This window comes from Grammomys surdaster, unplaced genomic scaffold (assembly GCF_004785775.1).
Source record: "Grammomys surdaster isolate TR1022 unplaced genomic scaffold, NIH_TR_1.0 555, whole genome shotgun sequence".
Taxonomy (NCBI): domain Eukaryota; kingdom Metazoa; phylum Chordata; class Mammalia; order Rodentia; family Muridae; genus Grammomys; species Grammomys surdaster.
In genome coordinates this window covers 73,964-142,624 of record NW_021604974.1, presented here as the reverse complement: position 1 = coordinate 142,624, position 68,661 = coordinate 73,964, and the positions used below count along the sequence as shown (strand labels likewise).

Here is a 68,661-nt window from a genome sequence, read left to right as displayed (position 1 = left end):
ACAGTCCAGTCATCTGAGGTCTGTAGGAGCCATTTGACCTGAGCGGCGTTGTAAGGGAGGCTGACAATGTCGGGGTCTCTACCAAAAAGTTTGCAGGAAGTCTCTCTTCCCAGCTTTATTATTTGTGCCACCAGGGATGGATAGGTGGGCAAAACCTTAGTGGGGGTGGCAGGCAGGTGGAGCCAATATAAAGGCTTGGATTGCCATAAGAGTCCTGTGGGGGCAAACACAGTGGGAAGGATCAACAGCCACAAAGGGGAGGTAGGAGAATAATAAGTAACGGTCTGTTGTTGAATAGCCTTCTCTACACGTGCAAGGGCAGAGGTGGCCTCAAGGGTTAGTATGCTGGGGGAGGAAGGATCTGAATCTCCCTGAAGAATGTCAAAAAGGGGTTTAAGTTCTCCAGTAGTCAGCTTCAGGTAGGGGCGTAGCCAATTTATATCTCCCAGGAGGCGCTGAAAGTCATTAAGTGTGTGCAGGGAGTCCTTTCTGAGCTCAATCTTTTGGGAAAGAATCTTAGAAGGGTGAAGCTCAAAGCCTAAGAATAAATGGGGAGGCTGAAGCTGGACCTTTTTGGGGGCTATCTGTAGCCCAAGGTCCTGGAGAGCAGTAATCAGCTTCTGGCCTGTCCCATGTAGGTCAGTCTCATCAGGACCTACTAGAAGAATATCATCCACGTAGTGAATGATATATAACTCGGGGTGTTGAAGGCGGAAGGGGTCAATGGCTTGCGCCACGAATTTTTGGCATAGGGTAGGACTATTAGCCATGCCCTGGGGTAGGACCCTCCACTGGAACCAGGGAGATGGTCCAATACAGTTAACAATGGGAAGACTAAAGGCAAAGCACTTGCTATCCTCTGGGTGTAGAGGGATGCAGAAGAAGCAATCTTTTAAATCAATGACCATTTTGTAATATCTTTTAGGTATGGCCACAGGGGAGGGGAGGCCAGGCTGGAGGGCTCCCATCGGAACCATGGTCTTATTAACTTCTCTGAGGTCTTGGAGCAGTCTCCATTTACCCCCCTTTTTCTCGATCACGAATATAGGGGTATTCCAAGGGGAGGTAGAAGGCTCAATGTGGCCAGCATCTAGCTGTTCCTGCACCAACTGCATGGCCGCAGTGAGCTTGTGTTGAGGAAGGGACCATTGGTCAATCCAGACAGGGAAATCCGACTTCCAGGTGATCTTGTCTGCCTGGAGTGCAGGGGGAGCAATGGCCCTCAAGAAAAATTTGAGTCATAACCCAGTCCTGAACGCGAAGTCTTTGGCGAGACCTCAAGGGGAGTGGAAATTCCCTGGTTGTGTTTACCCAGGCCCTGGCCAGGGATAAATACCTGATCTAGCATCTGATGGGTGACAGCCGCAGAGGGGCTGAACATGAGGACTCCCATTTGACTCAAAATGTCTCGACCCCACAAATTGATAGGGAGGCCTGGAACAATGAAAGGTCTGACGTGTCCAGAGTTGCCCTCAGGGTCTTCCCAGGTTAGCAATTGGGAACTCTGGAGGGTATTGGTGGACTGTCCAATGCCTTGGAGGTGGGTCAGAGAGGGCTGACAGGGCCAGGAAGGGGGCCAAGAGGCCTGGGAGATAACTGTGGAGTCGGCCCCCGAGTCCAGAATGCCCGCAAAGGCTTTGCCATTAAGCTTAAGTTTTAATTGTGGGCGTTCTTGTGAAATTCTTTGAACCCAATAGACATCTGAGGACCCCAGGGTGGAGGCGCCCCGGGATGAGCCCAATGAAGGCGAGGTTGTGTCCAATGGGAGGGGAAGGGCCTGTGCAAGGCGCTGCCCCTGGCGAATATGGAGGGGGCCTCGGGAGCTTGCAGCCAAAACCTTAATCTCTCCCAAATAGTCATTATCAACAATCGAGGGGAAGACAGTGATGCCCTGGAGCATGGCAGAAGCTCTGCCCAAGACGAGATAGTAAGTCTGAGGCGGAGGGGGGCCAAAGACCCCTGAGGGGATGATCTGGACTCCTTTATCTGCCTCTAATAATGTATCGGCGGAGGCAAAGAGGTCCAGTCCTGCGCTCCCCAGGGTAGCCCGGTGGAGGGCTGTGACTGGCTTGGGAGCTGCTACTAAAGGGTCTGGTGTGGCCCTGCCTGGCTGTTCCCCGAGGCCGGCAGGAAGGTGACTGGTTGAGGGGCCCGGGGCTGGCCCCTCACTCCGTTTCCCGGAAGGGGAGGGAGGGGGTTGCCCAGAATATCAGTCTTAGAGCGGCAGGTATTAGCCCAGTGTCTACCCCGCCTGCAGCGAGGGCAGAGGGCAGAAGGCAAAGGGCGCTCTCTTCCTGCTTGGGGGAGGGATCTATCTGAGGGGCACTGGCAAGCAAAGTGGACAGTTTGGCCACACCTAAAGCAGGATGTTTGATTTTGGGTGGCGCCAGTAGCAGCTCCCACAGCCAGATTTATGGACTGAGAGACCTGAGAAAAAGGGTCTACATCTTTGCAGAGCTTAATCATTTCATTTAGGTCTTTGTCCTTATACTTGCCCCTAAGGGCGGTCCTGCATGCTGAATTGGCGTTCTCATAAGCCAGTTGCAAGGAGTTTATTTTTCTCCTGACCAGCTCCCCAAGTTCTCTCCGCTGCCTCTAGGAGGCGAGCAACGAATTCTGAGAAGTCTTCATTGGTCCCCTCAGTGATTTTCGTTAAAGGGGAAAGGACCGAGCCCTTCATAGGGATCGCTCTCCAGGCGCTCATGGCAGCCGAAGAACTTTGGGCCAGGAGACCCAAAGAGAATTTCTGTTGCCTCTGATCTGTGGCATACTTGCCCCTCCCTAAAAGTTTATCAAGAGTCCACCTCGAAGCGGGGCGGTGACCTGAGGAGAGATTACTCTGAGCCTGTTGGTGGCAGCGGTCAGCCCAGTCAGCCTGCCAGGAAAGAAACTGGCCATGAGTCAGCATGGCTTGGGCGACTGAGAACCACTCATTAGGAGTCAAATAGCCGCCACCTCCCAGGCTCTCTAGGAGAGACAGTGTAAAGGGGGCATTGGCACCATAATTACGAACCACTGAGTTCAATTCTTTGAGTTGTTTAAAACGGAGCTTTTTAAAGACTGTGGCGGGGGGAGCAGGTGCAGGAGGAACAGGAGCCTCCGGGGGAGCGGGTGTCTCCTCATCACTTTCACTTTCTCCCTCATCTGCAGCACCCTCATCCAAAGAATCATGAACTGGGCCCAGGGGAGGGTCACCCGTAGGGGGTGTGGGATTGGTAGGCAGGGACCCCTGGTCAGTTGTGGAAGAGGGCTGGGGGTCCAGAGTAGGGTCCAAGGACCCATGGCCGGAGCTGGTAACCAGAAAGGCCAAGCGCAAGGAAGGCTGGGGCGCTCAAAGAACTGAAAGGCACGCGACCTGATCCTGAAGGCGGAGAATGTCAGTCAATTCGCGAAGCTGATCAGAAAGGTGAGTGCGAATGGAGGACAGAGAAGTGGGCGGGTCTGGTCTAGATATGAGGGGAAAAGTCAAAGTTCTCAGAGGAGGCCAATCTGGATTATGATAGTGGGCAGCCTCCTCCTCAAGGGTTATTCGTAGGGGCGAGGAGGACCACAACCTGAAAGAGAAATGGGCGAGAGAAAGAAAGGACTCAAGGAAACGGTTGCTTGTCAAGAGCCGTGTATTCAAAAAAAAAAAAAAAAGGCAAGCTTTTATAACAAACTGGGGTCAGGGATGGGGGAAGGCAGATGGAGTAATGGAAAGGTGCAGCCTCTTCTTGGCCTGTGCCCTAGAACATTTTGTGGTTAGGGGCTTTTCTCAGAAGCAGCTATCTCTTCGAGCATCAGCTCTCAGCAGGATGAGGCATAGTCAAGATGTTCAACCGAACAGGATGTAGGTGGGTGACAAGGCTCTGGTTTCCAGGCGAGGGGGGAAGGCCGGGAGGGGTCCATGTTAGGGGTCCTGGTCTCTGGCACAGAACCCCCTCTGTCAGGCGATCTGAATTCTTGCTTAGGCTGGGAGGCTAAGCACTGCAAGGGAATATAAATGAAAGATAAAAATATCTCTCTGGGTTCCCTGAGGGACAAGCCTGACTGCATAGGGGTTGATGTCAAAAGTATCTCCTCTCCAGGAAAAAGACATCAGGACAGGTATGGCCTTCATGCCTCACTGGACAATGACGGGGGACTGGAGCCATTACAAGGTCCCCTTCAAATACTGGAGGTCAGGCCTCTATCCCCGCCTTCGCAAGTTTAGAATTGCCACAGCCCTTCTATACTTAGAGAAGGGAGGAGATGTCAGGGGCAGCCCTGCTTACCCACTGAAGGCCTAAAATCAGCCATAGGCCTAAAATCAGCAATAGGCTTGTCATATATGTATAGTAACACCAAGTCTTGGGTGTCAGTGGAAAAACATCGAAACAGATGGCTATAAGCTAATGTAAACAGGCAGCTTTTGTGGAAATTTACAAGCTTAAGTAGTCATAGACCTGTTGGGAGCCGACTCCTAGCCAAAAGTGGCTATCATCTTTGCAGCCATCTCAGGCCATATACCCTGACAAGAGACTTGTTTTCAACAGCCTACAACAGCTGAGCACACTCTGATAAATATCTTGTTTTTCTCACATACCTTGTTTTGCTGTTTAGTGCCACCAGCTGCTAGGTGCATGTGATATCCACGCTGCAAGGCACATGACGTAGTGCCTTCAGCTGTGCTTGTCCACGAGGGCAAGGCACGTGGTAAAGGGTATAAATACCCAGGATTTCCTTCCAATAAAAAAGATTTGAGAGACTTGATCAGACTCCCTGTCTTGTCTCCATTCTTCCCGTCTCCGTCCCCACTCTCTCTCTTGCTAGGCCCTGACCCTCGGACTGGAGCAGCAGAACGGGCGGTTACATAGACCTTGTAAATAGGTAGCCTTGGCAGACAATACCAACTTAGATAAGGACAAGTGAGTCATAGGCAGAGTCATAGTGACTTGTCCCCTGAACCTTCACCCAGCCAATACCCGGTTCTGATGATATCTGTATTCCTCCTGATCACCCACACTCCAGTGTCATTCCCTTCCCCATATCCTGCCTTTCTGTGTTTATAACCCCTGTGTGAATGAATTACGATTTGAGAAAAAGTAAATTATAAAAAAAGAGTTATTAAGGAAAATGATTGTTGCTTCCTGTTATTTTTGTTATTATAGGTGGAATTAAGTTTGTGTAGGTATCTTCTTTTGTGCTTGTTGGAAGATTATTTTCTTGCTTTGTTAAAGTTCTTGGGAATAAAATGGAATCTGAAGAGAAGTGAAGAGAAACCCACTACAACATAGATATTTATCACATATTCTGTATATTATTATACTTAAAGGATTTGGATTATTCTCAGACAGTTTGAGGATTCCTAGAAACAGAAGAGCCAAGGTAAACTTGCATGAAAGTTGTATACATTAAGGTAACATTAAAGTGATCTTGAACATAGGTATAGAATAAAAAAAACCCTGGGATTAGTAAGGAAAATGAATGGAAATTTATCCAGTAACCTTTAACTAAGTTCTGGATTGAGTTTCATCCTTTGGATGAACCATTTTTAGAGAAGAATGGCTCAGGAAAATCGAGCACCAAGCACATAAGCACTCAGAAATTAACAGAGAGCTAATTTCTTTAGGACTTGGTTCTCTTCCGGATCTGACTCTTTGGAGACATATTGGTACAGACACAGAATGACTCTGGTACATTGTAGGATACAGTTTCCCACAAACCTTGAAGCAACCCATTTGTGAAATTATGTCTCTGTCCTTCCTCACCCACGTAAGGCATTCTCTATTGGCTTTAATAAAAATCGAATTGCAACTTAAGTGGAAGAAATAAAATTAAAAATTGGCAAAAGAATTCAATGGACATTTGTCCAAAAAAATCATAAAAGTGACCATCGAGTACACAAAATGCTGTTGCAAATCAAACTACAATGAGGTACCACTTTACATTTCATATAGAATTCCTATAATCAAAAAATGGAAAATAACAGATGCTGGAGAAGTGGTAAAAAAAAAATCGGAAAATTTACTCGTAGCTAGAGGGAATCCAAAATGGTTCAACCTTTGTGGAAAAGTTTGATGTTTCCTTAAAATGTTAAACACACACACACACACACACACACACACAGATATAATTTTTTTAAAAAAGATTTTGTTTACTCTTAGTGGGCAGGGGGACGATGTGTACCACTGTACATGTATTGAAGTCATGCTTTGTGGAATCAGTTCTCTCCTTCTACTTCTATGAGCTGTTGAGCCATAGCACTAGCAAAATAATATATATTAGAAGTTCCACTTCTAAATGTATGCCCAAAAGGCTAGAACAGTGGTACACTGGCAAGTACTTGTAAGGGCATATTAATAATAACACTATTCCCGATAGACAAAAGGTAGAAGCAACTTAAATATGCATTAGCAGTTGAATGGAAAATCACTATAAATAAAATTTGTATATAAAATTTGTATATATTATAAATGTATACAAATAATATTCATAATATTATTCATTTATAAAATATGTATATCACTGCAAGAATGAAGCTCAAAAGTGAAAAATTTAAAAAAATCAAAGAATTTTACACACATACCATTTGGATAAAATATCTACAACATATAAATACATAGACATATAGTATTGGTGGTTTCTAGTATCTGGAAGAAGTAGAGAATGAGGAGCCAGGAGATACTCCTTACTGAGTTAGGTGGTTTAGAGTAATAAACCATATTGTGAATGTACTAAATGGGATTAAATTGTTCCTTTTGAAATTGTTTTATATTATATGAATTTCAGCTTATTCATTATTACTACTTTAAATAGATGATGCTGATGATGTTGATGATGATGTGTTGTCTATGTCATGTGTACATCTAGAAGTCAGAGGACAATTTAAGGGAGTTGTTGTTGTTTTCTATCTTTACAGGAGTTCCAGGGATTGAGTTTAGGTCTTCAGTCTTGTGCGGCAAGTGTTTGACCACTTACCTGACTCAGTAGCTCTAGATTATTGTTTTAAAAGCATCATGAAACACAGTTCCCTTTCTATGCGATGCTGGCAACATCTCTTGAAATATTTACAATAGAATGATTTCAGGAGGTGTCTTAAACATGACTAGCAAAGAGAGGGATGGATTCGTTCAAGACTCACATTTTCCCATTTTTGAAATGTTCATTTCTGCCAGATTTCATTGGCTTATGGCTGTGAGAACATCTTGGAGTATTCCTCCCCATAGTGCTGGATCAGTACTTCAACTAGTAGTGCTGCCGTGTTTGCTTTCTGCAGAGTACCTCGTTTAATGTGGCTGTAGTCTTTAGCAAGAGCTATATTTTTCAGTTGGTATTTAAACTTTCCCATCTCTTCCTCTGTAAGGTCTTCAAGGATGTTAGGAAAGAATGCTTCCCAACTGCATTCCATTTTGTAAAGCTGAATCCTGAAGAAATGATGGACCAGCAGTTACTGATCTGAAATGTAGTTAACCACAGGAATGATTAAAATTATTACATATTTTGAAAATAGGTCAGAAAAAGAGAAGTAGAGATGCTTATTCATCTGCTTGTGCTGTGACAAAACACCTGACAGAAACCTTCTAAAGGAGGAAGCTTTAGTTCTCCTTACAGTTCAAGGGAGCACAGCCCATCATGGCAAGGAAGTCATGCTGGAGGAGTCCCAGGTGGTTGGACACATTTCATTATGATCAGGAAAGGGATAGAGAATGCTGGTGTTCAGCTTGCTTTCTCCTTTTTATTCAGCCCAAAAGGCCGTCCATGGCCTCCACTTCAGGGTGGGTCCTTCTACTTCAATTATCCTAATCTAGAAAATCCCTCATGGACGTGATCAGACACTTGTCTCTTTGTATCCTAGATACTGTGAGACTGATAATCAATGTTGACTGTCACAATGTGAGATCAGATTGTCTTGCAGATGCTCAGAAAATGTGCCCCTGTTTCTTACACTACGGCATGTGTCATCACTATGCCTGGTCAGAGTTGTTTATTATTATGAAGTTCCTCTCTGTGAAAGATCAATTTGTTCTATCACACATACACAAAAAGATATTTCTCAAGGATTCAAAGCTACTTGTTTTCCTTCCTAACTTCACACTACTATGTTCTACCACTAGAATTCTTCAGAGTGTTAGATAATGTCTGCGTGGGAATTGGATGGGTCTTGCAAAGGTTTGTGTTATGCTGAAAAGGGAAGAAAAGTAGACATTGTTTCTAAGTAGGTTGAAAAAAAAAGAGTATTCATAGTAAATGTGACCTTAGCAGAAAAATGAAACCGTTTCTGTATGTTTTATTTGCATGTCTTTGGTATTTTAGGAGATTCTATTTACATATGGTAATTGAGGCCAACATTAGGATTAAGGCAAATCAATTTTTGATTTCTTTGTATCTATAGGAATCTTAATTTTTCTATTCTTTTTTCTTTTATTGCATATTTAATTTATTTACATTTCAGATGTCATCCCCTTTCCCCATTTCCCCTCCCTAGAACCCTTTATCCTATCCACCCTCCTCCTTTTTGCTTTTATACCATTTTAATTACATGCGTGTATTAAGCTCATTTCTAGATTGAGGGTCTAGCAATTCAATAGATGCAAATAGTCGAGGAACAGGAAATATAATAAACACAAATAGTCAAAGAACAAGCAAGGCATTAAACCCAATTATGTGAACATTCCCATGATCACTGTTTCTAAGGGCTTATCAGGATGACCAAAATATCTCAGCCAACTTCCTTGTCCTAGCCCAAAGTCATTCTCATGTGTGAGGCCTACTTCCTTGTTCTAGCCCAAAATTTAGATTCCTGTGTGAAATTAATTCTTTCTTCTAGCTGAATATTTAGATTCCTGCCTGAAATTACTTCTTTGTTCTAGCCTAAGATTTAGATTGCTACCTGAAATTACTTCTCTGTTCTAGCCTAATGTCTAATTCCTGTCTGAAGCCTACTTCCTTATCCTTGGCCAATGTCATATTCCTGCCAAGCAGCCCATTTCCTTGTACTTGGCCCATGACAGATTCTTGCCAAGCAGTCCCAAAGGCTCTCTGCCTCTGCCCCCTTTTTATTTCATTAACAAGACTGAGCCTGTCTTAGGTTATCCTGACAAGAATGCCTTCCTTATCCATCATGGAATACGCATTATCAAAGGCAACACATTTCTGTCTTAGGTTGGTAAGGCTCTGTGCAGAATCTTACCCGTCCTTGCCTTGCCAGCCTGTTAATTTAATGACTCTGTCTGGGGGGGGCCATTTTCAGGTTAAAGCCATATACTTTGGCTTCCATCATGTTGATATTGTTAAAGATAAGCTTTAACACGATGGGCAGGAATAAAAGTATTCCCAGGACAGAAAGGGCTAACATGATCAAGGTACATATGCTATTCTTGAAGGTTGACAAAAATAGAAATGCTGACTTCAGGCCATGGGTAATTTTATCTGTAGTATCTACCACATCAATTCTCAGCAGAGCAGAATTCTTTAAATTCAGAAGTTTACTATGCAAAGTTAAAACATCCAGAGAGGTATTGGAATTATGCCAAATACACTGCAAGTGTCTTTCAACTTCTTCCTAATTATAATGACTACGACTGTAAATTTTAGAACTAACATGAATCCAATGGTATTTGGCATGACACTCGAAATGGCTCCTTACCCTTAAATTCTGAACCTCCTTCTAATAATTTGAATAGGATAAAGAGCATCAATCCATTCTTCCAAATGCCTACCTAAATCCTCCTGTATATTCAACACATTAGTAACATTTTTTTGTTAAATGATTATCAAAAGTAGCTGTCTTACTTTCTTGTGCCAAAACAATTGCAGAAGCAGTGGTGCTAGCAGTTAATGTAATTAAAGCTGTTATACCAGCAATAATCAAGCCTACTACCCTCTTGTTTCTGCGTAAAGCCTGACTCATTTCTTCCAGTACTTGCAAGCTATTTTTAGAATACCTTGTGATACTCAGGGCACTAAAACAAAAGTTGGTTGATAGACCTTCATAACTGGCATGCCGGATTTCAAAACACAAACACAATTAGAAGGTGTACAATCAGTGCAACTAACATTAAATACTGTAGAAGAAACAAAAGTATTTTTAACTTGACAATTAAAAGAGACTTAACACATGTGCTAACACCTGTTTGAAATCCAGTTCCTGCCCCAACTTTATCTCTTGCTAACATAGCATCATAGAGAATAGCAGCTAATTTCCATATATGTCTCTGAAAATGTCCAGAACCAGACTTTCAAATGAAGACTTTTATTTCCAATATTGGATTGATTTCTAGACCAGTCCATGATTGAGTCTGAATAACTGGTCACATTTAATAACAATACAAGCGTCATTATAACTTCTCTTTTTGATTCTTTGTTCCACAAGGTCTAAAAACTTGAGGCAAGGCATCTTGTCCCACCAGCAGTATAGGTAAACAATGGTGGATTGGGAACATATGTCCAATGCAGCTTCCCAGTCACCATTGTCAGGGCACTTAGCAAGCTCACAGATCAGCATCATTCTTTGTCCTGGCATCAGCATGTCTCACTTGTTGCTCTGGCAGCCACCATGCTCCTTGAGCTTCCTACACTCCTGGGCATGTTGGAACTCCTGGGAGTCCAGCTTCCTCTGGGTTTTGGGGGGTTGGGTGCAGAGCTGAAACCTTAGGGCTGCTCCAGGTGCAGGCACCAACTTTTCTATTCTTAATACTCCCATTAGCCTCTACTTTATCCTAACTAGAAAATTAACTTCTCTAGGTGAATAAGTATTTGAGATTAATACTGATAAATTAATGTCATCACTATCTATTATATCAGAACTGTTGTTTTTAATCTGTCTCATCTTTTTAATTAAAACCCTGAAAATTAATTATTTTTAGTTTTTAAGTTACTATAGAAAATAATAGGTTTCATTACGACATTGAGATACATATAAATCATTGTATTTTATACATACTCACAACTCTCCTTCCCTTGTTATTGATCTCCCTCTTCTCAATAATTTCCCTCTTGGTTTTATGATATCTATCTATCTATCTATCTATCTATCTATCTATCTATCATCTATCTCATTAAATATAGATTATTCATATGAGAAAAAGCATTCATTATTGTTCTTTCTCTTTACACTTCTTGTTCCTTCCAATTCCATTTATGTCATATATATTTATGAATATATAAGATAAAATATGCTTTACTTGTCTAGGTCTGCCTTATTTCATTTACCACATTGATACCCAGTTCTACCATTTTTTTGCAGATCATATAATTGAGCACTTCTTCACAACTGAATGAAATTCTATTATATACATTCTATTATATACATTTTTTAATCTATACATCTATCTATTGGTAGATATCTAAATTGGTTCTATATCTTGACTGTAGTGAGCAGCACAACAATAAATACAGATAGAAAATATCTTTCCAATATGTTGACTTGGATTTCTTCTGGTACATACTGATATGCTGAGGGGTATCTCTCTATGTGTATATGTATATCTACTCTTCTCTTGTTTTCATCTTTATTATTTCTCTTACTCTATTTCCTGAGCTAAGACTTCAAGAATTAAATGAAGGAGAGGAGGGAGGACAGTCTAGCTTTGTTCTTAAGCTTTAAGGAACATTTAAAGGAAGTCATTTAAAAGTTTCCCATTTCCTATGACAATGAAGTCTGTTACACCAAGCCTATTTTACTGTGGTGTGTGAGTAAAAATGGTTCTCTTGGCTTTATATATTTGAATGCGTTCTTTTTTCCATTGAATGGTTTTAGCTCCTTTGTCAAAGATCAAGTGACCATAGTTGTGTAGGTTCAGTTCTGGGTCTTCAATTCTATTTCATTAATCTTCCTGCCTGTCTCTGTACCAAGACCATGTAGTTTTTATCATTATTGCTCTGTAGTTCAGCTTTAGGTCAGGGATGGTGATTCCCCCAGAAGTTATTTTATTGTTAAGAATAGTTCTCGATATCCTGGGTATTTTGTTATTCCAAATGAACTTGCATATTTGCTCTTTCTATCTCTATGAAGAATTGAGTTGGGATTTTAATGGAGATTGCATTGAATCTGTAGATTGCTTTTGGCAAGATGGCAATTTTTACTATATTAATCCTGCCAATCCATGAGCATGGGAGATCTTTCCATCTTCTGAGATCTTCATCAATTTCTTTCTTTAGAGACTTGAAGTTCTTGTCATACAGATCTTTCACTTGCTTGGTTAGATTCATACCAAGGTATTTTATATTATTTGTGACTATTGTGAAGGGTGTCATTTCCCTAATTTCTTTCTAAGCCTGTTTATCTTTCGATTAGAGGGAGGCTGCTGATTTGTTTGAATTAATTTTATAACCAGCCACTTTGCTGAAGTTTAGGAGTTCTCTGGTGGAAGTTTTAGGGTCATTTAAGTATACTATCATATCATCTGCAAATAGTGAAGTTTTGACTTCTTCCTTTCCTATTTGTATCCCTTTGATTTCCTTTTGCTGTGTAATTGCTCTGGCTAGGACTTCCAGTGCTACATTGAATAGGTTGGGAAAGAGTGGGTAGCCTTGTCTAGTGCCTGATCTTAGTGGGATTGCTTCAAGTTTCTCTTCATTTAGTTTGGTATGGGCCTTGATTTCCTGATCTTTCCAAGACTTTTACCATGAAGAGATGTTGAATTTTGTCAAATGCTTTCTCAGCATCTAGTGCTGTGATCATGTGGGTCTTTTTTTTAATCTGTTTATACAGTGGATTACATTGATGGATTTCCAAATGTTGAACCAACCCTGCAATCCTGGGATAAAGTCTACATGATTCATGGTGGATGATTGTTTTGATGTGTTCTTGGATTCAGTTTGTGAGAATTTTATTGAGTATTTTTACATTGATATTCATAAGTGGATTGTTCTGATGTTCTCTTTCTTAGTTGTGTCTTTATGTGGTTTAGGTATGATCATAACTGTGGCTTCACAGAACAAATTGGGTAGTGTTCCTTCTGTTTCTATTTTGTGGAATAGTTTGAAGAGAATTGGTATTAGGTCTTTATTGAAGGTCTGACAGAATTCTGCACTAAAACCATCTTGTCCTGAGCTTTATTTTGGTAGGGAGACTTAATGACTTCTGCTATTTCTTTAGTAGTTATGGGACTGTTTAGATGGTTTATCTATTCCAGATTTAACTTTGGTACCTGATATCTGTCTAGAAAATTGTCCATTTCATCCAGATTTTCTAGTTTGGTTTAACAAAGGCTTTTGTAGTAGGAATTGATTTTTTTTTAATTTCCTGAGTTTCTGTTGTTATGCTTCCCTCTTTAGTTCTGATTTTATTAATTTGGATGCTGTCTCTGTGCTCTCTGGTTAGTCTGGCTAAGGGTTTATCTGTCTGGTTGATTTTCTCAAAGAATCAGCTCCTTGTTTTGTTGATACTTTGTGTAGTTCTTTTTGTTTCTACTTGGTTGATTTCAGCCCTGAGTTTGATTATTTCCTGCCATCTACTTCTCTTGTGTGTATTTACATCTTTTGGTTCTAGAGTCTTTGGGTGTACGGGCAAGTTGCTAGTGTTCCACAGTTGGTGATATGATCATGTTAGAGGATAAGTGTCACTGCATGTGTGCTTTGAAATTTCAAAAGCCAGTGCCATTTTCAGTTAGCTTTCTCTCTGTCTTTCTTATAGTTGTTTTTCTTAACATATAAGCTCTTAGCTGACATCTCCAGCACTGCCCAGGGTACCGAGCTCAGGCATAGGTCTGGGGGATTAAAGAAAGACTCAGACTCGGGTCATCCATTATGAGAGAATGCCAATGCCTTTACTAGGCAGATTCAATATATATACACCAGGCCAGTGAAGGAAAAACACAAACTCAGGAAAAAACAGGAACTCAACTGGGGGCCAATGGGATGTCAAGTATAAATTCCCTTCCTGGGGCATCATACTTCAACAGGATGTTTTGTTCTTAGAAAAACTGCAGAATTTTACTTTGCAGACAGCAGCACACAGAAAGTCTCAGGCAGGGCATAGCAGCCCTTCAGGGCCCTACAGGTCCCCTGTTTTTATTTTATAGGTGACTAGCGTCTGTTTTAGATCACCTTCCATCAATACCAATTACCCATCATTAGGGGATCCCTGCCAGTCTCAGGCCCCTGTTTTAGGTAGGTAAGGACTACAAAGGAGTTACCCATCATTGACTGACTATTCTCTGTAAAGGCTGAGACAAACCTGGGTAGTAGGATTCTCTTGTGCCAGTGACACAGACACCTGCTTAGTAATTGCCTGGGACTGAGTCTGCTGTCTGCAAAAGCAGCAAAGACATATTAGTCTCGCTGTAGCTCTTTTAGTAGTCCTGTTGGTGGAAACTATGACTGGCCAGGACAAGCTACTTATCCCCACTGGTATCAGAACTAGGGGGTTCTTCACACAGCTCCAGTAGATCTCTGCCTGGGAGAGGCTCCATAGTGACAGGGTGCACACAGCTCTCACGAATCCAAACAGGACTTTCAGCATCTTTAGGAAAAACGTAAACAGAACCTCTCACCCAGATTAACACAGAGTCGGGGCCTTTCCATACACCTGATGACAATTCTTTCCATTTCACTAAGGCCCAGTGCCTTCTCAGCTTGTTTCCCATGTCTGTCTGCTGCAGACAATGTGTCTTTATCCACTAATAAAAAATGTAAAATATATAAAATAAAGGATAGTCTTGCATGAGGTGAAGTAAACTCCCCCTCTTTTGTCTTCTCAAGATAATTCTTTAAAGTTAAATGTGTTCTTTCTACTATAGCCTGGCATTTAACAGCTGAGCCATCTCTCCATCCCCAAGTTACTAGTTAAACCAACTTTCTATTATCAAAGTTGTGAATTTTTAATCATACTCAGTAAACATTTTTTAACACAAAACAGAACAACAATCACTTAAACAATGAAACAAAAACAGACAGTTAACAGATTGGAGTGCCAAGGACAGACAATAGACAGAGAAAGCAGAACTAAGGATTTCTCCAGTAGGAGCCAGAGAGAAAGCAGGACATATTTCAGGAGGGCTCTAAAACAGTCTTTTCTGTCTCTTTGAGTTTCTCTGCTTTGAACTGCTGGGTGTAGTCGTTGAAGAGTTTCTGTTCATCTCTATGAAGAGTTTCAGAGCATTGTATATCAGGCCATGCATTGTCTTGTTCCAGTGGGTCTCTGAGTTGCAGTATAAGGATGGAAACATGATGGGCAGAATTTTTGCTGCATTGTCACTGATTAAACTCATGATATACTCATTATTCCAGTTATAGAGTGCCCGCTCTGCCACCTGGAAGTGAGGCCTGGAAACACATTTGGCTGACTGTTGGAAAAGAGGCTCCATAATCTTCACAAATTCTAATGGTTCAATTACATCTAAAATTTCTTCTAATTCATTTAAGAACATTACTTTTTTTTTGGACTGTGAGTCTTTGGTCAGTATTTGCGAAGTGTCATTACCACTGGTTCAGTGAGGGTGCTGTACTTCTCTAAAAACTGCATGACACAGTATGCCAGCTTGGGATGGTAGACACTCAGGGACCTCACTTTGTGCAAGGGCAGCAACACCTTCAACAGGAAAATCTTGTCCTCTTCCTTTAGTGGTAAGGCAAATACATTAATTATAGTTCCCAGGATCTCTAGTAATTTTGCTATGTCATCGTGGCGCTCTGTCTCATAGATAAACCTATAAAATATATTATTGATCTGTTTTCTGATGTAAGCATGCAGGCCTAAGAACTTCACATAGATTCTGTGTAGGGTCGTTTTTAGAAAATCTCTCTCCCAAGAATCCTCGCTGTCAAAGAGTTCTACAAGCTGCAGTATAAACTTCTGATCAATATATTTTTTTGTTATATTGGGCTGGAAATCTGGGGACTCTAAAAATCTTAGGAAAAATTCATAAACAATTTGCGGATGAGGCCAGGCTGCTTTTAATGTTGGTTCATCTCCTCCTGGGTCAAATTCTGTTCCTGTAGGATTGGAGGAGGGTGGCAAGGTTTGAAACATATTAACTGCAAACATGTGGATGGCTTTGGGGTAAATGGGCTCTGTGATTGTGTTCCAGTTGTAAGTGATAATGTTCCACCATTTCACTTAGTGCAACTCGCTTTGCTTCTTTCCATTTCAAGTCACTCAGTGGGTCAGAAGCAAAGTCAAAGAGGACACAACACTGACGTAGCTTCTGGATGAAAATCTTCTCTTGACCCGCAGGAGGAACATCTTGTAAAGATGGGAGTTTTTGCAGTTCTCTATTATTGCTGGCATTAAACCATGAAGAGTTCTGCCATCTGTCTTTCTTCACAAGGACTAGGATTGGCTGAGGGACTAGTACTTGTATTTTAGTAGATGTCTAAGACTGGACAGCTTCGAGGCTGTTTTTCCTGTTGGCTATCTCTGCTTCTGCTGTATGTTGTCCTTCTTTTGAACTTTTTCCACTTTTCACCACTTTTTGTGGTTCTTTCTCTATCTTGTTTTCATTCAGCATGGCTGGAGCGGACCTCGGCCTCTGTAACTCCTGCAGCTGCCCACCACCACTGCTGCTGCAGTAGATATGCCCCCGGCCTGGCCATTGTGCTATCCCAGCTGCCACTGCTGCCACCCAGGGACTGAATCACTCATCAGCTCTTGCTTCACCTTTTCCAGGCCCCCTTCCAACTTTTGACCTTGCATTTCTTCATTTTTCCTTTTCTAAAATTTCTCTTTCATCCTCAGAACTGGAGCTATTCTCCACCTTGTGCAAGGATTTCTTAGCTGCATCATCCTGTGCCACTACTTGTAGGGAAGAACTCCTAGTTCCAGTGCCACCATCATACATTCCACTCACTGAGCTGGCCGGCCTGCTTCCTCCATGAACAATCCTGACAGATTCTCCTCTCTTTCCTGATCTCCGTGGAACCTCCACTTGATAGCTCTGGCGCTATCAAGTTCCGTGGTACCGAACTCAGGCATAGGTCTGGGGAATTAAAGAAAGACTCAGACTCAGGTCATCCATTATGAGAGAATGCCAATGCCTTTACTAGGCAGGTTCAATATATACACCAAGCCAGGGAAGGAAAAACACAAACTCAGGAAAAAACAGGAACTCAACTGGGGGGCATTGAGATGTCAAGTATAAATTCCCTTCCTGGGGCATCAACCTTCAACAAGATATTTTGTTTTTTAGAAAAACTGCAGAATGTAACTTTGTAGACAGCAGCACATGGAGAGTCTCAGCCAGGGTATAGCAGCCCTTCAGGGTCCTACACATAGCTACTGCTCCAGTGCCATGACTGCCTGTTTCTGTGCTCCCAGCTATGACGATGATGGACTAATCATCTGAAACTATAAGCAAGCTCACAATTAAATGCTTTTTAAAAAATAAATGTTGCCTTGGCCATGGTGTCTTTTTATAACAATAGAAAAACAAGTAAGACACTTACACTGAGGTATAATCTAGTGTCTAGAGGACTTTTATCATGAAGGAATGTTAAATATAATCACAGACTTTCTGCATCCATTAAGATGATCAGGAGATTCTTCTTTTGTTCTGTGTTATATTTCATTTGTTGAACTATCCTTGTATCCTTGAAATTCTAACTTCTAAAAATTCTTTAAAATTTTTTGTAAAATTATTTTATGTTTATGGTGGTTTACTTGTATGTATGTCTGTGCACCACAAGCATGCCTTGTGCCTGAAGAAGCCAGAAAAGGCTGTTGGATCCCCTGTAACTGGAATTACAGATGTGAGCCACCATGAGCTTGATGGGAACTGAACTCTGGTTCTCTGGAATAGCAGATAGTCTTCTTAACCACTGAGACATATCTCCACCCTTCTTTTTGTTTTTAAACATCGGTGTATATGTTCCTACATATGGAGGTTGCAGTACAACTTCAGGTATTGGTTCTTGCCTTCCTTATTGTTTGAACCAGGATTTCTTAGTGTTTGCTTGTGGGACTGTAATGGCCAGGATTATGGAGTAAGGGTCAAGGGACCTTCAATCCTGGATACCTGAGATGAAGGCAGCAGGAACTGGCTACCTTCCCATCCCAAGCTGGCTCTGGTTGGCTGCCCACTATCAACATTGGTAAGAATTATTATGCTGAAAGTTATCATGCTTTACTCCTTGTTTGGCCTTAAAAGGTTCTTCACACCTCACCCTACCCTACAGCTCCTGAGTATGTAGATGAAGCACCTTCCAACACCTCTGCCCTGACCACACCCAAAACCCAGCCACACAAACCTTGCCACAGAGACCCTGGCCACCACCCTAGGGGTATAAATTAGCCCCCAAATAAAGGAACCAGTTCTCCAAAGCTGTTCCAGGGTGTGTTTATTGCACACATACTCATTGTTGACCAAGATCCTACATTGCATCCACCCACTTCTGGGTAAGTTTCACTCCTTTCAGCCCAAATGTGTGCAACTGGCTTGGCTACACTAAGGGAGAAGCAGATAGGGGACAACATTTGCTGTTGTGTACATCAAGCAAACAAGCTAGCCTACAAACTTCTGAGGATTCTCCTGTCTTTGTCTCCCATCTTCCCAAAGCATCACTGAGAATTTTATATATGTGTACTAGTACGTATTGCTTTGACATGGTTTCTGAGGATCTGTACTCAGGTCCTTATGCTTGCACAGTAAGTATTTTACCCACTGAGGCATATTCCCAATTCCTAGAAAATTCTTGCAAGTAGATGTTTCATGGGAAGAATCTGCTCTTATATTAGTAAAGAAAATCTACTCATTTACATTAGCACAAGAAGTTGGATAACATGAATTACCCCTTCAAGTCTCCTTTGAAGCCTCCGCCATGTCTATATGTTATCATATAGTTACTTGAAGAGCATATCAAGCATAAGATAGTACATATATATTTTTGATTATTCAAAAGCACTTAAAACATGATTTTTTCTAAGATGTGATTTCTCAGTATAACAGCCTTGGCTGTCCTGGACTCACTTTGCAAACCAGGCTGTACTGGACTTCAAAGAGCTCTACCTGCCTTTGCCTCCCAAGTGCTAGGATTGAAAGCATTAACCAACATACCTGGCTAAAACATGAATTGTAATATATTTATTTAGACATTAATTTCTTAGCATATTTCAAAAAAGGTTTGCATTTCCTCAATGTAATGCAAATCTCTATATTGCCATATTTGTTGCCAATATTGTCTTCCGTCAGGCTATATAGTAAGACCTGGACAGGTGAATACTAATTTGTACTTTTCTTCAATATAATATCTTATTACATCATGTTGTTTATTCCAACTTCTGCTGTATACTTTGACAAACTTTTTTACAAGGACTTATGTAGGTAATATTTTCTGATGATAAACTTTGTTCTTCAATAAAGCTATTTCCTTCCAGTTCCATGAGCTTCAAAAATATCATCTGGGGAAGACATGAACTTCACTGTGTAAAATGATCTTATTTGAGTTACTATGTTCTATAAGGAGGTGGTTCTGATGCTAAGGTCCTGTCTCCCAATTGATTCTTGACAGATCAATAGAGATGCCAGTGGTCAATTGCTGGTGAGAGGGAAAGAGGTGGGACTTCTGGGTTCCTGCACGCATGTTGAGAGATGGAGGAAGAGAAAGGGAGATTTCACCAGGCTTTTTGGAGGGAGAAAGGTGAACAACCACGTGAGATCTCAGGTGGAGTAGCCATAGGCCGCTTCCCCAGGTGGAAGATTAGAAATGCATCTAAGCAGAGGTCAGTTTTGGGTTGCTGAAGAAGGACAAGGTAACTGAGCAACTAAAGTTGAGGGCAGATTTAGAATGTTGAACTAAGAGAATTGGGAAGGACATGCTAGCTGAGGCAGATTATAAGTGCCTAACAATTGAGCAAATAAGGCAGATTGAAAAATAAGTTAATGTGTTTATGTGTCTTTCATCCGCGGATCTGAGAGAACCTGGGCAGGGCTAGTAGCACAGTCTGCCTGGAGCATAAAGGGGTAACAAAAACTACAAGCTACAGTGTTTGCACTGACTATTTCTTTATTCTTCTTCCCTTACTCTTTCTGCCTCTCCTTCTCCCTCCCTTAATTCCTTCCAACAGTCATTGACTATACAAAATACTTAAGTAGTGTGAACACAAGAAATCTTCAGTGGAAACTAGTTGAAAAGTTGACACTGGTTTCCAGGACACTGTTTTCAAAAGTGCATGTTAATAATCTTTCCATGATGTCACACTGTCAGGGTATGTTCATAAACATAGTTATTAGTGGTAGCTTTAAGATTTGTTTCCTAATCCAAAAGGCCAACAGAGTATAAGTAACCCTTTTTATGTCAGACATTGCACAAAGCTGATAGTAATAAATCAGAAATAAAGAGATATGGACCATTCAGCCTAAGTGTAGGGTCCTTAGAATATGCAATAAACTGCTAGAATGTTGTTTGTATTAATAATTTAGAAGAAATTGATATATCTTTCAAATAATCACAAAGTAATTCTTTGTGGCAGCAATTGACACCAAGTTAGATGACTATGAATCTTACATGGCTGAGATAAAGTCTTTCACAGACAAATTAGAAGATGAAATTTCCCTATTATTACTAAGGTTCCCAAGGTGGCTTGATATTGAAATCAAGCTTCTCTCTCTGCAGTACTATGTCCTCTGAATAATGTATATCTGATAAGATAGTATGTAGTGAGATAGTGGCCCAAAAAGTTGGGTAAGTTAGCTTGAGCAGAAATATTGAAGGCAGCCTGGGCCATGGTTGGCAGAAGGATATTGCAGGAAAAACATTATTCCTACTTGCTGATCAGCTGTCCAGCATGGTGGGCTGGAGCTAATAAAGCAGTGTGAGGAAAAGCTAATGATTAGGGCCAGGTGGAGAGTGGATTCAGATTTGTCACACTGCAGAGAACAAGGGCAAGAGTGGATGGGAAGAGGAAGAAAAGATGACGAAGGGGAAAAAGAACATCTTGCATCTGAGAGATGAGACAAAGAGTAGGCAGATATTTTCCACTAGTGTAATGGAACAATGACAGTTTTTAGAACTGAAAAAATGTGTTTGAACTGATATGACAGTTTTTAGAACTGAAAAGATGTGTTTCTATTTACAAACTGTTATCTTAGAAATATTATTAAGTGTAGTTTTGATCTTCTTGTCTATAAAATAAGAATGTGACTTACTTATTTTGTTACAAATGTATTATGTGAGGCATCTCATATTATCAGGATGAAATTGATGCTCAGTAATTATCTTATAGTCCCTGCTGTCTACTAAAGAAAATAATTTTAAAAAAAGTACATAGACAACTGTGACAAGACAAAAGAGAAGGGTCATAGAAATTATGAGTTGAATGTTCACATTACATGGGAAAATCAAAAGCTAACCAGGTTTGGGCATGGTAAGATGGTTCAGTGTTAAGAGTGCTTGCTGTTCTTACAGTGGAATCAGAATTAGTTCTCAGCACCCACATGATGTTTCACAGCTATCTGTAGTAATGCTTTCTTCTGGCATCTAAGGTCACTGCATAGTTCATGAAGGTAGGTCAGGTGAAAATTGCAGAAAAATAGAGAAGGATGAATCAAAAAAATGAATTAGTAGTTCATGGCTTTTTCCACATCGACTCAAAGTAGAGATTGTAACAAAACTATCAATGAGAGGTAGCTGTGAGGTTTGAGCACTGAAGTGTAAGTTGCTTATTAGAACGATCACAATGAGAATACAAACAAGCAGCTGAAGGAAGTTAGGATTTTTCTTTTTCTTTTCCTTTTTTTATTGGATATTTTATTTATTTACAATACAGATGTTATCCCCTTTCCCTATTCCCCTCCCTAGAACTCCAATCCTATACCTTCTCTCCCTTTATACTTTTATATCATTTTGATTACATGCATATATTAAGGTCAGTTCTAGGTTGAGCAATTGTTCTAGCAATACAATAGATGCAAATAGTCGAGGAACAGGCAATACAATAGACACAAATAGTCAATGAAAAAGCAAGGCATTAAACCCAATTACGTGAACACTTCTGTGATCACTGTTTCTAAAGGCTTATCAGGATGACCAAAGTATCTGAGCCTACTTCCCTATCCTAGCCCAAGGTCATTTTCATTTCTGAAGCTTCCTTCCTTGTTCTAGCCTAATATTTAGATTCCTGTCTGAAATTACTTCTTTCTTCTAGGCTAATATTTAGATTCCTGTTTGAAATTACTTCTTTTTTTCTAGTCTAGTAATCTAGATTCTTGCCTGAGATTACTTCTTTGTTGTAGCATATGGTTTAGATTCCTGCCTGAAATTACTTCTTTGTTCTAGTCTAATGTCATATTCCTGCTTGAAGCCTACTTCCTTGTCCTTGGCCAATGTCATAATCCTGCCAAGCAGCCCATTTCCTTGTACTTGGCCCGTGTTAGCTTCTTGCTAAGCAACTCCAAAGGCTCTCCACCTCTCCCTCTTTTTTATTTTGTTAACAAGACTGAGCCTGTCTTAGGTCATTCTGACAGGAATGCCTTCCTTACCCATCATGGAATATGCATTATCAAAGGCAATGCACTTCTGTCTTAGGTTGGTAAGGCTCTGTGCAGAATCTTACCCGTCCTTGGCTTGCCAGCCTGTTAATTTAATAACTCTGTCTGGAGGTTCATTTTCAGGTTCAAGCCATGTACTTTGTCTTCCAACATGTTGATATTGTTAAAGACAAGCTTTAACACAATGGGCGGAATAAAAGTTTTCCCAGGACAAGAAGGGATAGCCTGATCAAGCTATATGTGCCATTCCTGTGGTGTGACCAAAATGGAAATACTGACCTCAGGCCATGGAAAATTTTATTGGCATTATCTGCAGCATCAAAGGTCAACAGAGCAGCATTCTTTAAATTCATAATCTCACTATGCAAAGGTAACGCACCCAGAGAGGTGTTAGGATCATGCCAAATATCCTAAATGTGCCTTTGAACTTTTTTTGTAGTTATAATGACAATCATTGTGAATTTCAAAAGTATCACTACTCCAATGATATTTGTCAGGACACTTGGGATGGCTCCTAACTCTTGAACTCTGAACCTCCTTCAGATAATTTGAATAGAGCATCATTTGTTGTTCCAGATACCTATATAAATCCTTTTGTATACTCAATACATTAGTAACATTTTTTTGCTAGATGGTTAACAAAAATAGTTGTCTTAACTCCTTGTAACAATGCTATTGCAGAAGTAGTGGTGCTAGCAATTAATGGAATTAAAGCTGTTATGTCAGCAATAATCAAGCCTGTTACCCTCTTGGGAAGTTAGGATTTTTATATTGCTCTATAATCACCATAACCAAAAGCCATTTGGGGAAAAAGGAGTCAATTCACATCCCAGATTACTGTCTACCACTGAGGGACATCAGGGCAGGAATTCATGAGAGGAACTGAAACAAGCTGTGGAAACCTGCTCACTGACTAGCTTCTTATGGCTTGCTCTGTCTGCCTTTTTATAGCTTCTAGGACCACGAGCCAAGGATGGCACCATCCACAGTGAACTGTCCTCTCCCACATCAGTCATCAATCAAAAATATCCACCACAGGCTTGTGCTCATACCATTGTGATGTGGTGTGAGTGAAAATAATAAATTACCATTAAGTTTTTATTTTGCTTTTCTCTTTATGAAAAATGTCCTGGAGAGAGTAGGTGTACAAGGAACATACTTCACCATAATAAAGGAAATTTACAGCAAGCCCATAGTCAACATCAACTAAAATGGAGAGAAACTCAAAGCAATTCCACTAAAATCAAATATAAGGCATAGCTGTCTACTCTCTCCATACCTATTCCATACCTAAGCCATATTCCATAGCTTCAAATCTTAGCTAGAGCAATAAGAGAAGTGAATGAGTTCAGTGTTTATTTTCTTTATTATTAATTAATTACTTTATTTATGTACATCCTGAGGATCCAGTTATATCCCTCCTGGGCACATATCCAGAAGATGCTCCAACATGTATTAATGACACATGCTCCACTATGCACATAGCAGCCTTATTTATAATAGCCAGAAGCTGGAAAGAACCCAGATGTCCTTCAACAGAGGAATTGATACAGAAAATGTGGTACATTTACACAGTGGAATACTACTTAGCTATTAAAAACAATGACTTCATGAAATTCACAGGCAAATGGATGGATCTAGAAAATATCATCCTGAGTGAGGTAACTCAGTCACAAAAGAACACACATGGTATATACTCACTGATAAGTGGATATTAGGTAAAGAGAGTGGAATATCCATGATACAACTCATGGACCACATGAAGCTCAAGAGGAAGGAAGACCAAAGAGTCTATGCTTCAGTTCTACTTAGAAGGGGGAATAAAATTATCAAGGGAAGTAGAGGGTGGGAGGGGCTTGGGAGGAAGGTAAGAAAGGGGTGAAGAGGGGACGAATTAGGTATGGGAGGAGATGAAGGAGATGTACAGAAGGTTAGGAAATTGAACAGTGGTGTGTAGCAATGGGGGATGGGGAGCTGGCTGTAGAAACCAGAAAGTCCCAGATGCCAGAAAAGCAAGAGCCTCCCACGACCCCATGGGATTGACATTAGCTGACATACCCCACAAAAGGGAGGGAGAACCTGTTGAGACCATATCCAGAGGTTAGGCATGGCTCCTCAGTTGAGGGATGGGGCCACTCACCCATCTCCAAAATTTTAACTCAGAATTGCCCCTGTCTAAAGAAAACACAGGGAAAAAGAGTGGAGCAGAAACAGAAGGAAAGACCATTCAGAAACTCCCCAACCTCGGGATCCAACACACATGCAAACACCAAACCCAGACACTATTGCTGTTGCCAAGAAGTGCCTCCTCACAGGAGCCTGATACAGCTCTCTCCTGAGAGACTCTGCCAGATCTTGACCAGTACAAATGTGGATTCTCGAAACCAACCATCAGACTGAGCACAGGGACTCCAATGGAGAAGTTAGGGGAAGAACTGAAGGAGCTGATGGGGCCTTATCTGGCATCAGTGGGAGAAGAGGCCCTTGGTCCTGTGAAAGCTTTATGCCCCAGTGAAGAGGAATGCTAGGGTACTGAGGTGTGAGTGGATGGGTGGGTGCGGGCACACCCTCATAGAAGCAGGGTACATGGGGATGGTATAGGGGAATTTGCAAAGGGGAAACTGGGAAAGGAGATAACATTTGAAGTGTAAATAAATAAAATATCCAATTAAAAAATTAAAAAGAAAGACGCTGTGTCCTAGTTTGCTTCTCTGTTGTTGTGATAAAACACTGAATGAATCCAACTTGGAAAGGAACCTGTTTATTGGGCTTATAATTTCTCATCACAGCTCATGACTCAACAAATTAAGCAGGAGCTTAGAGGGAAGTACTGAAGCAAAACTATGGAGGAGTGTTTTTTCCTCATGGCTTGCTCAGTTGTTTTCTTATATAATCTATGATCACTAGTGCTGAAGTGACAATGATAATTGTGGGTGGGCTTTCCTATATCAATCATTAAATGCCCCAGAGACAGACACTCACAGGCCAATATGAAAGATGTAATTCTCAAATTGAAATTCTTTCCTGAGTTTCACATATGACCCTAGTTTGTGTCAAGTGAAATATATTTAATCAGCATAACCTCATAATCTGATTCCAACAAATGAGAAAGTAGAAAATGCACTTCAACTTATATGCACAAGAAAGGACATTCTGAACAATGACTGTGATATCACAGACATTAAGATTAAAATTGACAATCAGGACCTTTTGAGACTAAAAAGTTTCTGCATAGTAAAGAACACTGTTGAGGGACATCAGCCACAGTTGACCGGGTTCACCTGAAAGAGAGGCTGGGAATGGAAGAGGGACAGGAGGGCAGGAAGAGATGAAGCCAGGACAAAGGTTTCTGATCGAGGCTCCATGCTTTAATGTTCAGCTTCTAATGTAAAGGGGATAACCCACCCCCACTCCCAGAGTTCCTTCTTGCTTCAGCTGGCTGGGGGTGAGCTGAATCCATCCTGCTGGAGGTGAGAGGAATCCATGCTTAATTGCGGGCCAGAGATGTCTCAAGCAAGCTCAGCAGGCAGTCTATTCTTCTCAGCTTGTGTACCAGGCTACAGGGCAGCCAAGGAGGCACCAAGGCTGGCAATGCCAAAACAGGCAATACCTCCAGAGTCCTATTGTTTGGTCTATTGTGGTAAACAAGGTCTCTCAGGCCTGCTCAAGGCTGGGGGAAGGGCACAGTTCCCCCTTTTTAGTTTTATAAGATATGAGCAGTGCCAGCAGCTGGATGGGGTACAATATTTCATCCCATCTAGGGTACAGAGTGGCTGGGCGACCATGCCTGGTTTAGGTTGGCATGTATATTACTCCTATATTACCCGTCTTTGAGGAACATACATAGCATATTGATGTAAGCCTCTGTCTTAGGTTTATAAGAGCTCAAGACACTCTTACCCATCGTTGACTAAATGGCCATCAGTGACACACTCTTTCCCATAAGACCAAAACCACATTCAGACCAAAGGAACTGTGGGCATGCACTAGCTGCAATTCTTCATAGCGATGGATAACTGCCATGATGAAAGCTGAGCTTGGTGACAGTGGTCCTGTGTGAAGGCAACCTATCTGCTTGAGACACAAGGTTTAAATGGTTAAAAGCAACATGATTTATCCAAGCAATGTAGAAAATAAGGTTGGAAGCTGAAATGTTCCAGTGCCTAATCCAACTGTTGGTTGACAGGGATTTAGACGCAAAGTCTGGCCACCATGTATAGTGGGTGACTTTGAGTATTGATGGAGACTACATGCCAGGTTAAATCTACTGGCAGATAAGGATTTTGAGCCATCATCATCAGAATCACAATTATTAGGCTCGAGATCTGTGTCCACTTGATGGACCAATCTTTCAGGGAGCCATTGGGCTCCGTTCTCTTTTTCTGAAAAAATACATATTGAGCCACGGCCCCAAATTAAAACATGGTCAGGACCACACCAAGTATAAGGGGTCTCTCCACATGACCCTGGCAAATAAGCTGGAAGTAACCGGATGCCAGTGGCAATCCACTGCAGACTGACCCTTAGCATCAGTTTGCAGAAAATTTAAAATAAGACAAAAGCAAGGTGTGTTTTTGGTGACCCTGGGGGGTATAATTCCCCCTTTTTAGTTTTTAAAAGCCTATTTTTCAGAGTTTCTTGTAAAACCAGGGAAGAGGCATCAGTAGCTGTTCTTCCCACATTCAAGAGGGTTATCAAGATATTATTTTAAAGTTCCATAATCTCACTTTCACAATTCCTTGTCCTTGAGGATAAGGAATCTCAGTAATAAAAATAATATTAAATTGTCAACAAAACATCTCAAATGTTTGACTGTCAATAGCCAGTTCCATTGTCTATAATCAGATAGGGAACACCAAGCATAGAAAAATAATGTAGGCAATAAATAATTATAATTTTTAGTTGCTTTTCTTGTTAAAACAGTTGCAATTAAAAAACCTAAAAGGGTATCAAGTCACATGTACATATTTTAATTTTCTAAAATCAAAAATGAGTAACATCTATTTGCCATAATTGATCACGTATAAGTCCTCAAGGCTTAACACCATTATGAAAATTGAGGACACTGAGAACAAGATTTTGTTATTTAATGTGTACACTTTCTAGAAATATTAATTTATTGTCTCAAGCTATTATTATTTTGATGATATAAAGAATAAGATTGTATGGTCAATTGTTTCTATAAGGTCTATAATCTGACTGGTATATAAATCTGCTCTGGCATTGCCCTGGGTTCCAGGCAATCCAATATGAGCTCTTGAATGTCTTATAAAATTAAGAAACTGTACATGTTTCTTAAATTAAGCAGTATTTCTATAAATAACTATAAAATTTGAGAATTAGGAATATCTAAAAAAAAAGGAACAATTTCAAGCAATTATAAACCATAAGCCATATACTGGCTATGAGCATACAAATTGAAAGCTTGATTTTTCAGCATTTTGAACAGTGGCCTACAGCATATAATTTATTTGTGCTGAAGCAGGGGAAAATTCAAGAAAACGAACATGTGATATAATTACATATACTCTCTAATCAATAGATGAGGCATCTGTAAATATAGTAAATATTTTTTTCTATGGGCTGAATGCAAATTTATAGGAAATACAAAAGCATGTATAGAGAACAACTGTAACAACTTGTCTTATGGATAATGATTATCAATTTTGTATAAAAAGTTTGCCATGTAATAAGCCAAATATCATTATTCTCCAATAATCAACTTAAATTCTATTTGGAATAAAGAATAAACATTTCATACAAATACTTTCAGGATTCAATCTTACAATCCTGTGTTAACACTGTAATAGTTTCATAATAAGATGTTCAAACTTCACTTACAGATGAAGGATGAGTCCACATAAATGGTTTCTTTTGCCCAAGGGCTGTTGTGAGCACATGAGTAGCAATAATGCAAACAGCCAACAATTTATCATAGTTTATTTAATTTATCTTTTGATAACTAACAGATTACTCTATACTTTTACAAAGCTATCTATCCCTCATCAGTTAACTGTTGAGGGGAATTAGGATTTGTATCCCCCTTGAAAACATCAAGCAGAGGTTCAAGTCCTCCTATGGTAAGCTTAAGATGAGGTTTTAGCCAATTAATATCTCTTAACAACTTTTGAGAATCATTAAAAGTAAACCATTTTTTGTATGTACGCCTGTAAGACAGAAGAGGGCACTAGATCCCACTACAAATGGTTGTGAGCCACCATGTGGTTGCTGGGAATTGAACTCTAATATTTTTAGTTGTGAGTCTAGCCTTTAATGACAGAACCATCTCTCTAGCCCCAATTATCCATTCTTATTGGAATTTTCTGTGTCACAATTTGTTTAAGATATAACTAAGTTCCCAAATACTGAAAAGATATTGTCTTTGAATCTTTTCTGGAGCGATAAGCACTCCAAAATTTTAAAGCTCATTGTATTAGAGAAAAAGCGTACAGAAAAACTCCTTTAGAGAGATCAGCTAACAAAATATACAATGAATAATATACACTGAGAGATTTAAATGCTTAACTTTTGTATTAAAACAACAACAAATTCTTATATAAGACTATTAATCATTCTTTGAGGCAACCTTTTTAATGATACTGCTTCATGGGCTCTCAAAAATCACAAGTAAATTCATTGTATTTAAACTTCATCACCTTTACCAGGATGTAAAGGAACAATAAAAACAATCTTTTAAATCTATAATAATTTTATATGTATTTATTAGAATGGCAACCGAAGTAGGCAAGACAGGCTGTAATGCCCCATTAGTTTCATAAATCTTAAATTTGAACTTTGTTTTTGGATTAATTGAATAACCAATTCCTTTTAGCTGAGTGAGAGTATCAGATAAAAGCCAAGCTGAAGGCAATCTTGCCTTCTAATAATTGTTAAATAGCCCCAGTATCTATTAATCCTTCAAAACCTTTTTCCTTCAATTATTAACTTAAGATTAGGTCTCTTGCTACTGATAGGACCTAATACACATCAGAGGAACCAAAGCCATCTTGTCTTCTATCACTCCCAACAAATTTAGAAGGAAGGACCCAAAACATGTTGTGGAATTCCTTTGCCAGCAGGTAATTACAATGCCATGGAGGGAAGAAAGCATAATTTTAATTCCTCCAACATAATAACAACTCCTGACCTATAAGCTGTTGTGAATTTTGGGCCTGAGGCTGACGCCTCCCCCACAAGGAACAAGCAAGGCAATCAACAAATTCTGGAAAACACCTTTCTAGGGGCTGGTCATGAAGATCAAGACAAAAGGAATGTCTCACCCAAGCTTCTGCAGAGCCCAATCTGTATTGTCTTAATTTAAATGTAAATGTTCTTAATCTCAGCCTGTTTTCAGAGGCCTGGCACAAAGATTATCTTTCCTGCAGGCCAGCACTGTATCACAACTTGTTTTAAATATTTTTATTTAACTCTCCTGCTGTCTCCTTTTCTATAAACATGGGCGAATCAAAAAATCCCAAACTCAAGATTAGAACTGCCAACTGTAGCCAATGGAATACTGGCAGAAACTATATTTTTAAGTTTCTTTTGTAACTTTAAAGTATAACAATAATTTTGAGAGACAAAACCAAAAGCAAAAACAATGTAAACAATCTATTTTCTCTAAAATCAACATCAAGTAGGTTACCTTTACGTTACAAAGTTTTGCTGTCAATTCTTATATATGAATGTATGATAGTGCAGCTTTTAACATCTCATTGAAGAGACATTGTTTTAAAATCTTGTTTTTTATACATCTGGTTTCTGAATGACTCTAACCCTGAGTTAGTTTTACGGCAACTTTCTGTTACCAAAGTTGTAAATTTCTAATCATACTCAATAATTTAAGCCAATAATCTGTAATCAAGACATGTAGAACATATTTATACTTTTAAAACCAATCAGAAGCTACAATGAAGTGGCTATGCATCTTATATATTTAGACCAAACAAAATCTCCTTGCTTTTTCTAGCTGCATTTTCAAGAGAAAGGCACCTTGTCACAGAGATTTTTCTGAGACAAACAACTCTCAGCTTCCTTATAGAATCCAAAATGTTGCTGGTCCCTTTAAGATCAGCTTATGCAAAAAATCAATTTCTGAAAAGGCTTTTCCAGCTCAGCTCAACTCTTAGCTACAGGCATCCTATCTGTGCACATTAAGACTGTCTTTAAAACAAAGTTAAACTAGACAAAGGGTTGGATCAAGCAGTTTTAATGATCTTTTCTTTTGAACATGAAACATAGAACAAACATTTAGACAATGAAACAAAAAACCAAACAATTGACACATGTGGACATTGGTGCACGCCAAGGACAGACAACAAAGAAGGACACCTAGGAGCTAAATAAAGAGAAATTCAGGACGTCTCCCGAATTTCTTTCTTTTTCTAGGAGATCTCTGAAGTAGCCTTTTCATTCCTTTTTGCTGACAAAGCTCAGAGAGAGGACAACTGTTTTTCTAAAACCCTTTCTTTTTCTCTCTCTCTCATATTCAAGATGTAACTTTTCATCTCATTCTTTGGAGATGTAGCAGACAGCTATTGTAACACCTCAGTGCCCTGCTTTCTTAGTTTTCCAGTTCCTTCTAAACCTGCTCTTCCTGCCTGAAGCAGCTCTTAGACTACGGGCAATGCCTGTTTAGAATTCTCCTGACCTATAATTCGCTGTCACCTCCTAGGCCAAATTGGCATTGGGTCAATACCTCATTAACCTAGACTGCATCCCCCGAAACACACTTCCTGCAAACACAGCCTTCAAAGACTTACCATAACTAGCGTTAGTATCAAAAATTGTTTGCTGCTTACCAAGTGTGCGGGATACTCTCCTTTCTTGTTCCATTTTCCATAGAGCTCTACACAAGACAGCGTTCCTCAGCTGGTCTCTCATGTTCAGGCCCCACGTTTGGTGCCATTCTGTTGAGGGACATCAGCCACAGTCGACCTGGTTCACCTGAAAGAGAGGCTGGGAATGGAAGAGGGACAGGAGGGCGGGAAGAGATGAAGCCAGGACAAAGGTTTCTGATCGAGGCTCCATGCTTTAATGTTCAGCTTCTAATGTAAAGGGGATAACCCACCCCCACCCCCAGAGTTCCTTCTTGCTTCAGCCGGCTGGGGGTGAGCTGAATCCATCCTGCTGGAGGTGAGAGGAATCCATACTTAATTGCGGGCCAGAGATGTCTCAAGCAAGCTCGGCAGGCAGTCTATTCTTCTCAGCTTGTGTACCAGGCTACAGGGCAGCCAAGGAGGCACCAAGGCTGGCAATGCCAAAACAGGCAATACCTCTAGAGTCCTATTGTTTGGTCTATTGTGGTAAACAAGGTCTCTCAGGCCCACCATAGTGGTACAATACTTGATATTTTCCCTGCTGGTTTTCTGCTTGCTTTGCTTTACTCTTGCCTCAGTATACCCTCACCTTCTCCATTTTGAAATGGGAACATATATTCTGCTATTATTGAAAATATGTAATTCTTTTTAAAGACTTTTATTTATATTTTATGATTGTTCATGGTGTCACTGTTAGGAGTTTAACTCAAGTCTCAGAATTGACTTTGGACCTTGGAGTTTTGATCAGTGTTGAGACCATTAAATAGTATGGAGAATTTGTAAATGTTGGACTAAGTGCATTTTGCATTTTGATATGGCCATGAGCCTATGGGGGTCAGGAGTGGAATATTGTGATTTTGATGAGAAGTGGTCCATAGGCTTATATATTTCAGTGGTTTGTCCCCAACAGGCTAAATTGTTCGTGGGGGTATAAATTTTTAGGACAGACCTCATTTCTTCTCAGACCTATGTAGTTTTTCTGTGGGAAGTATAACACTGGAATCAGGATTAGGAGTTTATAGCCCCTTGGGCTTACAGTTTGCCCTCTCTATTTCCTTTGTGCAGTTGAGATGTGACCTCTCAGCTTCTTGCTCCTGCTTCTTGTTGCTGTGCTTCCCCACTGTGATGAGCTCTTAGACTTCTGGAACCTTGGCCAAAAACATCTTTTTCTTCTATGAGTAGCTTTTGGTTATTTTATCCTGAGAGCAGCAAAGTACCTACTCTAATTAGGCAACATTACTTATTGCTGGGACAAAATACTGGACAAAGTCAAGTGAAGGAAGAATAGTTTCAGTTCCTGCTTTGAGTCCAGGGTGGGTAGAAGGTGTAGAGGCAGGAACTTGAGCACTGTATCTCCAACAAAGGGAGAGCAGTGAATGCTCTGTGCTCAGGGAACTGTCTCATTTTATGCAGTTTAGGACTTCAGCCCAGGGAATGGTGCTTCCGAGCTAGAGACAGTCATTCTATCTCCATTAATCTAATCATTGTCATCTCTCATGGACATAGACTAACCAATTTAAAAATCTCTTTCACTGGTGTATCTGGATGCTTGCCTCCTAGGTGATTGTAGATCATATCAAATTCACAGTCATTATTAAACAATGTCTTAGTTAGGGTTTTACTGCTATAAACAGACACTATGACCAAGTGAATACTTATGAAAACAACATTTAATTGGGGCTGGCTTACAGGTTCAGAGGTTTAGTCTAGTATCATCAAGGCAGGAACTTGAAAGCATCCAGGCAGGCATGGTGTAGGGGGAGCTAAGAGTTTTACATCTTCATCTGAAGGCTGCTAGCAGAATACTTGTTTCCAGGAAGCTAGCATGAGGGTCTCTTAAAGCCCACACCCACAATGACACACCTACTCTAGCAAGGCCACTCCTTCTTCAAAGGTTCCATACTGTCTAATAGTACCACGCCCTGGGCCAAGCGTATGCAAACCATCACAAACATCATAGCTGCTCCCCCACCTACTTTTTACCCGATTAGCATCCTATAATTTGAGGAATAATTCCTTCTCAGACCTATATATGACACCAGGCTTTAACTTTTATGTTCATTTTGTTGTTGTTGTTGAAAACGTTTTTCTTTTCTTCCTCTTTCGTTTGTTAAAATTATTATTAAGTTATTTTATTTATTTATATTCCAAATGTTGTCCCCCTTTTTGGTCTTTGCCCTTGAGAACTTCAGGCCATTCCCCCTCACCTTTGCCCAGGAGGGGGTGGTCCCCCACTCACCCACTCACCCCCACCTCATCTCCCCACCAGCATCTCCCCACCCTCGTGTGTTGAATCTCTGCAGGATTAGGCTCATCCTCTCCCACTGAGGCCAGACAAGGCAGTCCTCTGCTACATGTGTGCCAGAGTGCCACAGACCAGCACATGTGTGGTTGGTGGCTCAGTGTCTGAGAGCTCTGAGGGTTTCATATGTTATATTTTGATCACGTTTTCCCTCTGTCCCAATTCCTTTCAGGTCCTCTCCATTTTCCTACCAATACAACTTTATTATTATTATTATTTTATTTCATTCAAACAAACACACAAACATACAAGAAAAAACAAAAAAAGAAACACATGAGAACAAAACCCTCCCAAAAGAACAAAACCAGAAAACAACCAAAATCAAAATAAACAAGCAGAAAAAAGCCAAAGAAATATAACATTAACATATTTAGCACATATAGATAAAGCCAGAAATATTAAATTATAGAGAAATAAAATCATTTTAGAAGAAAATCTTCAAGTTCTGTAATAGAAACTAATTTATTTTTACTTATTTCCTTTATAATGCAACATTAATTGATATTAGGATGTTGAAGACAAGCTACATCAATGATCCAAGGAGGGCACGTGGGGTTGGTGATGATGTAAAGCAGGCTCCTGCTCATATACTTGGTGGATGAAACAAGCTCCAACAAGTGAGCCCCAACAACTTTTTTTTCTCTTAGCCTTTTAACACCAACTAAGACAAAGTTCTCTAAGTAAGAAAAAAATTACCTCATAGCCACAAGTTACAAATTTCTAAAAACAATCACTAAAACCCATGGTCTTCAAAAACAGAAAAAAACCCATCACACAAGAGGAAATTACAACAGGTTTATTGATTATGTATTCCTCTTTTGAAACTCATACCTAACTAAACATTTCTCATCTAACTTTATTTCAATTATCTTTTCTCCATAGTAACTGCAAAGCCTTAATTCTTTTGTTGTTGATTAACAAACTTTAAGCAAGCCAAGTCTACAGTAGCAAGTTTTCCATATGGTTCGATGATGACCAATGTGTATTTACCAAGAAACAAATAATCTATCTTACATCTTAGTTTTGAAGTCTTGTTCATCTAGACTGGCTAATCACCTATTCTCTATTCTATACTCATAATAGAATTATTTACTCTTTGTTCACTACCTTGTCCTTTTATTCCGTACACCAAAACCTGTGACTACATCTTTAGATCACAAAATCCAGGAACTCATACCCAACCTTGAATGAATGTTTTGAGCACTATCTTGTCCCAAGCCAACTTTTCTCTTCCAAGCACAATTACATACTCACAATGCATGAAAGCTCACTGTACTCCTTTTCTAACCTATACAGCCCTTACTATTCTTCAAGGGAGGGAGCATGTTTTGCTCTTAATTCTAACCTTACTATATCTATCTGGCAAAACAACTTAAGCCATTTCCTTAAACTTTCTATCATTTATTCTAACTCCCTAAAAACTATTTCCATCAAATCAGGAATTCCATAAAATCATTAATTCATTGAAACAATCTTATTTTATGAAAGTTTGTCTTCATATTGATCTGCAGGAAAATTGCCCAATAGAGTGAGTCATCTCAAGGAAGCACATCTTCCCACTGCAGCTCTTCCTGCATGGTGTTCTCCATTAAGCTCCCTTGGTTAAAGCAAAATTACTGTGGCCTGTCAAGTGTTCTGTTTGTGGCAATTAATATTTGTTTAAGTCATCTAGGACATCTTGCTTTGTGATTTTGGTCCATAAACCTGGAATACTACCTATGTTTGTAAATTTTTTGCCATACTTCACTTCTAGATTTGATCTGAAATGACAGACAAACCATTTCCAATATGGCTGGGTAGATGAGTCTGGGGTGATGCTCCATGTGGCAAAATCACCTCCTACATCTCGATATTTCTTGTATGGGTACCACTTGGAGCCACCATCTAAACGAAATGAATAATCACTTGCTACTGAACTGGTACAGCAATCAATTACAAATTGGTCTGTGTTATGCCAGTGCCAACCACGGACAGCCTGAGGACGGTGGAATGGCACACTGTGGTCTCCATCATGCTGAGGAATGGTGTTTGTACAAATTGCATTACAAAAAGGACACTGTTTCCAGCAGCCACACAGATGTTCAGAGAGAATTTTCTCAATGTCAGAGATCATTTCATTCATGGGCTTACTTGAGCAGTCCTCTTCTACTTTCCTCATTGCAGGATCTAAAGCTGTGCTCATGGCTTCTTTGAGAAACTCAATATCTGTTATCTCCTGGTGCTCGATGCTTACCAGGTCTCTTCTTGGGAAGATCAGATTGCTCCCTAGATGGTCACAGAACAAATCCAGCCAGCCAGATGCAGTGCTGCCTTTATTTTTAGCTACTGCTGTGGACTCATGAATGGCAGACAGGATGGTATTCTTGATGTCACCTAAAATTATTTTTAAAAAAGTCTTTATTTTTTTACTTTCTTTTTCTGAACAGTATCTTGTAATGTGATCTCTAATGTATTGCCTGAAAAATGATTCAGGATGATGAAGGTATTGCCAGTATTTATCAAAATTTTCTTCTTCTGCTAGAGAGTAGAGAATATGTTTCTCCAAGTTAGCTCTGTTTCCATTGAATTCAGGGCAGGTGGCTCGCATGTCTCCAGCAACTTTAGGACCCATCATTTCCCATATGGTGGCAGAGATAGCAGGAGTGAGCTTGAGCCATAGGAAGTCAACAAAGGATGTGATAGAGGTGGCACCTTGGCAGGAGATCTTAAAACTCATAAAGAAATCATCTTTCTTTCTCTCCAGATAGTTCACAGGGTCATTCGCACTCTTGAATGCCTCATGCATTTCCTTGAAACTCTTGGATGCTCTTTGAAATAAGTACAAGGATAAGTCAATGTTGTAGTCTCTGGTCAATGTGTAGTCCTCACAGAGTTCAGATTTCAGCTCATTTTCTATGATCCTAAGAATTTCATGAAAGTAATTCTGACTGTAATCACGCTTTTGTTTCCAAATATTTTTAATTGTTTCACTAAATTTTAAATGAATGTTGTTAGTAGTCTTATTGATGGATTCTTTATGATGGGCTTCTAAACTCTTTGTAATTATATGATATTTTTTTTTCATTTGGATATGTTTCTCATACATGATTTCAAATGGTTCTCCAGACTTTATTTTTAGTCTTTCTGCAATATTTTTGTCCTTCTTGAAATATTCAAGAAGGATATTTTCAGAATCCAAATCAATGTTAGGCTCTGTGACACAAGGAACATTTGAAGATACACTGTAGATCCATTTTGTCCAAAGTTTATTGAATGTCTCATGCAACTCATCGTCACTTAATTCCTTACCCTTCAGACTTAAAGCTAACTTTTGGCTCTTCTCTAACAATTCATTTTCATATTGTGACTTTTGGTTATCTAGTATTTCTTGGCTTTTTTTAAGACTAATATGTTCATTGCATTTCCTTCTGGTGTCTGAAATAAGCGCATCCTTAAGTATTAGTAGTTTATGTTCAAAATTTGCTTTCCATTGAACCAGTATTTCACTATCTGGGTCTTCTTCAAAATACTTGTCAAATTCTTGTTTAATGGTTGTATATTTCTTGCTAAGTGGTTCCTCTAGTAAATTGGATGTGAGTGTCAGGATTATCCCATTTTGAATCTGATTGGTCAGCTGATTGTGTAAGTCCAACACATGACTCCTCAGCTCCCAGGTCCAGTGGTTATACATGATTTCCAGTTTGCTCATGGCTATGACCTCTTGGGTGTTCCTGAAACTGAAAATGAAGTTTTCAGTGATAAGAGCTTTCCACAAATCTTGAACTCGGAATTTAACATCTGAGATTTTCAAGATCCTTCCCCTAGATTCCTGTTGGGCAGTCGAAAGAATTGCATTCCTTAGTTCCTGGACATTGTAGCTATAGCGAGGATTGGGAGGGGCCATTGGAGGATTACCATCCCATAGGTGAGCAAAGTAGTAGACATGACTATTGGCATCAAACTTAATGACATCACTGAAGCGGGTTATGTTTGAGCACTCTTCCAACTCAGCAGCCAATGCTGTCATTTCATCCAGTCTCTGTTCCAGTCTCCTTCGTCCTTCCATAGTCTGGTCTTTTGCTGTAACTTCTCCCACATTCTGATGGACAAAGAAGCAACTCGGGGAGATTTTTACTTGTTTCATTCTCAGAAATGCTTGAACAGCTATTTGTAAGATGTCCTGAATCTCTGATGGATTCTCCCCAAAAATATTGATCAGAGTCAGGTTTCCAAGGCCAATGACTAATGTTGCCAACTCATGGTCCCAATTATGAGATTTATTGTTGAGTTCTGGAGCCCGAAGTCCTTCTGTGTCTACAACAAGCACAAAATTAAAGCCAAGTTCTTCTGTGAATTTCTCTTCCACCTTTAGGAGTTGCATGTAGGCCCCCTTGGTACACCTGCCTGCACTGACTGTGAACTGCAGCCCAAACAGGGCATTCAGCAGGGTAGATTTCCCTGAGCTCTGCAGGCCAAGGACAGAGAGAACAAACAGCCTTTTGTCTCCAACTTTCTCTGAGATTTTGTCAAAAATAGCTGCTACCCACTTTAGAGGCACGTATGAAGCATCTCCATCCATTAGCTCAATGGGAACACCAGCTATCATCAGGTCTGCAGCAATTTGCGGGAGGCAGAGAAAAAAGCTATCTCTAGAGGAGGAAGTTTCTTCCAGAGCTTCATAGATCTGGCCAGCTTCTCGGAGAAGGTGCTCAATTCCTAAAGTACAGTCCTGAATCTCTGTGGAGATGGCTTCTATCTGCTTCTGCCAGTGAGTCAGGGAGTTGCTTTTCTGTGCTCTTTGCTTTTCTCTTTGTACCATTAACCACAAAAAACCCTGCTTTTCATGTAACTTTCCCAGGTGTTCTATAGTCAGGTTGTCAAAAAACAGAGTCAGCCATTGCAAAAAATAGAGTTTGTGATGGGTTTCTGAATAGTCTTGGAGGAGTTCGAGAACAGAGCGCATTAAATCATTAAGAGGAAAGGCTTTTTCCAATTGCTGACGCCGAATTTTTCTTTTATCTGTTTCAATTTCACTCTTATGTTGTTCAATGCTCCGATTCCCCTTTTCTCTCAGATGATAGAACTCTTTGTCTTTCTTACACCAAAGGTGCCAAAGTTGTCCTTGAAGGGGTAGTAAATTTTCTTTTGTCTGAGATAACTTGTATTCCTCCAGGAGGGCCATTATAGTCTGTGCCTTTTCTTTGGCTTCCTTGCAGTCTCTCTGGTCTTCATCAACAAGGAATCCTTGTTTTCTAGCTGTCTTTGAACAGTCATTCAAACTGAGAGCAGTATTAGAGAACTCTAGCAAAAGTTTGATGGCATTGGTGAGCTCCTCTGTTAATTCTGCTTCATTTCTATTCTTGATGCCAATTCTCATTCTTTTACCAGAATTATTTGCTACGGCCTTTTCTTTGTCATCAATCAAGCAGATCAAAGGTGTTGATGACTGACAGAGGTGTCTGACTAGCTTTTGATTTTCTTTATTGTTATCAGAAGCTGACATGAGGATCACAATAAGAGAAGAGACATCTTGCAGGAAGCTGAGTTGTTGTCTATGTTCCTTAGCATCTCCATGAAGATTGGTGAAGGTCAGACACTTGTCAAATAAGTCATCATCAAGGCCTCCAGGACAGAACCAGCAGATTTCTACCACTCCCTCCATCAAGAGACAGTGTTTGCTGCTTCCTCTGCAGTGTCTGTGAAAAAACACATCATGCTTACGTTTACTGAGGAGAGAGTTCATGATCTGAGATTTGGAAGCAGAGAGGCCATTTCCAACTCTAATGAAGGACACAAGGGGGGTAGAGACACTACACATCTGCTGATTCTTGTGACTGTAGCTTTTGTCCTGTGGTGACGCACTTGATTCTTGCCAACTCCTCCTAATTTGTCTGAGAGACCAGAGAAAGAATTCGATTTGAGAAGAATTAGGATTTGGCACCACAAGGGGGAGGGCATATTGACAAATAGAAAGTTTCGACAAAATATATTGCCTGGCAAGATAATCTGCACAGTGTAAAATAGCCATCTGGATATCCATTGGATGAATGTGGGACCAGGACTCAGTGACTGAAGGATAGCTAAGACTGTCATTGCCTTTAATGACATCTTCATATGGATCAAAATCTTCATTTTCTTGATTGGAGCAGCCGACGGAGATCTGTTTTTTTATGTTTTCATCATCTTTGAAGACAAGATGTCTCAACCCATAATCCAACATCAGTAGCTTTTGTAGAAAATAGAATGGAAGCTCCTTTTCAGATCTTGGCTGTGAATTGTACACAGAGGTCTTATAGATCAGGTGGAAGTCAGCTCTGCTCATCCTTTTTGGATAGTAATGGTCTAGACCTAGACGTTGGAGCAAGTCTAGGAAAGGTCCATTTTCTATCATTTCCTTTGTGTTGTTTTCATTACTTTGTTGTTTATAAGTCTGTTTCTTTTCATGGTAGAGACTTTGCAATTGTTTTTTTACCTCATCCATTTGTAAAGAAGGGGTGGTGGCTTTATACTCCCCATCAATGAGCAATCTTAAATCATTCTCCAGAGTTTCCCAGTCATGATGTGCTCCATGTTTTGTGAGAACATGTACAACTTCTTCAGACAACAATTTCCCCATATGTTGTTTTATCAATGTCAAACGCTGACTTTTCTCTTCTGTAGAAATATCTGTGATTTCAACTGTGGCTCTTAGAGATGTGAGTACCAGGAATGCCTGGGCTCTGTAATTGCAAATATTCTTAAGCTCTTGGTATTTGTGTTGGTTACTTTGCATTTGATCCAAGAGGAAGTTTAACTCATCACACCCCAGAAGATGCTGAAAAACACTGTTTACCAATTGATAACCTGCACCAGCTGCAATGGAGAGTAGCAGCAGCTGCATGTCTGGCTGGTCTGTTTCTCTGAGGTACTTCAAGAAGGAGCTGAGAGCTGTGGTGACCTCATATGTAGCTGTTCTTTTCACTACTTCTACTGTTTCTGGGGACTCACTTTTGAAATTCACTTCCATCAGGTTTTTGTGTGCTTTCTTTAAGGTCTTAATGAATTCAGAAAATGAGGTGATTTCGACTTGCTCTTCCTCTGACTCTGACTGATTGATCCACTGTATGATGGATTGCGCCTGAGGAAAGTTTGTCACTTTGTAGACATGAGGTTCTAGAAGGCTGCACAACTGAGATTTAATAAAGTGAGTTTTGTAAGTGGGTGAATTTTTGCAGAAGTTGACAGTGTTTATTAGAAAATTCTGCAGATCCCAATCTGTGAGACATGTATTAACCCAAATGTTGTAACTTTTTATTTTTTGACTCAATGTTTGCATAAAATCTATTAACTTACTAAGCTGTTCTTCGGGATCTGAAACCTCCCAGCATTTCACATCCTCTAGGAAAAGCTTAGCTTCTTTTCTAGCAGTAAGAAATTCTTCTCCTTCTTGAATCTGGGCAGCGACTCCAGTCAGAGCAGTGTAGTTGTCTTTTAGGCATTTAGCCACTTGAAGGGCGTCCTTAAAATCAGTTCTGTGACTAGACAAGATGATGTCCCAAATAGGTACCAACTGGAGTCTCCTATCAATGACAGACCAGGTTTTATTGCTAGCTACAAGACCAGCTGTCCACTGGGTGATTCCATCTGCTTCTGCTGGTCCACCTGTCTGGGCTACAGATAGTTGCACCTTGGTTTGTAAGTTTTGATGATTTGTACTGTCAGCTGCTGTTTTTGAATGTGAGTCTTTCATATTTACATTTGCACCAACTTTAACTCCAAAGCCACTATAGCTGCCCCTTATGTAAATATTCAAAGACTTTTCTGCTTGCTGCTTTACATCAGCTAATTGCTCACTGCTGAAACCTTCTGAAATGGCTTTCCAACAGTAGATTCCCCCAAGGTGAAGTGGGCCTTGGTTAGCATGAGAGCCAAACCTGTGGAAAAAGTTTTCAGTCCTGTGTCTCAGTAAAAGGAATCCATCTGGGTGTGTAGTCTGCTCCAGGAGTTCTTCAATACTTTTTAGTTCCTGGAGAGCAGCCTTGGAGAGCTGAAGATGATTGATGTGAAAATGGCAGGTGGCCAATGGGATGTACCTGAACTTGGCTGAACAGTAATATGATTGCTCTGAAGATGACTGATGGGTATCCTCAGATTCTGTCTGTTTGTTTTGATCCATACCAGCTTCTAGACTAAGTCCCCAACCTTTGCCTTTAACCAAGGAGTTTGAACTGAAACCCAGCATCTCTATAGTCTGTGTAAACATGGCTTGTTCTTGAAAAGATGAAAATTCCTTTGTTTCTATCCATGTGCCTTGTTCTGGGCCAACAAGTGAGAACTGCTTAGAGACACTGAGTAGCTCTTCTTTCTTCTGAATTAGGCTTCTTTGGTGGCTGGTCTTATAAATTCCCTGCAGGGCCAGCCCTCCAGATGCCCATCTTATCAGGTCTCTATCTGAGAGGTTTTGACTGTGAGCCAGGGTCTGTTCCATGTGACTGAGATGTCTCTCCATTATTTCAGTGATGTCTTTTAGGGGCACTTCAGGCACTGGCCAGCACTCCTCTGGGATTTCCAGTGCTTGCCTCAGCTCTGCTTCTTTTCTCCTCACTGCCTCTTCTTCTCTGTGCTTCCCTTCTGACTGGAAGGCTTTCAGATCCTGCAGTGCCTGTCCTGCCTGCCTCTGCCTGTTCTTTATCATCTCCTCTGGAGTCTCCTGCAGCTCTGCAACACTAGTTGGCTGTGAGAGGTCAAACAGCTTCTCCAGAGCCTTTTTCTCCCATGTGTGTTTTACCTGGGACTTCAGCTTCTGCAGGTCTCTTTTGTCTAAATATTGTAAAGCCTGGGCAGAGGTCACACCTAGGTCTTCCTGAAGCTTAGGCAGCCAATAGTCAACAGACAGTCCCACTTCTGTCAGCATCTCCTGGATATCATGCCTCCTTCTGCTTCTTAGGTGAGGATAATCAGGGATGCACTTTGCTGTTGCCATGGCTCTGTGAGGAACAGATTATAGTTAGTTTTGTCTGTGCCCTGACCTTAGGAACTGTCAGTTTTGTGGCCAGAAAAGTCAGTTACTAATGTTTCAACTCATAGTTTTTTTTTTTTTTTATCTCCTGTAATCGTTCAAGGTTTTTTAAAAGAACTTTGTGTGAGTGTGTGTGTGTGTGTGTGTGTGTTTGTGTATTTGTATGTGTGAGGAGCCTTTCATTGTGGGTGCTTTCCTCATGATCTGCGTTTTTGCATACTATGATGAGTTGCCACTTTCCCTTATTTTATTTGTTTTCAAGACATTGTGCGTGTGTGTGTGTGTGTGTGTGTGTGTGTGTGTGTAGTGCTGGCTCTTCTGTAGACCAGGCTAGTACTGAACTTGGAGATCTGATTGCTTTTGCCTCCTGAGTGCTGGGACTAAAGGTGTGTACCACCACTGCCTGACACTTTGCCTGAGTTTTAAACATTCTCTTGTACAGAATCAATTGGTTTGAGGGAATTAATGTGAAGGATACTATTTGATAACATACATGAGTTTGCTTAGTTGACGTTTTTAAAAAACAAGTGACATCATCAGTTGATTCTGTTTTCCTTATCAATTTTTGAGAAACCAGTGTTGACTGTTTCCATTCCTATTTCTGTGTAATTTTTCCCTTACTCTTCAGACAGGATTTTACTAAGTGTCATGGTTTAAATATTATTGGCTCAGGGAATAACATTATTTGGAGGTGTGGCCTTGTTGAAGTTAGTATGTCACTGTGGGCATGGGCTTTAAAATTCTCCTCCTAGCTGCCTTGATGTCAGTATTCTATTAGTCTTCAGTTGAAGATGTAAGCTCTCAGCTCTGCCTGCATCATGCCTGACTAGATGATGCTTTGCTTCCACCTTATGATGTGGAATTGAACCTCTGCGCTTGTAAGCCAGCCCAATTAAATGTTGTCCTTTAAAATATTTTCCTTTGTCATGGTTTCTTTTCACAGCTGCAAAATCCTAACTAAGACAGAAAGCTAGAGGCAAGGATCTACTTGTTCAAAAGTGGCAAGGAATTTAACTGAACTGTGTCCATACATTGGCCTTATGAAATCACAAGTTAAGAGTGACGAGTTGAAATCACTCCTCTTCTGCCCCAGCTTGGTTCTTTTGTCTGAGGCAGACACCTAGCTGGTCTGCTCTCATGAAGACATCATATCCTGAACCATCCTAGAAGAACCACTGCACTCAGAGTAGCAGGGAAGAACTCTCCCCCACAACCCTATGCCCCAGAGCTGGGAGCCTTGGGCACTCAGGACCCATTACAAACCCAAACCCCACCTTTTAAAATACAACTCCCCTTCCACCCCTAGCTTGGTTCTTTTGGCTGGGGCAGACACGTAGCTGTCTGCTCCCATGAAGACACCTTATTATCTTGAACCATCATAGAGGAACCACTGCATGCAGAGAAGCAGGATTTCAGGATCCCAGAGGCAACCTGAGTCCCAGGAGCTCTTCCACCCAGGAAATCAGGATCACAGGTTCAGAGAGACAGCTGGACTCTGAGGAGTTCTGACACAAGCAAGATTACTGGAAAGACAGGTTCCAGTCAGATACAGTGAGTGCAGGTAGCACTAGAGATAACCAGATGGTGAAAGGAAAGCACAAGAAGACAAGCAACAGAAACCAAAGTTACCTGGCATCATCAGAACCCAGTTCTCTCAACATAGCCAGTCCTGGACACCCAATCACACCGGAAAAGTAGGATCCAAATTTAAAATCACTTCTCATGATGATGATAGAGGACTTTAAGAAGGACACAAACGGAACTTCCGGTCTGGGCCCGAGCATAGAGCAGGTCACAGGCGGCAGCTCTGTACCCAACACCAGAAAACCGAGAGAAAGAGGGACTCCCAGAAGCTTTCACTCCAGCAGCATCCCAGGCAAGGAAAAAGCAGCACTTGCCCCAAACAGGGAGCAACTGGGACCCACTGGGACCCAGGAATTCGCTCCTGGCCCGGAACAGGGACTCCATCTGGTCTGGGCCCGAGCACTTGCAGATCCCGGGAGGCAGCTAGGCACCCGGTCTCTCAGAATACAGAGGAAGCGGGGCTCTCAGGACCTCTCTGCCAAGCAATATCTTAGGCTAGGAGGTGGCAATACTTGCCCCCAAACAGGGAGCAACCAGGACCCACTGGGACCCAGGAATTCACTCCTGGCCCGGAGCACAGGTTCCTTCTGGTCTGGGCCCAAGCACTCCGCAGATCCCGGGAGGCAGGTATGCACTCAATCTCACAGAACCCAGAGGAAGTGGGGGCTCTCAGTAGCTCCAACTCGAGCAGTATCTTAGGCTAGGAGGTGGAAATACTTGCCCCCAATCAGGGAGCAAACGGGACCCACAGGGACCCAGGAATCCACTCCTGACCTGGATCCCAGGCCCCTTCCGGTTTCCAGCTGAGCACGGAGCACATCTTGGGCCTCAGCTCTAACCCCAGCAGCAAAACCCATCCCAAACAGTTCTGACACAACCTAGATAATAGGAAAGACAGGCCCCATTCAGAGACAGCAAAGATAGCACAAAGGTGATCTAGATGGCAAAAGGCAAGCACAAGAACACAAACACCAGCAACCCAAGGTACTTGCCATCATCAGAAACTAGTTCTTCCATAGTAGAAAGTCCTGAACTCCCCATATCACCAGGAAAACAAGAACCAGATCTAAAATCACTTCTAATGATGATGATAGAGGACTATAAGAAGGAAATAAATAACACTATCAAAAAACTTGAGGAGAACACAGGAAAACAGGATGAAGTCCTTAAAGAAACACAAAAATCCTTTAAAGAATTAAAAGAAAACACAAACAAACAGATGAAAGAATTGAACAAAACCATCCAGGACATAAAAATGGAAGTAGACACAATAAAGAAATCACAAAGGGAGATTACTCTAAAGATAGAAAACCTAAGAAAGAAATCAGGAGTCATAGACACAAGCATCACCAACAGAATACAAGAGATTGAAGAAAGAATCTCAGGTGCAGAAGATACCTTAGAAAATATTGATACAACTGTCAAAGAAAATGCAAAATGCAAAAAGTTCTTAACACAAAACATCCAGGAAATCCAGGACACAATGAGAAGACCAAACCTAATGATAATAGGTATAGATGAGAGTGAAGATTCCCAATTTAAATGGCCAGTAAATATCTTCAACAAAATTATTGAGGAAAATTTCCCTACCCTAAGGAATGAGATGCCCATAATCACACAAGAAGCCTACAGAACGCCAAACAGACAAGATCAAAAAGGAAATACCTCCTGTCACATAATAATCAAGACACAAAATGCACTAAACAAAGAAAGAATTTTAAAAGCAGTAAGGGAAAAAGGCCAAGTAACATATAAAGGCAAACCTATCAGAATTACACCTGACTTCTCACCAGATACTATAAAAGCCAGAAGATCCTGGGCAAATATCATACAGACCCTAAGAGAACATAAATGCCAGCCCAAGCTACTTTACCCAGGAAAACTCACAATTACCATAGATGGAGAAACTGCCATATTCCATGACAAAACCGAATTTACACAGTGTCTTCCCACAAATCAAGCTCTACGAAGGGTAACAGCAGGAAAGCTCCAATACAAGGAGGGCAATAATATCCTAGAAAGAGCAAGAAAATAATCCTTTTCCATCAAACCCAAAAGAAGATAACCACATAAACGATGTCTCCACTATTAGCAAAAATGACAGGAAGCAACAACACCCTCTCCTTAATATCTCTTAACATCAATGGACTCAATTCCCCAATAAAAAGGCATAGGCTAACGGACTAGATACACAAACGGGACCCAGCTTTTTGCTGCTTACAGGAAACCCACCTCAGTGACAAAGACAGACACTACCTTAGAGTAAAAGTTTGGAAAACAATTTTTCAAGCAAATGGCCCTAAGAAACAAGCGGGAGTAGCCATTCTAATATTGAATAAAATCGACTTTCAACTTAAAACTATCATAAAGGATAAAGAAGGGCATTTCATACTTGACAAAGGAAAAGTCAACCAACATGAACTCTCAATTCTGAATATCTATAGGCCAAATACAAGAGCATCGACTTTCATAAAAGAAACCTTACTAAAGCTCAAAAGACACATTACACCTCACACTATAATAGTGGGAGACTTCAACACCCCACTCTCAGCAATGGATAGATAATGGAAACAGAAACTAAGCAGAGATACAGTGAAACTAACAGAAGTTATGAACCAAATGGACTTAACAGATATCTACAGAACATTTCACCCTACAGCAAAAAAATATACCTTTTCACAGCACCTTATGGTACCTTCTCCAAAATAGACCATATAATTGGGCACAAGACAGGCCTCAACAAATATAAAAAAATTGAAATAATTCCCTACATCCTATCAGATCACCATGGTCTAAGGCTGGTCTTCAAAAATGACAAAGACAATGGAAAGCCCACATTCACATGGAAACTGAACAACACCCTACTCCTTGATAATCAGGTAAGGGAAAAATTAAAGAAAGAAATTAAAAACTTTTTAGAATTTAATGAAAATGATGACACATCATACCAAAATCTGTGGGATACAATGAAAGCAGTGCTAAGAGGAAAACTCATAACTCTAAGTACTGACAAAAAGAAACTGGAGGGAGCATACACTAGCAGCTTGACAATGCACCTAAAAGACCTAGAACAAAAAGAAGCTAATACACCCAAGAGGAGTAGACAGCAGGAAATAATCAAACTCAGGGCTGAAATCAACCAAATAGAAACAAAAAGAACTATCCAAAAATCAATAAAACCTGGAGCTGGTTCTTTGAGGAAATTAACAAGATAGATAAACCCTTAGCTAGACTAATCAGAGGACAGAGAGACAGTATTCAAATTAATAAAATCAGAACTGAAAAGGGTGACATAACAACAGAAATAGAAGAAATTACAAAAATCATCAGATCCTACTACAAAAGCCTATAAAACCAAAATTGGAAAATTTGGATGAAATGGACAACTTTCTAGGCAAATACCAGTTACCAATGTTAAATCAGGACCAGATAAACCATCTAAACAGTCCCATATCCCCAAAAGAAATAGAAGCAGTCATTAAAAGTCTCCCTACAAAGAAAAGTCCGGGACCAGACGGTTTTAGTGCAGAATTCTATCAGACTTTCAAGGAAGACCTAATTCCAATTCTTTTCAAAGTATTCCACAAAATAGAAACAGAAGGTACACTACCCAATTCATTCTACGAAGCCACAATTACCCTCATACCTAAACCACACAAAGACCCAACAAAGAAGGAGAACTTAAGGCCAATCTGCCTTATGAACATTGATGCAAAATTACTCAATAAAATTCTAGGGAACCGAATCCTAGAACACATCAAAACAATTATCCATCATGATCAAGTGGGCTTTGTCCCAGTAATGCAGGGTTGGTTCAATATTCAGAAATCCATCAATGTAATCCATTATATAAACAAACTCAAAGGAAAAAAACACATGATCATCTCACTAGATGCTGAGAAAGCATTTGACAAAATTCAACACCCCTTCATGACAAAAGTCTTGGAAAGGTCAGGAATTGAAGGTCCACACCGAAACATAGTGAAAGCAATATACAGCAAACCAGTAGCCAGCATGAAACTAAATGGAGAAAAACTTGAAGCAATCTCACTAAAATCAGGGACTAGGCAAGGCTGCCCACTCTCCCCCTACTTATTTAATATAGTATTGGAAGTCCTAGCCAGAGCAATTAGGCTACACAAGGAGGACAAAGGGATACAAACTGGAAAGGAAGAAATCAAAATCTCACTATTTGCAGATGATATGATAGTACACTTAAGTGACCCCAAAACTTCCACCAGAGAACTCCTAAACCTGATAAACAACTTTAGCAAAGTGGCTAGATATAAAACAAACTCAAGCAAATCAGTAGCCTTCCTCTACACAAAAGATAAACTGGCTGAGAAAGAAATTATGGAAGTGACACCCTTCAAAATAGTCACAGATAATATAAAATACCTTGTTGTGAAACTAACCAAGCAAGTAAAAGACCTGTATGACAAGAACTTCATGCCCCTGAAGAAAGAAATTGAAGCAGATCTCAGAAGATGGAAAGATCTCCCATGCTCATGGATTGGAAGGATTAATATAGTAAAAATGGCTATTTTGCCAAAAGGCATCTACAGATTTAATGCAATCCCCGTTAAAATTCCCACTCAATTCTTCACAGAGATAGAAAGAGCAATCTTAAAATTCATTTGGAATAACAAAAAATCCAGGATTGCAAAAACTACTCTCAGCAATAAAAGAACTTCTGGAGAAATCAACATCCCCGACTTCAAGATGTACTACAAAGCAATAGTGATAAAAACTGCAAGGTATTGGAACAGAGACAGGCAGGAGGATCAATGGAATAGAATAGAAGACCCAGAAATGAACCCCCATACCTATGGTCACTTGATCTTTGACAAAGGGGCTAAAAGCATCGAGTGGAAAAAAGATAGCATTTTCAACAAATGGTGCTGGTCCAACTGGTGGTCAGCATGTAGAAAAATGCAAATTGATCCATACTTATCTCCTTGTACAAAGCTCAATTCCAAGTGGATTAAGGACCTCCACCTAAAACCAGCCACACTGAAACTAATAGAAGATAAACTGGGGAAAAGCCTGGAACACATAGGCACTGGAAAAAGTTCCTGAACAGAACACCAATGGCCTATGCTCTAAAACCAAGAATTGACAAATGGGACCTCATAAAGCTGCAAGAAGGAAGAACAAAGTGTGGATGCTTTGGTCCTTTCTAGAAGGAGTATCAAAAGTTTCAACCAGAGCTCCCAAAGCCTAAACTGCCAGCCAGAGAGCACAAAGGGAGAGATTCATGCAGTTGTATAGGGAATTGAGGGTGACCTTGTTAGACTTCAGTGAAAGTGGAGGACCATGGTCCCCAAAATTTTGGATCCCCTACTGTGTGGGAATTTGAGAGCAGGGAGACAGGACTGGGAGGATGTTTGGAGCACAACCTCACAAAAATTAGGAGGAGGGGGTATGGGATAGGGGCTTTTGGGGGAGAATGGGAGAGGAGATAACATTGAAAGGTTAATTCATATAATATCCAATAAAAAAAAACACACAGAAAAAGGGTCTAAAAAAAAGAGAGAGGGAGAGAGTTTACTTATTTTAAATTAATTTCAAAAGTTTCTAGGAGTTGCTAATTGGCTAAGATCCTATTTTAAGCTCTCCACAAAAGAAGTTAAGTCTCTGTTCAATATTCTCAACAGAGATGTAAATCCTAATTTTCCTCAACAATTAGTTGACAAAAGAGAGGTAATCTCACAAAAAGTAGAAGAAGCTATTACTAATCGATATACGATATAGTCTGATTAGTTGTCAGCGGTGCTATAACAGTCCTTTGACAAAAGATTATCAATATAGATTTATATATCCTTAAATAGAGTCTTCATGACTCTCTGAGTGTGGAAGGAGCAACTGTTGGCGCGTCTGCCTTGATTTTACAAGAACTCTGAAAAATTGGCTTTAAAAACAAAAGAGGGGGAACGGTACCCCGTCAGAAGGAGTCCCCCTGAAATACTCTCCATCATGCCTTGTTCACTTTTATCTCTCTAAAGCTGAAAGCTCATGGCACATCTGCTGCTGACTGCTTCTGGCACCACCAAGACCAACAAAACTTTGCCACAGATATGGGGGAGGACCCTCTTACCCTTAAAGGGAATGGCCTAGACCCAGCTCCCTTTTGGGGCCGAGGACTGATATTTCTGTCCAATACCACAGAAGGCACAGCTAACCGGCTACCAAAAAGATTAATGAAAAAAATAGATATCCCCACAAAGCCATGCCCAACCATAAATACGATGAATAACAATTTACATCCAGGGAAGAGAAATCTCCCTGAGAATCCCCTTCTTTTCCTTTCCAGGTAAAAATGAATTACCCGTGATGCCTGCGGTTAGAAGTTCTAATCCAGATACTGGCCTCCAAACTTATACTACTCAGACCTTTGAAGGGCCACTGACAAGAACATCAAACAGCTAGAGATTGTCATCACTAATCTGAAGAAATCCCTCGTTTCACCATCTGAAGAGACCTCCTAAAATCGCAAAGATCCTTATTGGACTTGATTTACTCTAGTACAATAGAAAAGACAGTATACATCTCTTGACTGTGTAAAACCCTCAAAGAAGAAGGTTGCCTTTACATAGACAAGACAAGGAGGTTTAAAGAGAGCATGAAATAGGTAGTGAAGCCTAAGAAATATCAGAGAGAGAAAGAGACAGATGAATGCTGGTACAAGAATTGATTTGCAGCCTCTCCAAGGTTGTCAACCCTATTTCCTTCCATCTTGGGACCATTATTTAGGTTCTTTTTACTTTTTTCTGCTTGTCCCTGGCTCTCAAATAGGTGGACTAACTCTGTGATACAACAGATAAATAATTTGGTAGCAAAACCTACTCAGATACATTATCATAAGTTAGCTATGGAGGACCATGAGACTCAAGATGAGGTTGTTACTTTATACAAGGTGTTTCCAAAACTCATCTCCACCCAACCTAAAAAGGGGGGACTTCTGCCCCTAGACCAAGCAGAGAGGGGCCACCCAGAACCCCCTCTGACAGGCGATCTGAATTCTTGCTCAGGCTGCGAGGCTAAGCACTGCTAGGGAATATCAATAAAAGATAAAAATATCTATCTGGGTTCCCTGAGGTACAAGCCTGACTGCATAGGGATTGATGTCAAAAGTATCCCCTCTCCAGGAAAAAGTCATCAGGTCGGGTATGGCCCTCATGCCCCACTGGACAACGACAGGGGGACTTGAGCCATTATAAGGCCCCCTTCAAATACTGGAGGTCAGGACTCTATCCCCGCCTTTGCAAGTTTAGAATTGCCACAGCCCTTCTATACTTAGAGAAGGGAGGAGATGTCAGGGGCATTCCTGCTTACACACTGTAGGCCTAAAATCAGCCATAGGCCTAAAATCAGCAGTGGGCCTGTCATACATATATACTAACACCAAGTGTTGGGTCTCAGTGGTAGAACATCGAAACAGATGGCTGTAAGTTAATGTCAACAGGCAGCTTTTGTGGAAATTTATAAGCCTGAGTGGTCATGGACCTTGTAAATAGGTAGCCTTGGCAGATAATACCAGCTTAGATGGGGACAAGCGAGTCATAGGCAGAGTCATGGTGACTTGTCCTCTGAACCTTCACCCAGCCGATACCTGGTTCTGAAGATATCTGTATTCGCCCTGAGCACCCACACTCCAGTGTCATTCCCTTCCCCACATCCTGCCTTTCTGTGTTTATACTCCTGTGTGAATTAATTATGATTTGAGAAAAAATTTTAAAAAAAGAGAAAAAAAAAGACCCTTACCCTAGCTGCCTGGAAGCCAGTATTCTGTAGCAGCCTTCAGATAAAGAGGTAGAACTTGTAGCTCCTCCTGCACCATGCCTGCCTGGATGCTGCCATGTTCCTGCCTTGATGATAATGGACTGAATCTGTGAACCTGTAAGCCAGCCCCAATTAAATGTTATCTTTATGAGAAAAAAAAAAGAAGGACACAAACAACTCCCTTCAAGAAATACAGGAGAACATAGGTAAACAAGTAGAAGCACTTAAAGAGGAAACACAAAAATCCCTTAAAGAATTGCAAGAAAACACAGCCAAACAGGTGAAAGAATTAAACAAAACCATCCAGGATCTAAAAATGGAAGTAGAAACAATAAAGATATCTCAAAGGGAGACTACCCTGGAGATAGAAAACCTAGGAAAGAGATCAGGAGTCATATATGCAAGCATCACCATAAGAATACAAGAAGAGAGAATTTCGTGTGCAGAAGATACCATGGAAAACATTAACACAACTGTCAAAGAAAATACAAAATGCAAAAATCTCCTAATTCAAAACATCCAGGAAATCCAGGACACAACGAGAAGGCCAAATCTAAGGATAATAGGTATAGATGAGAGTGAAAATTCCCAACTTAAAGGGCCAGTAAATATCTTCAACAAAATTATAGAGGAAAACTTTCCTAACCTAAAGAAAGAGATGCCTATGAACATGCAAGAAGCCTACAGAACTCCAAATGGACTAGACCAGAAAAGAAATTCCTCATGTCACATAATAATCAAAACACCAAAAGCACAAAACAAAGAAAAAATATTAATAACATGTAAAGGCAGACCTATAAGAATTACACCAGACTTCTCACTAGAGACTATAAAAGCCAGAAAATCCTGGAATGATATCATATAGACCCTAAGACAACACAAATGCCAGACCAGACTGCTATACTCAGCAAAACTTTCAATTACCATAGATGGAAAAACCAAGATATTCCATGATTAAACCAAATTTACACAATATTTTCTCACAAATCCTGCCCTACAAAGGATAATAGATGTAAAACTCCAACACAAAGAGGGAAACTACAACCTAGAAAAAGCAAGAAAGTAATCTTCAAAAAAACCCAAAATAAGATAGCTACACAAACTTAATTCCACCTGTACTAACAAAAATAACAGGAAGCAACAATCATTTTTCCTTAATATCTCTTAACATCAGTGGACTCAATTCCACAATAAAAAGACATAGATTAACAGACTGGATGCATAAAGAGGACCCAGAATTTTGCTGCATGCAGGAAACACACCTCAGTGACAAAGAGAGAAACTACATCAGAATAAAAGGATGGAAAACATTTTTTCAAGCAAATAGTCCCAAGAAACAAGCTAGAGTAGCCATTCTAATATCAAATAAAATTGACTTTCAATCAAAAGTTATCAAAATTGAAAAGGAAGAACACTTCATACTTGTCAAAGGAAAATCTACCAAGATGAACTCTCAGTTCTGAACATCTATGCTCCAAATGCAAGGGCACCCACATTAATAAAAGAAACTTTATTAAAGCCCAAAGCACACATTGCACTTCAAACAATAATAGTGGGGGATTTCAACACTGCACTCTCAGCAATGGACAGATCATAGAAACAGAAACTAAACAGAGGCACAGTGAAACTAACAGACGTTATGAACCAAATGGATTTAACAGACATCTATAGAATATTTCATCCTAAAACAAAAGAAAATACCTTTTTCTCAGCACTTCATGGTACCTTCTCCAAAATAGACCATATAATTGGTCACAAAACAGGCCTCAACAGATACAAAAAGATTGAAATAATCCCTTGCATCCTATTAGATCACCATGGACTAAGGCTGGTTTTATATAATGACAAAAACAATGGAAACCCCACATACACATGGAAATGGAACAGTGCTACACTCAATGATGACTTGGTCAAGGAAGAAAAAAAGAAAGAATTTAAAGACCTTAGAATATAATGAAAATTAAGACACATCATATCAAAACCTATGGGGCACAATGAAAGCAGTGCTAAGAGGAAAACTCATAGCTCTAAGTGCCTACAAAAAGTAACTGGAGAGAGCTTACACTAGCAGTTTGACAGCACACCTGAAAGCTCTAGAACAAAAGGAAGCAAATACACCCAAGAGGAGTAGACTGCAGGAAATAATCAAACTCAGGGCAAAAATCAACCAACTAGAAACAAAAAGAACTGTACAAAGAATCAACAAAACCAGGAGCTGGTTCTTTGAGAAAGTCAGCAAGATAGATAAACCCTTAGCCAGACTAACCAGTGGGCACAGAGACAGTATCCAAATTAATAAAATCAGAACTGAAAAGGGAGACATAACAACAGAAACTCAGGACATTAAAAAAAATCATTAGATCTACTACAAAAGCCTATGCTAAACCAAACTGGAGAATCTGTATGAAATGGACAATTTTCTAGAGAGATACCAGGTACCAAAGTTAAATCAAAAGCAGATAAACCATCTCAACAGTCCCATAACCCCTTAAGAAATAGCAGCAGACATTAAAAGGCTCTCAACCAAAAAAGTCCCAGGACCAGATGGTTTTAGTGCAGAGTTCTATCAGACCTTCAATAAAGACTTATACCAACTCACTATAAAGTATTCCACAAAATAGAAACAGAAGGAACAATGTCAAATTCGTTCTATGAAGCCACAATTACGCTCATACCTAATCCATACAAAGACACAACAAAGAAAGAGAACTTCAGACCAATCTCCCTCATGAATATCGATTCAAAAATACTCAATAAAATTCTCACAAACCGAATCCAAGAAAACATCAAAACAATCATCCATCATGATCAAGTGGGCTTTATCCCAGGAATGCAGGGATGGTTCAATATTTGGAAATCCATCAATGTAATCCACTATATAAACAAACTCCAAGAAAAAGACCACATGATCATATCACTAGATGCTGAGAAAGCATTTGACAAAATTCAACACCCCTTCATGGTAAAAGTCTTGGAAAGATCAGGAATTCAAGGCCCATACCTAAACATACTAAAAGCAATATACAGCAAGCCAGTAGCCAACAGTAAACTAAATGGAGAGAAACTTGAAGCAATCCCACTAAAATCAGGGACTAGACAAGGCTGCCCACTCTCTCCCTACCTATTCAATATAGTACTAGAAGTCCTAGCTAGAGCAATTATACAACAGAAAGAATTCAAAGGGATACAAAAGGGAAATGAGGAAGTCAAAATATCACTATTTGCAGATGATATGATAGTATACTTACCCCAAAACTTCCCCCAGAGAACTCATAAACCTGATAAACACTTCAGCAAAGTGGCTGGATATAAAATTAATTCAAATAAATCAGTAGCCTTCCTTTACTCGAAGGATAAACAGGCTAAGAAAGAAATTAGGGAAATGACACCCTTCACAATAGTCACAAATAATATAAAATACCTTGGTGTGAATGTAACCAAGCAAGTGAAAGATCTGTATAACAAGAACTTCAAGTCTCTGAAGAAAGAAATTGATGAAAATCTCAGAAGATGGAAAGATCTCCCATGCTCATGGATTGGCAGGATTAATATAGTAAAAATTGCTATATTGCCAAAAGCAATCTACAGATTCAATGCAATCTCCATTAAAATTCCAACTCAATTCTTCATAGAGATAGAAAGAGCGATTTGCATATTCATCTAGAATAACAAAAAACCCAGGATATCGAAAACTATTCTCAACAATAAAATAACTTCTGGGGGAATCACCATCCCTGACCTAAAGCTGTACTACAGAGCAATAGTGATAAAAACTGCATGGTATTGGTACAGAGACAGGCAGGAAGATCAATGGAAAACAATTGAAGACCCAGAAGTGAACCCACACAACTATGGTCACTTGATCTTTGACAAAGTATCTAAAACCATCCAGTGGAAATAGGACAGCATTTTCAACAAATGGTGTTGGTTCAACTGGAGGTCAGCATGTAGAAAAATGCAAATTGATCCATTCTTATCTCCTTGTACAAAGCTCAAGTCCAAGTGGATAAAGGACCTTCACATAAGACCAGATATACTGAAACTAATAGAAGAGAAGGTGAGGAAAACCCTCAAATTCTTAGGTACAGGGAAAAAGTTCCTGAACAGAACAACAGTGGCTTATGCTCTATGATCAAACATTGACAAATGGGACCTCGTAAAACTGCAACACTTCTTTAAGGCAAAGGACACTGTCAATAGGACAAATCATCAACCAACAAATTTGGAAAAGGTCTTTACCAATCCTACATCTGATAGAGGGCTAATATCCAATATATACAAAGAACTTAAAAATTAGACTATACAACCAAATATCTCTATTAAAAATGGGGTACAGATCTAAACAAAGAATTCTCAACTGAGGAATCTTGAGTGGCTGAGAAGCTCCTAATGAAATGTTCAACATCCTTTGTCATCAGGGAAATGCAAATCAAAACAACCCTGAGATTCCACCTCACACCTGTCAGAATGGCTAAGATCAAAAACGCAGGTGATAGCAGATTCTGGTTAGGATGTGGAGAAATGGAACACTTCTCCATTGTTGGTGGAATTGCAAGCTGGTACCACTGATCTGGAAATCAGTCTGGTGGTTCCTCAGGAAATTGGACATAGTATTACCTGAGGACCCAGCTATACCACTCCTGGGCATATACCTAGAAGACGCTCCAACATATAACAAGGACACATGCTCCACTATGTTCATAGCAGCCTTATTTATAATTGCCAGAAGCTGGAAAAAAACCAAATGTCCTTCGACAGAGGAATGGATACAGAAAATGTGATATATTTACACAATGGAGTATTACTCAGCTATTAAAAGCAATGAGTTTATGAAATTCACAGCCAAATGGATGGAACTATAAAATATAGTCCTGAGTCAGGTAACCCAATCACAAAAGAACACACATGGTATGCACTCACTGATAATTGGATATTAGCCCAAAAGCTTGAAATACTCAAGATACAATTCCCAGACCATATGAAGCTCATGAAGAAGGAAGACCAAAATGTGGGTGCCTCAGTCCTTCTTAGAATGAGTAACGGAATACTTATGAAAGCAAATATGGAGACAATTTGGGACAGAAACTTTAGGAGGGGCTGTCTGGAGACTGTTCCACCTGGGTATCTAGCCCATGTGTGGTCACCAAATGTAGATGTTAATGTGGATGTCAGGCAGTGCATGCTGATAGGAGCCTGATATAGCTGTCTCCTTAGAGGTCTGCAAGAGTCTGATATATATAGAGGCAGATACTCACAGCTCACCATTGAACTGATCATGGGGTTCTCAATGGAGGAGTTAGAGAGAAGACTCAAGGAGCTGAAAGGTATTGTGGCCCCAGAGGGAGAGCAACAATACCAACCAACCAGAGATCCCAGGGTCTAAACCACCAGTCTGGGAGCAGATAGGGAGGGACCCATGGCTCCGGCTGTACATGTAGTGGAGGACAGCCTTGTTGAGCATAGGTGGGAGAGGAGATCCTTGGTTCTGTGTATGCTGGATGCCCCAGTGTGGAGGAGTTTGAGGGCTGGGAGGTGGGAGTGCATGGGAAGGTGGGGGCACATCCTCATAGAAGCAGGAGAAGTGGGGATAGGATAGGGAGTTTCTGGGTGGGGGAAATGGGGAAAGGGGATAACATCTGAAATGTAAATAAAATATCCAATAAAAAAAGAGTGATGAGTTGGAATATATGACCGAAGAGCTATCTAACCAGCAATGTGCTACATGGCTCCTTTTTAGCTGCATATATTTAAAAGTAAATAGAGAAGTGATTTAAAGACACAATTTAAGGGAAAACTGAATTTAAATATTTTAAAAAAATTCTTAGTCTATCTATATAAACAATAAGGAAATATATTTAGGAGAGAAAACCAAAGAGAGAGTCCAACAACCATTTGATAAAGACATTAGTGTGATAGAAGAAGCTAAATTCTGGTTTTTTGGAGGAGATTAAGCATGTTCATGGTGGTATATCTGTAGACCCATAATTCTATTCTATAACATCATAGAAACCTGAAATTTTCTTGCCATTCTAATAGTAATAAGAAATGGTGAGTAGAGTGTGAAAGCTATCCATTATGTATGGGGTTAGTGACTCCGTAACTGGGCAAGTTCAGCCTCTTTTTACTCTTTACTCTTTAACTTCTCTAAATTCATGGGATGTTGTAGCAAGAAGATATTGACCAGACACCAGTTCCTTTATTTTAGACTTCCCTATCTCCAGAATTGCAAGCCATTTTATTTATATTCTCACTATATTATTTTTCTCTCTTGACTTTTAGATGTATTACTAACTTGGTTTATATTAATCCCTCTACTCTATTTCTACAATGTGAAACAATGTGAGACTTTGTTTCATAAAAAGAAAAAAACTAAATCAAACCATCCAACCAACCAACCAACCAACCGACCAACCAACCAACCAATCGACCAACCAACCAACCAACAGAAGTGAAATAAAAGATGATTCAAGAAAAGGGCAGTTTAAAAATGGTTGGGGAGTATTGTGGAATTGGATTACCTTCCTTTGCTCAGCAGAGTCTTGAAGACTGCCTTCGTTTTAATTGTGCATCCTTGATCTCTGAGTCTAGAGAAAGAACAACAGATTTTTTCCTAATTAGAGCTATACTAGAAAAAAATAAATGAAGACATAAAATAAAAACCACCATGTGGAAGATTGTTTCTAGTGTATTTGAATGGAAAAGAACAACCCACTTCTACATAGAAGGGTATTATAAAGAAAACCACAGGCATGCTAGAAACATAAAAAAGGCTGGGGAGAGTTATTTTGTGCAGAAGTAGGATGTAAAAGCCCCTTGTCTATAGGAATTTAGAATGTCACATGCATTCTAAGAGTAAGATTTATACCCAGAAATTACCTAAGAAGCAAACTGACAATGAACAGTTTAGAAGATACTGGAAAATGATAATACTTGGTGATACATTATTATCTATAGTATATAGTGATCTAAAGATAATCTTAATGGTAGAAGCAAAAATTTGATTCGAAAGTAGACAATAGGAGACCTGTGAGATGGCTCAGTGATTAAGGGTCTTTGCCTCTATTCCTGAGAATCTGAATTTAATCTCTAGAATCTACACTAAGAGAACTATCTCCTTTGAGTTGTCTTCCTAACTTTATAATTGCATGCCTACATTCTTTCTCTCTCCCTCTCTCCCTCTCTCTCTCTCTCTTTCTCTCATAAAAAATTGGGCAATAGACCTAAGCAAGATGGCTTGGCATGTAAAGGATATTGTTGCTAAGCCTGATGACTTGAGTTTAATCCTGGTAATCCCTGCAAACTGCCCTCTGACTTCTACTTGTATGCCATGGCACACAGAACACATTCAGAAAACCAATTAATGAATGGAACTTTTAAAGAGTACATACAGATGACCTACGCATATAGGAAAGTCCTGACGAAATATGGTCCTGCCCTTTATCTGTTGTCTTGGTTCCATTTTGTCCTGCAAAGGGAACTAATTGGTTGTCAGAACAGCATGAAATCTATTCTTGGGGGCTAGCTTCTTTTTTTTCTGAAATTAATTTTTTAATTGGATATTTTATTTACATTTCAGATGTTATCCCTTTTTCCCATTTCCCCACTCAGAAACCCCCTATCCTATCCCCACTCCTCCTGCTTCTATGAGGATGTGCCCCCACCCACCTACCCACTCCCACCTCCCCGCCCTCAACTTCCCCCACACTGGGGCATTCAGCCTTTACCAAAGACCTATCAGTTCAATGGTTAGCTGTGAGTATCTGCCTCTGTATATGCCAGGCTCTGGCAGACCTCTAAGAAGACAGGTATATCAGGATCTTGTTAGCATGCACTTCCTGTCACCCACAGTAGCATCTGCCTTTGGTAACTGTACATAGCTTCTTTTATTGGCACTAAACTTCAGAGTTTTCTTTCCCTCATCATGAACTGAGAAAATTTTAATTCTTGAGGATGGAAGTGTACATGTTTTCAACAGTCTGGTAGCCAAAGACATAGGCTCAAGTTTCTTTAGAATATTTTATCTCTTGCTATGGTTGATGCGAAGAAGTAACTGGAGAGTTCTATAATAATAAATGGTGATTTCAATAAAGAATATAATGCTATAGAAAATTAATAATGAAATAGAGGACTAGAACAAAACCATAATCCAGTAGAAGTAAATGTGTAGATAACGCTGCCCCCTAGAACAACATACACGTTCTTCTATAGGGCACATGGACATTTTCCATATGATAAGCATTAGATAATATTAATAAATATTAAAAGACTGAAGTAATAAAAGATTTCTTTCTCTGATCATAATGGATTGAATCTAGAAATAACCAAAGGAAAATTAGGATATTCACAAGTGTGTAAATTCAAGAACATTTTGTTTAAAAGGCAAGATGTCATCATATAACCTATGATGAGTATTCTTGGATGTCAACTTGACTACATCTGGGATTAACTAAAACCCAAGAAACTGGGTACACCTTCAAGAATGTTTAAAATTAAATTGATGCATCTTTAAATATAGCTCTTTTGAAGTTGGAAGATCTACCATTAATCTGGGCCATACCTTCTGTTGGGAACCTATATAAAGGACATGGCATAAGGAAGCTTGTTCTTTGCCTGTTTGCTCTCACTCTAGCTGACTCATTCTTCACTGTCATTCTAGCCTATTTCTTTGGGATTCTGATATATACTGAAGACCAGCTGAGGCATCCAGCAGTGTGGACAGCTGCTGGATTTTTGGACCTTCTTTCAGTAGCCACTGTTGGACTAGCTGGATCACAACCTGCAGGCCATTCTAATAAATCCCCCGAAACACACACACACACACACACACACACACACACACACACACACACACATTCCTTTAGAGAACTCTACCCTGACTAATACATAACTCAACTATCTTCTAAACTATGATCCTTATAAGGTCTCAGGTTCAGGGTTCAAGAAGTGTGGGGCAGTAGGCTATGAGAAAGCCAGAAAGCCTGGTAGGAATCTTTGAAGCCCCGGAGACCTCGGCCTGAAAAGGGTTAGCAGGATGGAAGGTTGCTTCAGATTCCCAGGCCATATGGCCTTCTTAGCTTCCGCTTCCCACAAAGAGACCCATGACCCTTATCACATAGGATAACACCTCCATGCAAATAAGGCATCCCCAAACCCTCAAGCCAAACCAATAGGGGTTACCTGTTCTTTCCCCCGAAACTGTATATATATGTAACCCCAGAGCTAGAATTAAATTACTACTGCTGTGTGGTGCAAGGTCTCCTGCTGTCGGAGTGCTTTCGCGATCCCTCGCCAGTCGCACATTTCAAAGGACAACTCTCTTCCCTCCTCTCTTCTCAGTGGGAAGAGCGAGCTGAACTGAAAGAGCTGAAACACTTTTCTTCCGTGGGCTCTCATGAGCTACCCCTGGAAGGAGAGAACTAAAAGAGCTGATAACACTCTCTTGTTTTGGAGACTGGGACAGAGGTCCCGCTCTGCGCAACTGGAAGGCGTGCTTGAGCTGTGCCCTGGTTCACAGTTGTGCTCTCCTTCATCGCCGCTGCCGCCACCCCTGCTTCTGGGGTTTTTGGGCCGACCGGAGGCTGTCATGGAGCACGAGCCCCACCCCTCCAGCTGCCGAAGGCCCTGGGCCAGCTCAGCTGACTCCTTCCATGCCCCAACCCCAGAGTCTGTTCGCCCACCCCCGTGGGCCCGGCCTGGAGCTGACGCCAGCCACCGCCGACCCTGGTACCCGCGATCCCTAGGCGTGAGCACTGCCCAACATCTGGCACCATCAATGTGGGGCTTGCGACTGCAAGAACCGAACCACCCAACACAAGGCTACCGGCCTCTCTAAGCCAAAGCTGCTGCCAGCTGCTCTTGGGCACCGTCTCTGTTCTGCTCTACCTCCCTGATCGTGAGCTAGAAAAGCGCTGCAAGAACTAACACTACCAGAAGGTAAGCCCCCAAGCCTGGAGACGAATAATCTATCACTTCCTCCTGTACTTTTGGTCAAAGCCATCGCGTGGATTTAAATAAGCCGAAGGAGCAACTGAAGCCTCCTGGCCAAGGCTACTCCCTGGTGTAGGCTAAAGGCTCCTCTGACCTCTACTTAAATCCCAACAGCCCATAACGGGTGTTGGCGAAGACCTTCTATCTAGAATCTCTTCATGACAAAAAGAAAAAATCTGGTAATGCAGCAACCAGTTAAGGGCTATTAGAGCGGTATCCAGGACATCTCAAATCTGCAGACAGGCTTAACGTTTTGGACCCTTGAGGAATCCCTGGAGGCTAGCAAGCCAAAGGAACGTTCCCATTGGACAAAGCGTTTTCCCTCTTTTCTGTCATGGGCAATTCCACATCACATAAAAAACCACCCCAGGTCAGGCAAATATGTGTCCTACTAGAATCCCAAGGGGTGAAAATAACCAAAAAACAAGCCTCCCTGTTTTGGGAGGAAGTCCTTCAGATAGCCCCATGCATGGCTGAGGACAATATCTACAGCGCAGATTCATGGAGTAGAGTAGCCTCCTTTATCAAAAACAGAAACACCCAAGAAGGAAAAAGGCTTCCTCATGGTTTTCTGCCAATCTTAGCAGCAATTCGACAATGTATAGGGCCCTCTAAAACAGGACAGATGGAGAGCAATACAACTTTTGACACCTCTCAGTCAAAAGAGACCAAAGGTCAGGGTCCCCCATGTCACCCTACCTCAGACCTCGCAGCCCTTACCCAATTGATAAGAGAGATAAAATCCATCTACCCACCCCTTCCCCCTTATGCCTTAGAAGAAAGGCCAAACAGACCATCTGCCTCTCCTACTCCCCTCTCCCCCATCCAAAGGCAAGGCTCTACTAAAATACCAAAGGAGCTCTCACCTGCCTCCCCCCCTCACTCCCCAACCAAAGAGAGATAAATCTCCTCCCCCTTCTGCAAGCCACAAGAGCGAGAGAGCTTCAGAACCTGCAGATAAAACCCTGCAAAATTCCATAGTCCCTTATACCCCGCCATCCATCACTCAACAGCTTTGCAATTTCAGGGACTCTCATAGGAAAACTAACCCTGCCTTCCATGCTACTCAGGAGTCTGATACAGAACCCATAACTCAAACTACTCAAGCATTCCCAGTTAATATCAACCTTACCCGGGCTATACCACTTAACTGGTACCCACTCCAGGCCTCAGACCTAAAAGAACTTAGGCAAGCAGTGAAGGAAGATGGCATTCATGCACCCTGGACAAAATCTCTCCTTCAGAGCCATATTGCCAACTTAAATACCCCCCAAGATTGGAGAGATATTTGCCATTCCGCCCTTCCTGGCCCAATGTTCCTAGAATGGGAAGCCTACTTTCGTGATGAATGCCTTCAACAAGCCAGGCAAAACCAGAAGAGGGATGATGACGTCCCATGGAGTTTTAAAGAACTCTTTGGTCAGGAGGATTTCTCTACTGGAGCACAGCAGGCAACCCAGCCAGCGGGTTACTATGAGCAGGTCCGCCTCTGTGCCATTCAGGCCTGGAACAGGCTAACTCAACCCTCAGGGTCACAAGACCCCGCCTACTCCCTGCTCTCCCTCCATCAGAAGCCTGGAGAATCCCTGTCCAATTTTATTCTCAGAACTAAAACGAGCTTAGAAAGAAAAATCTCCAACCACAGCTAGGGACCTTCTCCTTAAAAACATTGTTTGGGAAGGCATGACCTCAGAGTCTAGGCTAGCTTGCCAGGGTCTCTGAGAAGAGCATCCTGATAGGTGGATTGTGGCAACTCGAGAAATAGGAACCTCATCACACCAGGATGCATCCGTAGCTCAGGCATTTGTAGCAGCAGTAAGGACAGATGGATTCTGCTTCAAATGTGGAGAGGCAGGACATTGGAGGGACGAATGCCCACTAAACTCCCCTCCTATAACAGACTCCAATCCTCCTAAGGCCATCTGTCCCCGATGTAGAAAAGGTTTCCACTGGAGGAGAAACTGTACTGCCCGATATGATAAGGATGGCAAGCCACTAGAGCCTTTAAACATCAAACAGGGCAATCCTCAGCCCCGACAGTAAGAGGGACAACTACTCCTGTAGAAACCTTATGGGTGTCCAGTATCTCACAAGGATCCCACCCAAAGTTGACCATTAAAATAAATAATAAACCATTCAAGTGTCTTACTGGGGCAGATCGGACAATCTTAAGGCAGCAAGAAGTCCCAAAAGACTGGCAATTGATCCCTGGGCCCCAGCTCCTAGGCATAGGGGGCATCTCTCACGTGTGTATCACTAAACAGACCTATAGGTGGGAAGACCCGGATGGGGCTACAGGCCTCACACACACCCTGGTGGCTCAAGTGACCACCAATCTCTTGGAGAGAGATATCTTACAAGCCCTAGATGTGGTTCTTACCACCCACCAGAAAGAGACCACATTAAGATAGAAGATATTACTTGTGAAGAAAATAGTACCCAAGGAGACCCAAATAATCCCCCCTCCAAATCACCCCCAATTCTAGAGGCCACTGTCAGATTTGATACTCCCTGCCTTGATTGGCTCTCTGATGAAGCCATCTGGGTCCCACAGTGGCCTCTATCAAGGGAGAAACTTAAAGCTCTCAAGGAACTTGTGGAGGAGCAGCTGTCTCTACAACACATCCGCCCCTCCCACAGTCCATGGAACACCCCTGTGTTTGCTATAAAAAAAAAATCTCAGAGGTGTTAGGAGCCGCGTTCACCATTACAACATGGCGCCGGTTTCCTGCTTCCTGGTTCTTCTTGCGAGCCTTGCTTGAATGTTCGCCTTCGCAAGGCGCGAAAACCAGTATGCTAATTTGGCGATATCATAAGAGCCAATGAGTGTGTGGCACGTCTCCTAAGGCTCTATATAAGCCACAGGATTTTGGGGCTTGGGGTCCCTCGCCTCACTACCATCTAAGTGAGCTGTAACACTACCATCTAAAAGAGCTGTAACAATAAAACTGCTGTCAGAAGAATCCTGAGCGTGGCATTCTCCTTATCGGCGAGGCGGCGCCCCGCAACTGGTGCCGGAAACCCAGGGACGAAGCCGAACGTCTCGGTGTTTTATCAAGTTTCGAGGGAACCTGTTGGCTCAACAGAGGGTTCAGAACTGATGGCGTGAGAAGTCTAGACGCTTTTCTGCAAGTTATGGTGGATCCTGTCTATTTTGCTATTGATATCCCCGTTTGGGCCGTGGTAGTTCTTGTGCTCTGCTTCTGTTTTAACTGCCACACACAAGGAAAGGAGTGTACTTGCCCTCTGTGTATTCAGGAGCTGTAAGCCACAGGTAGATAACTGTGCAAGTTCGTTCCCTCTAAGCAGTATGGGTAACCACCAAATGAAGCCGCTTCTCTCAGCGATGCAGGCGTTGCTTCGCGAGCACAGTTTAAAGGTTCCCGAGAAAGTGTTGTGTAATTTTCTGCGAGATGTGGATTGGGTAGCTCCCTGGTTTGTTTCCACGGGGTCCTTGTCAAAGGGCTCCTGGGACAAGCTTGGCGGCGACTTGATTAATGAAAAGGAGAAGGGAAAGTTAAGACCAGGCACATGGCCGCTGTACAAAATGGTTAGAGCCTGTATAGAGGATGCAAAATGCCAAGATAAGGTAAGAGAGGGACAAAGAGCTTTAGCAGAACACCAGGATAGCCTATCAGAAGCAGAAAAGGAAAAGAGCGCTAAGAATAGAACGAAGAAAAAGGAAAAGAAAAAAGAGGAAATTAAAAAAGAAGTAGCTACAAGAAAAGGAACATAAAAAACAGGAAGAGCCTAAGAGAAAACTATATCCTGTGTTAACTGAATTTCAGAATTTAAGAATTAATGACTCCGCCTCTGAGGAGACGTCCTCGGGGAACGAAGAAGATACAGAGGATACCGTCACCTCATCCTCTGATAGTGTGTTAGATCTTGAGGAACAGGCAGAGTCAGATAAAGAAGCAGCTCGTTATGAGTCTGAAAGATACAGGCTGGATTCGCCTTATGCACCGGGGTATGCCCCATCTGCCCCACCATTGGAGGAAGTAGTTAGAGTTAAAGAAGAAAAAAACAAAAGAGAGACAGGAAAGACTGCCATCCAATTCTCTTATTACAGCTAAGGAAAGAAAAAAGATAAGAGTAGCCTTTCCCGTATGGGAAGATGCTAACCAAACCAGACAACATTCACAGCTAGATTTAAAACAATTAAAAGCACTTGCCGAATCAGTACAGATTTATGGAATCAATGCCTCTTTTACTCAGGCATTAATAGAAAGACTTATGGTCAGTGCCATGACACCAGATGACTGGTATAATACTGTTAAGGCTTGCCTGACTATGGGACAATATCTAGATTGGAAATCCATTTTTCAAGAATTCTGTGCTTTACAGGCAAGACAAAATTTAGCTCAGGGGCATCCACAATGGAACTTTGACATGCTTACAGGGCAGGGACAATGGGCTATCAATCAAACGGCCTACCCTGTAGAGGTATATGAGCAAATTAATAAGGCAGCTGTGAAAGCATGGAAAAGTCTCCCTAACAAAGGACAGGTTTCAGGAAACTTGACAAGAATTATTCAAGGAAACAATGAGCCGTTCTCAGACTATGTGGCAAGGATGATGGAGGCGGCAGGAAGGATTTTTGGAGATCCTGAGACGGCCATGCCTCTCATAGAACAACTAATTTTTGAACAGTGTACTAGAGAATGCAGAAATGCTATTACACCTTGGAAAGGAAAAGGACTAAATGCATGGATGAAGGCTTGTAGAGAAATAGGAGGACCTCTATCTAATGCTGGATTGGCAGCTGCTGTTTTATCGGCTCAGAGGGCCTCTAATGTTAAATGTTTCAGGTGTGGAAAACTGGGACACATACAAAGACAATGTAGAGCACCTGGCACTACTAATAACAATCGTCCAAAGGTGCCTGGAATGTGTCCTAGGTGTAATAAAGGAAAACATTGGGCAAATGAGTGTAGGTCAGTTAAAGACGACAGAGGATGTGTGATTTCTCCTCTGCCAAAAAACGGGCAACGGGGCCCGCAAATGTATGGGGCAATAGAGAGCTTACAGAACAATCCTCAACAACATCAAAGGATAAGACAATCAGGAGAGCCACGTCAGGCTCAGCAGGACTGGATCTCTGTGCAACCGCCAGAGCAGTACTAACACCTACCATGGGGTGTCAGCCTATACCTTCTGATTTCTCAGGACCCTTACCTGAGAATACAGTAGGACTAGTGCTAGGAAGATCGTCTACGACTCTAAGAGGATTAATTGTTCACCCCGGAGTCATAGATCAAGTTTATGAGGGACAAATAAAGATCATGTGCTCATCACCAAGGGGGATTAGCTCTATAGCTCCTGGTGATAGAATTTCACAGCTATTAGTCCTCCCTAGTTTACATTCATTCTTTCCTAGTAAAGGTTTAACTAGGGGCATGAAGGGATTTGGCTCCTCTGGAGGACAGAATGTATTTATTTCATTAGATTTAGATAAACGCCCCACCTTAGAGTTGAAAATTCAAGGAAGGCTTTTCACAGGCCTCCTAGACACAGGAGCAGATACTACCATTATCTCTACCAATTGGTGGCCAAAGAACTGGCCTGTTAATAGCTCTTCACAAACCTTACAAGGTCTTGGATATGAGTCTGCTCCTGATGTTAGTGCAAGAGTATTGCACTGGGAAGATTCTGAAGGCAGATGAGGGACAGTTGTTCCTTATGTCTTCCCACTTCCAGTTAATTTATGGGGAAGAGATATCCTTAAACAATTGGAATTTAGGCTCACTAATGATTATTCTACACAGAGTCAAAAAATGATGAAAGAAATGGGGTTTGTCCCTGGAAAAGGATTGGGGAAGGCCTTACAAGGCAGGATCAGCCCTGTTTCTATTGCAGAAAAACAAGACAGGAAAGGGCTGGGTTTTTCCTAGGGGCCATTGAGGGTGCATTGCCTATACCTTGGTTGTCAGAGGAACCTGTATGGGTTCCTCAATGGCTGTTAACCTCTGAAAAACTAGCAGCTGCAAAAGCTCTAGTTAAGGAGCAACTAAAACTAGGACATCTGGAGAGTTCTCAGTCACCATGGAATACGCCTATATTTGTGATTAAGAAAAAAATCAGGTAAATGGAGGTTATTACATGATCTTGGAGCTATTAATAATCAGATGCAATTATTAGGATCAATTCAAAAGGGTCTGCCACTGCTGACAGCCTTGCCTAGACATTGGGAGATTATAATAGTAGATATTAAAGATTGTTTTTTCTATATTTCCCAAAGTTACTAAGACACATCCTATTCATCAAGCATTGGATATTTATACCAATGGTTCTAAGACAGGCATTGGTTGTTATGTGGTTAATAATGTCCCTACTCGAATTCAGTTTGATTATACATCTCCCCAATTAGTAGAATGTGCTATTGTAGCGATAGTGTTGCAAAGATTTTCAGAGCCTATAAACATAATTTCAGATTCGCATTATGTTGTAGGAGCTGTTAAACAATTAGAAGTGGCTGATTTTACCCACCCTAAAAGCATGGTTGCTGAGATATTTAAAGATATTCAACACCATATTCGCAATAGGTGTCACCCATTTTTTATTCAACACATGAGAGCACATTCATTGCTTCCTGGACCTATGTCTCAGGCTAATGCTATTGCTGATAAAGCCACTAAAAACCTATTTTGGACAAGCTAGCCATTAGAAGGCACAGTTGAATTCCATAAACTCTATCATGTACCAGCTAATACCCTAAGATTAAAGTTTCATTTAACTCATGCAGAAGCACGAGATATTGTTCTGAAATGTACCTCCTGTGCAGAATTCAGACCCTCTCCATCTATAGGAGTTAATCCCAGAGGT

The 68,661-nt window shown here is 40.8% G+C and overlaps 1 protein-coding gene and 1 pseudogene across 1 annotated transcript; both read right to left on the bottom strand.

Annotated features, from left to right (window-relative positions):
• Positions 1-14,952: 14,952 nt before the first annotated feature.
• On the bottom strand, positions 14,953-26,289 carry LOC114633225 (annotated as a pseudogene).
• A 7,663-nt stretch (positions 26,290-33,952) lies between these two features.
• LOC114633226 (interferon-induced very large GTPase 1) lies at positions 33,953-58,427 on the bottom strand. The gene is made up of 2 exons (XM_028781839.1): positions 58,368-58,427; positions 33,953-42,451 (listed from the first exon to the last, which is right to left on the bottom strand). Exon 2 carries the CDS (start codon positions 42,445-42,447, stop codon positions 35,155-35,157), a length of 7,293 nt encoding a protein of 2,430 aa, XP_028637672.1. The 5' UTR covers positions 42,448-42,451; positions 58,368-58,427; the 3' UTR covers positions 33,953-35,154.
• Positions 58,428-68,661: the final 10,234 nt, after the last annotated feature.

Bases quoted from the DNA above. Each gene is read 5' to 3' on its own strand.
- LOC114633226 (XM_028781839.1), bottom strand. From the start codon at position 42,447: ATGGCAACAGCAAAGTGCATCCCTGATTATCCTCACCTAAGAAGCAGA.